General features: G+C 39.0%; 1 protein-coding gene across 1 annotated transcript in view; it reads left to right on the top strand.

The window, feature by feature from the left end:
* Positions 1-70729: 70729 nt before the first annotated feature.
* The window catches only part of tenm4 (teneurin transmembrane protein 4), a 1643409-nt gene continuing 1642049 nt past the window's right edge, over positions 70730-72089 (top strand). Inside the window, exon 1 of the mRNA XM_059964502.1 lies at positions 70730-70864. The gene's annotated coding sequence lies outside the window, so the exon portion shown is untranslated. The remainder of the gene's footprint in view (positions 70865-72089) is intronic.

Here is a 72089-nt window from a genome sequence, read left to right as displayed (position 1 = left end):
CTGTGCAGTAGCCCCTCCATACCAGACAGTGTCACAGTCTGTCAGGATGCTCTCCACAGTACATCTATGGAAGTTTTTGAGTGTATTTGTTGACATACCAAATCTCTTCAAATTCCTAATGAAGTATAGTCACTGTCTTGCCTTTTTTGTAATTGCATCAATATGTTGGGACCAGGTTAGATCCTCAGAGATCATAACACCCAGGAACTTGAAACTGCTCACTCCCTCCACTTCTGATCCCTCTGTGAGGATTGGTATGTGTTCCTTTGTCTTACCCTTCCTGAGGTCCACAATCAGCTCTTTCGACTTACTGATGTTGAGTGCCAAGTTGATACTGAGACACCACTCCACTAATATATGTACACAATGCTGGAAGAACTCAGCAGGTCAGGCAGCATCTGTGAGAAAAGAGTAGCCAACATTTCGGGCCAAGACCCTTCATCAAGATGGAAATGTTGGCTACTCTTTTCACACGGATGCTGCCTGACCTGCTGAGTTCTTCCAGCATTGTGTACATGTTCATTGATCCACAGCATCTGCAGTTGTATTTTTGTGTTTTGACTCCACTAATATGCCCTCTCGTCACCATCTGAGATTCTGCCAACAATTCTTGTATCATCAACAAATTTATAGATGGTATTTGAGCTATGCCTAGCCACACAATCATGGGTATATACAGAGAGCAGAGCTGTGGGCTAAGCACACACCCCTGAGGTGCACCAGTGTTGATAGTCAGTGAGGAAGAGATGTTATCACCAAACTGCACAGATTGTGGTCACCCGGTTAGGAAGTCGAGGATCCAATTGTAGAGGGAGGTACAGAAGTCCAGGTTCTGTAACTTCTCAATCAGGATTGTGGGAATGATGGTATTAAATGCCAAGCTATAGTCGATGAACAGCATCCTGACATAGGTGTTTGTGTTATCCAAGTGGTCTAAAGCCCTGTGAAGAGACATTGAGATTGCATCTGCTGTTGACCAATTGTAGCGATAGGCAAATTGCATTGGGTCCAGGTCCTTGCTGAGGCAGGAGTTCAGTCTAATCATGACCAAATTCTCAAAGCATTTCATCACTGTAGGTGTGATAGTCATTAAGGCAGCTCACATTATTCTTCTTAGACACTGGTATAATTGGTGCCTTTCATCAGGACTGGAAAAATAATAATGAGAAGTTAGAGCAAGAAGGTGGGGGGGGGAGGAAGAAGTACAAGATAGTAGGTGATAAGTGAGGCTAGGAGTGGAGGAGCACCAGAGGGAGGTGATGGGCAGGTAAGGAGATGATGTGAGAGAGGCAAATGAGAATGGGAATGGTGAAGGGGGAGGGGCAATTACCGGAAGTTTGAGAAAGCGATATTCATGCCTTCAGGTTGGAGGCTACCCAGTCTGAGTTTAGCCTCCTTGCAGCAGTAGAAGAAACCATTGTTTGACATGTTGGAATGGGAATGGGAAGTGAAACTAAACTGAGTAGCCGCTGGGAGATCCCACTTTTTCTGGTGGTTGGAGCACAGGCACTCAGTGAAATGGTTTCCCAATCTATGTCGGGTCTCACCGAAATACCGCAGACCACACCACAAACACTTGTCACAGTAGACGACCCCAAATGACATCAACTCCATTGTCCAAATCATTGACATATAACCTAAAAAGAATGGTCACAACACAGAGCCCTGTGGAACATCACTAGTCACTAGCAGCCAGCCAGCAAAAAAGCTCCTTTTATTCCTACTTCTTGCCTCCTGCATATCAGGCTTTTCCCTTTCATCAGTATCTTTCCCTTTAACTTTGTTTCTTTTTGATTTGCCTTCAGCTCATAGTTTTTACAGTAGTTGTTATACTGCAAATTTAATCAGTCTCTGTTGTCTTAAACCTTCCACATGTGACTTGCAATCTGATGAAGGGTTCTTGAACTAATATGTCATCTCTGTTTATCTCCCGTTGATGCCTGGCAGGAAGTGAATGACAGGATGGGTCATTTGTGAAATGGTGTGCTCCCTCCACTTTTTAAGATGTGTCTCTGAATGCTCCTGACATATGGACCCAGGAACTCACTGCCAACACAATTGTTCCTTCTCTATACTGAATGGCGATGGGTCCGGCACTTGCAGGGATCAGTGTTGTAATGTTTAAAGGAGGCTCAAAGAATATTTTTGAATGCCGTATTTTCCCTGACAGAGCTTGGAACATAATATCTATTGATGGAGTCTGGTGGTTGAGTCATGGTCTGTTCAGTGGAACCTCAGATCTATGACATAATATTAACAATAGATCAGTTATCTGGCCAGTGGACATGGAAATTTTAAGAATGCCCCCTTAAGCAGCTTCCTTTTACACTGAGAGTTGTTGATATCTGGCAATGCTGCTACATTGGAATCTGATACAATTTTTCTGTTTAAGGGCAGATAGTCAGACACGTAAATGTTTATGACATAAAAGGATATAATCATAATGCAGGCAAATGGGATTATCGTAAAAGGGCAAATGGTCAGCATGATTGGACGAAGCACCTGTTTCCCATTCTTAGAGCCATGATATAGCCTCGCTTGACACTGATCAGCTGTACAAAAGTTTGGGTTGCAAATGGAGACAAATTCCTATGGACAGACACATTTGAAGCCAGTGTTCCTCATTCCCTTTCAGTTGATAGGATTGAGAAAGGCCATGTTGGTGCAGCACCCTTCATTTCTCTCGGAACCGGGAAGTAGAGTTAACAGTAGTCACCATATTGGCATATTTACGATTTAATTCAAGACCAATGAAATTGTGATCTGTTACAAGGGAAATGAAAGGCAACACATGCTCTTAAAACTGTTTGATCTCACTCAAGACTCTTATGAGTTGCTTTTATTTTAGTTCTCCATGGAAATGATTGAAATCTTCAGCAACTAGTTTTTAAGTAGCAATCAAGCAATAATATTGTATTTTTCCGATGTTACTGTGTAGGTTTTTAATATGCGTTCAATCCACAGTTGTTTTACAGGGAAGAACACACAGCAATCATTGAACAGCATTTAACTGTAATTGCCTAAATTGTCACATTTTTTTGTCTGGATGAAGCAGCTTGAAGTAATAGCTGCAGTAAGTCATTTTCATTTAGCAATGGCTAAATGTGGCAATACTAATAGCTGTAATAAAATAGTAAGTGAATGTAGTGATGCATTAATGTCCTGTTGAATTTTAGGGTGTTAATACACACATCTAATCCAAATTGAATGATCTACTTGGCTAGAAGCAATTATTAATGTTGTAAAAATGTTCTACAGCTGATACGAATGCATAAGCACCCATATCAGGCATACTCATAATGTTGGAACTCATTTTTCATCGTGTAGTATTTAATTATTTGTTTGGATAATATCAGTACATCAATGCAATGCATTCAGAAACCACCTCAAAAATCACCAGGGAGAGCAGATGCTGAAAGAAAGGAAAAGAAAGACAAACTTGCTGGTTAATATCACCTCATTATCTGGCTGGGTAGTCTGCAACCCAAAGGAATGAATACTGAATTGTCCAAGTTCAGATGAGCTTTACCTTCTGTATTCTCCTCTCTCACTCCTTCCCATCCACCTTTTGTACTTTGTTCCTTTCCCTATACCACCCCTCCAGCCTCCAATCATCCTCTTGCATGTCGCCTCTCATCTGGTTCCATATGGTATGTCCTTCATAGCTCTCTTAATGGTACCTTTCTTACCTAATAGATTCTTCCATGCGTAGCCTTTCCATTCCTGCTTATCATCCTCCAGCACCTTCACCCTCCTATCACCTTACTCTATCTGCCATGTTTTCATTGTCTGTTTCTAACTACCACTCACCTGTCTCTGTCTCCCAATTAGCTCCCTCTTTCCCTCTCCCCCACCAAGCTCCATCTGCCCATTGCCCTTCCCCCCTCAGTGATCAACCTGTCACTCACAGGCTCATGTCTCATCACTCACCCTCTTTGCTTTCCACTAGCTGTCTTCCCTCACCACTCCTAATGCAGGGTCTTATCCCAAAAAAATCAACAATTCATTTTCCTCCGCAGTTTCTGCTTGCTCTACTGACTTTCTCTGGCAGTTTGATTTTTGTTCAAAGGTTGTAATGTTTTCTTAAAAAGAAATTGATTTCATTATGTATGCTCCAGAAATTGCATTGCATGTAGTTACACATATAATTAAACTATTATTGCAGTAAACTATTCTGTGACAAAATCAGGCATAAACACAAACAACTAGGTTACAAAATTTCAAAGAAAATTTAAAAAATTGCAACAATTCAAAACACAAAACATAGGTTTCAGGAAAAAAAACTTCCTGTGATATGTTGCCAAGATAAAGGAAAAAAATAGCCCATACAAAGCAGAAGGCTCATATTCATACCTGACTGTTTTATATTGCTGGATATTTTGCAGTTCCAATCTACAGAATCACAGCTTTACAACATTTCATATATTTGTCTGTTTAAAATTTCATGTTTAAAATTTCATTTCATTGTTTTCTCTATCCATATATTTTGTCTAACTTAAAGTTCAAAGTAAGTTTATTATTGAAGTTTATTATGTTACCACATACAACCTGATACTTATTTTCTTGGTGGGCCTACTCAATAAATCCACTACAGAATAATAGCCAGAATAGAATTACTGAAAGATGGCACTAACTGGCCAATCAACCAGAGTACAGAAGACAATAAATTGCAAATGCAAAAAGAAATAATAATAATAAATAAATAAGCAATAAATATCGAGAATATGAGATGAAGAGTCTATAGCATAAGAACTGTCACGAATGATTTTGTTTCCCTTCTATTTTAACATCACTTTGCAAACTTGATTAACTTATTTATGATTGCAAACACATTTTTTGTTTTCCCTTCTGGAGACATACGCTGATGGAATTGATTTTCAAGAGATGAAACTCAAAAGTCACATAATCACACTTTTTTTCCTATGGGTTACATACTTCATTGTAGCATATTGTGAAATAAAATATTTGATTAAGACATCTTTTCAATTTCTCTTTAACAGTAATAGAAACACAAGACCTACACATTTCAAATGACAATGCAGAGATGCCAATGGAAGGTATAATTACTTAAGCAATTGAAGACAATTGTACAGATAGGCCACTTGCTGTTCTTATTGAGAATTGCCTGCTCTATGCAGTTCTGGCAGCTGTGGGTCCTCTACTTCCATAATTGTGCACAGCAGCACAGAAATGGGATTATGCTGGAAGCCAGATATACACGTGGTTGACCCCTCATTTTCCACGCATTAGAGCTGAGGTGTTCGATATACTTTAGATATGATTTCTCAGTTTCATAAATTAGCATATGCTATGTCATTGCAATCAACTGCATAGTTCAGATTAACTTTTGATTTCCTTGATTTCAAAGTACTTTGTTATAAATTGAAGTTAAGAAAAGAAACTGCAGTTATTCAAATTCTGAGGCAGAAACAGAAAATCCAGCAGGTTATTCAGCATCTAAGGAGAGGTAAATAAGGACAAAATTTCAGATCAAGGACAGTCATGAGAACTGATTCAATAAAGGGTTATTGAATTGAAATTCTTATCCCAATCCCCTCTCCATAGATGCTAACTGACATACATAGTATTTCCAAAGATTTTATTTTTCTTAATTTTAACAAATTAATTATCTTTTTTCAATCCATCGTTAAAGCTATTTTAAATACATTGAAAAGGTATTCAGACATCTTAAGTTGCCATCTTAATATTGGATGCCACCTTTTTGAGGCATTGTAGTGGTGTGCTACATGAGGCGCTAAAATTATGACACGGAGTCGGTAACTGCAGTCGAAGGAAAAACTTTATTTGAAATACCCAGCCTTGCTTTTAAGCCTCTTTCAACCTGCCCCCCATGGCGCAGGGGCTCCAAAGCTCTGTGCTCGCAAACCCCCGTAGGCTATCTCCCTTAGCCGGAATGCTGGCTAATTGTGAGCCGGTTCAGATGTGCCAGGAAATGGGTCGCCCTGCACCTTGGCCGTCTGGCAGTGCATACACATTTTGGCCCGTTCACTGACCTACTTGCGGAGTTCGTGCCAAACGAACCTGCTGGAAACCATCCAGACAGTTGTCCAGATGGAGGGTTGCGCCAAGTTATGAATGGAGTCGAAAACGTGTCGCCGCCAAGGTGCCGGGACAACGGGACAGGGCTGGCCGGTGGCGATGTCACAGAGTAGGGTCCTCTCACCTGGGCCTACGGGGAGGTCCTGGAGCCACAAACCGGAGACTGCGGTTCTGTAACTCGGAATCTCCTCATCTGCCTGCTGTGCCTCTGCCAGAGCCTCAAAGTCTACTCCTTGGGAAAGGGCATGAACGGTAGGGCGAGAGAGCGCATCCGCCACTACATTGTCCTTACCTGAGACATGCCGGACATCCGTCGTGTATTCAGAGATGTAGGACAGGTGGCGTTGCTGGCAGGACGACCAGGGGTCGGACGCTTTCGTAAACGCAAAGGTAAACGGCTTGTGGTCCGTGAATGCGGTGAAGGGCCTACCTTCTAGGAAGTACCTGAAATGCCGGATTGCCAGGTAGAACGCCAACAGTTCCCGGTTGAAAGCACTGTACTTGAGCTCAGGTGGCCGCAGGTGTTTGCTGAAAAATGCAAGGGGTTGCCAGCGACCTGCGATGAGTTGCTCCAGTACCCCACCGACTGCCGTGTTTGATGCGTCCACTGTGAGGGCGGTAGGGGCGTCAATTCTGGGATGTACTAGCATCGCGACATTTGCCAAAGCTTCCTTCGTTTGAACGAAAGCGGCGGCGGACTCCTCGTCCCAGGTAATGTCCTTGCCCAGACCGTACAGCAGGGCGAACAGGGGGCGCATGATCCGGGCAGCTGAAGGGAGGAAACGGTGGTAGAAATTGACCATACCTATGAATTCCTGAAGGCCTTTGATTGTGGTGGGTCGGGGGAAGTGGCGGACCGCATCTACCTTAGCAGGCAGAGGGGTTGCCCCGTCTTTAGTAATCCTGTGGCCCAGGAAGTCAATGGTATCGAGTCCGAACTGGCATTTGGCGGGGTTGATTGTTAGACCATACTCACTCAGTCGGGCGCAGAGTTGACGGAGGTGGGACAGATGCTCCTGACGACTGCTGCTTGCTATGAGGATGTCGTCCAAGTAGATGAACGTGAAGTCCAGGTCCCGTCCCACCGCGTCCATTAACCACTGGAACGTCCGTGCGGCATTCTTCAGGCCGATCGGCATGCGGAGGAACTCGAAAAGGCCAAATGGGGTAATGAGAGCCGTTTTGGGGATGTCGTCAGGATGCACCGGGATTTGATGGTACCCTTGGACGAGGTCTACCTTGGAGAAGATCCGTGCGCCGTGCAGGTTTGCTGCAAAGTCCTGAATGTGCGGCACAGGGTAGCGGTCCGGTGTGGTAGCCTCATTCAGCCTGCGGTAGTCGCCGCACGGTCTCCAGCCTCCTGTCGCTTTGGGCACCATGTGCAGGGGGGAGGCCCATGGGCTGTCGGACCGCCGGATGATCCCCAATTTCTCCATCCTCCTGAACTCCTCCTTCGCCAGTCAGAGCTTGTCTGGGGAAGCCGCCGAGCGCGGGCGTGGAGGGGTGGTCCCTGGGTCGGGATGTGGTGCTGTACGCCGTGTCGGGGCATGGCCGCTGTGAACTGTGGTGCCAGAACCGATGGGAAATCCGCCAGGACCCTGGTGAAGTCGTTGTTGGACAGCGTGAAGGAGCTGAGGTGAGGGGCTGGCAACTGGGCTGCACCCAGGGAGAACGTCTGAAAGGTCTCGGCGTGTACCAGTCTCTTCCTGGGCAGGTCGACCAGTAGGCTGTGAGCCCGCAAAAAATCCGCACCCAGAAGCGGTTGGGCTACGGCGGCCAGTGTGAAGTCCCACGTGAACTGGCTGGAGCCAAACTGTAGCTGCACCTGACGGGTGCCATAGGTCCTTACTGTGCTGCCGTCCACAGCCCTCAGGGGGGGACCAGGTGCCCTGCTGTGGGTGTCGTAACTCGTCAGAGGTAAGACGCTGATCTCGGCACCAGTGTCGACCAAAAACCGGCATCCCAACCTTCTGTCCCACACATACAGGAGGCTATCCCGATGGCCAGCCGCCGTAGCCATCAGCGGCGGCTGGCCCTGGCATTTCCCGGGAACTTGCAGGGCGGGCGACAATGGCGGGCTTCTGCGCCCCACCGCTGGTGGTAGAAGCACCAGTGTTTGTTGGGCCCCCCACCCCTGCCCCTGGGGTTGGCGGGCTCTGCGGCCGGGCCTGGACTGGTTTGCTGCTGGGAATGTGGCCTGGTGATCTGTGCGACGGACGCCCCGCTCACCTTTTTGGCGTTCCACAGCAAGTCCGCCCGGGCTGCCACCTTCCGGGGGTCACTGAAATCCGCGTCGGACAGCAGCAGGCGTACGTCCTCGGGCAGCTGCTCCAGGAATGCCTGCTCAAACATGAGGCAGGGTGTGTGTCCGTCGGCCAGAGACAACATCTCATTCATTAAAGCCGAAGGAGGTCTGTCTCCCAAGCCATCCAGGTGCGGTAAACGGGCAGCCCGCTCGCGCCGTGAGAGTCCGAAAGTCCTGAGGAGCAGGGATTTGAATTCCGTGTACTTGCCGTCTGCCGGGGGCGACTGTACGAACTCCGCGACCTGGGCCGCTGTGTCCTGGTCGAGGGAGCTCACCACGTAGTAGTAGCGGGTGTCTTCTGAGGTGATCCGGCGAACGTGGAATTGGGCTTCGGCTTGCTGGAACCACAGGGTCGGTCGCTGTGTCCAGAAACCCGGCAGTTTCAACGAAACCGCATGAACAGAGGCGGCGTCGGTCATTTCTGGTCCAAAAATCGTTTGGACCATCGGGGTCACCAATTGTAGCGGTGTGCTACATGCAGCGCTAAAATTACGACACGGAGTCGGTAACTGCAGTCAAAGGAAAAACTTTATTCGAAATACCCAGCCTTGCTTTTAAGCCTCCCTCAACCTGCCCCCCGTGGCGCAGAGGCTCCAAAGCTCTGTGCTCACAAACTCCCGTAGGCTATCTCCCTTAGCCGGAACGCTGGCTATTTGTGAGCTGGTTCAGATGTGCCAGGAAATGGGTCGCCACAGCATCACCTTTTGAAGATGTCTTCAACTCTGGGGAGGCTGGGGCCCATAAGTTGACAAATTTCTGCAGCTTTCTCCAATTAGACATGAGAGTTATAATGCAGCTAAGAAAGAGCTTAAGAAGGGACTTAGCAAAGCTCAAATGGGTTTGAGGAAGCTTTGGTGAGCAGAATTAAGGAAAACTTTAAGATGGTCTTCATGTATGTGAAGAACAGGAGGATAACTAGTGGGTAGCACTGATAAGGAATAAAAGAGGAAACACATGCCAGAACTCACAGGAGGTAGGGGAGGTCACTAGTGAATGTGTTGCTTCAGTATTTACCAGTGAGAGGGAACTTGATAAATGTGAGGACTGCATGTTGAAGTTTAGAAAGACCATGTGCTGGAACTTTTGGACACATTAGGATAGATCAGTCCCCAGGGCCAGACAGGATATGCCACAGGTTATTTATAATAATAATGATAAATAAATAAATAAGCAATAAATATCAAGAATATGAGATGAAGAGTTGTTGAAATTGAATCATTGGTCGTGGGAACATTTCAATGATGGGGCGTGAAGTTGAGTGAAGTTATTCCCTTTGATTCAGGAGCCTGATGGTTGAAGGGTAGTAACTATTCCTTAAGCTTGTTGTGTCTGTTGTGAAGCTCTTGTACCTTCTTCTTGATGGTAGCAGTGAAAAAAGAGCAAGTCCTAGGCGGTGCGGATCCCTGATGATGGACGCTGCTTTCCTGCAACAGTGAATCATGTAGATGAGCTCAGTGGTTGGGAGGGCTTTACCTGGAATGGGATGGGCCAAATTCACTCTATTCAAGGGCCTTGTACTTCCAAACCAGGCTGTGATGAAGCCAGTCAATATACTCTCCACTACACGTCTTGAGAAGTTGGTCAGTTATAGATACCATGCTGAATCTCCACAAACTCCTAAGGAAGTACAGGTGCTGCTATGCATTCTTCGTAACCACACTTAGGTGCTGCGCCCTAACCAGGTCCTCTGAAATAATAACACCTAGGAATTTAAAGTTCCTAACCCTCTCTATCTCTGATCCTCTGATGAGCACTGGCTCATGGATCTCTAGTTTTCTTCTCCTGAAGTCTATAATCAGCTCTTTGTCTTGCTGAATAGAGTAAGAGGTTGTTGTTATGACAACACTCGGTCAGATTCTCAACTTTCCTCCTACAGTATATGCTGATTCATCATCACCTTTGATTCTGCCTGTCACAGTGGTGTCATCAGCAAATTTGACTATGGCATTGGAGCTGTGCTCTGTCATACACTCATAAGTGTAAAGCAAGTAGAGTATGGAACTAAGCACACAGCCTTGTGGTGCACCTTTGCTAATGGAGATCACGGAGGAGATGTTGTTGCTAATCCAAACTGACTGGGGTTTGCGAGTGAGGAAATCCAGAATACAATTGCACGAGGAGGTTCTGAAACCAAAGTTTTAGAGCTTATTGATTAGTTTTGAGGGGATCATATCAAATGCTGAGCTGCAGTGGATCCTGGCAAATATAGACCAGTGAGTGGGCAACCTATTGGAAAGCATTCTTTGAGACAGGATTTAAGAGTATTTGGAGAACAATAATCTAATTAATGATCATCAGCATAGCTTTATGAGGGGTTAGTCATGCCTCGCAAGCCTGATTGAAGTTTTTGAGGGAGTGGCAACAGAAATATATGGAAGTAGAGCAGAGGATGCGGTGTATATGGATTTTCAAAAGCATTCAACTAAATTCCACATGGTAGGCTCGTTCAAAAAGTCAGGAGGCATATAATTCAGGGAAACCTGACGGCATGGGAGCCTTACTTCTGGTGATTTTTATAAATGACTTAGATGAGGAAGTGTAACAAATGAGGTGAACCCAAGTGCAGGACACAGGCACGGTTGCATTAGGATGTAGACATGGGTGTGAGCGTTGAACGGCAAACAGGAGCGAGTGCAGGAAGGCAGGAGACAGGCAGAACTGATCTGCACACGGAGCGTAGAAAGGGAAGCAGCAGACAAAACTTTTCTGAGCATGGAGAGATGGAGGTACACAGGTAAACCTCAGTGCGGACATAAAACTTTAAAGACTTACCCTGACATGGAGAGACTGACTTTCACTCGGAACTGGAGTAGAACTTAGAAAACTTATCTTGACACAAAGTGACTGAGGCTATATCCACACTACACTGGATAAATCTGTAACCAAAGCTTTTCTCTTCGTTGAATGTATAATTTTGAAAACGCTGGATTGGCTGGAGCAGTGTGAACGGGGTAACCAGAGAAATCTAAAAACACTGTCATGACGTGCTAGAACAGATGGTGACGGCAGTGTGCCATTTCATTGTTTTCTTGAACACAACCTATTTCAGAATAGACAGCAATGAGACTGAAACCAGAAGAGTTAGAAATGTACTCACCAAATACTTTGACCCATAACCTACTGAATAAATAAGTGTACTCACTTTGTCCTGTTTTCTGTCCTTGCTCGTATGAAGGTGGTTTACCTATTTATGTAAGTACTTCTCTGACAATAGATGTGTAACAACCTAATGTAATATTGTATGGAAATGCAAGATAACACTGATGCAGACATATTTTATACATTTAACAAGGGGCTTTATTAATGCAACGGGGTTTGTCAGTTTTTCAATGTTCATCATCAACCTGGTCATTACTGACCATGAACTCCCTGTCAGTTGCCTCCATACGCTCCAGTATTTGTTTTTTTTAGTTTTAAGTCCTCCTGCATGAGAGCCAACTGCTGTTGGTTGTTTAAGTTTCTCTAGTCTGTAACTGAACAAATGCGCACCAAGTCTTTTCACGGTGAGATTCGACACCAAACATATCGCTTGTTTTCAGTAGATGTGTCCTGCCCATGTGCAGTAGGAGGAGATTTGCCGAAATATCTGTTTTAATGCAGACAGAGATATTTTTAAAAAGGCCTAGTGTGGAAGCCTATAGTTTTTTCAAAATTATCGGGTCTAGTGTGGACTAGCCTGAGTTTCACAGGTAATACTAATCCACCCTTCCTGTCACAATGGTCCTGGCCATTAATTCCCCATTTTCTCCTAATTCCCTTTGTTTGTGCTACATTAATTCCCCATTTTCTCCTAATTCCCTTGGTTGCAACTGTTAATTCCCCATTTTCTCCTAATTTCCTTTGATGGTGACACACCTGGTTTTCATCAACACCTGTAGCATAAGAACCCGGGCTTTGCAACCACTAGTTGCCAGATCATTGGTTTTACCTGTGTGGTAATTAACATTTCCCGGCTGCTTAGGACTGTGTGTTCTAAGGCTATGTCCACACATCCTACTAAGAGTGGATAACCAGAGCTGCACACAATATTCCAAGTGCAGCTTAACTCCAAGTGTAGATTTATAAAACTGTAACAGGATGTCCCAAATCTGATACTTAATGCCTTGGCTGATGAAAACAAACATGCAAACATAATCCTCATTATGCTGTCTATCTGTAGACTTTATTCTGCCTACTTACCAAGAAAAAGCTGTCTTCATTATTCTATCTACATATGAAGGGCATGCATTTTTACTCCAAAATGTCGCTGTTCATTCCAACTCCTGCGGTTCACTGTGTATATATCTTGAACTGGTTGAATTTCCCAAAATGCATGACTTTGCATTCATTTTCTATCCACTATTCCCTTGCTCCCTTTCCCAGATGATCTAGATCCTGTCATTCCCGTAGGCAAACATCTTTATTGTTCACTTTGTCATAATTCTGGTGTCATCTGCAAATATCGTAATCATGCCACCTAAATTCTCTTCCAAGTCATTAGTATACATAACGTATATGATGATAAACAAAAATGGACACAACACCAACCTCTGGGGTACGGCACTGGCTATAGTTCTCCACTCTTACAAGCAACTCTCTACTACCACCTTCTGCCTTCAACTACCAAATTAATTTTGTGGCCTGTTTGCTATTTCATCCTGTTTTTTTAATATTATGGCCAAATCTAGCCTACAGAACCTTGTCAAAGGACTTGTTGAAATACACATCTACAACTTCCATTGCTCTGTCATCATGAATCCTCCTGGTCACCTCCTCAAAACACTAAATGTTTTTCATACCATCAAGTTATTATGCAAGAGTTTTGCACACCCAAACATTAATGATTTTAAGTTTAAGACTTAATTCATAGTTAAATGCAAACTTTAATAACTGGCTGTGCATGTCTATTCACATTATACAGAAGGCACCTGAGCAGAAAAAATACTCCATTGCTATTATGTTTCACAGCAATGTATTCAAATAAGTACCCAAGATATCAAGCACAAACACAGTTAAAATGCAATGGAAGTAAACTTTAATGTTGCTGTAATTTGTTAGTTTGCACAGGATTAATCATCTCTGAGATAAAATGGAGGCACAGTGGTGGTGGGGGGGCAAGTGTTGTTCAAAACTGCTGAAGTTCAGCTCTTGCTGCGATCAGCAGCTAGAAGGGAGCAATGGGTTAGGACATATGTATGCTATTTGTCCATAACAAGAACATTTATGATCTTGTATCAGTGCACAAGATTAATGATGCTGATTAAGGACAGTTACCTCATATTGAGAGAAAATAATTTTTGCAATAAATGCAAAGGATGGCCAATTTGCTTCTACCAGAGTTATGCCCCCATTAAAATAGCTCATTATCTTCCTTTAAATATGATTTTGATGAAGCCATGGAAAGTATACTTGATCTAGTTTTTGCCTTTTGTATGGAAGCTAAGTTGGAACAGAACCAGTTTTAAGGATCCTCAGTCAACATACACAAACAGAGAAGTGAGGTGTTTCACTCAAGAAAGAATGAATTTTAGAAGTGATTATAAAGCATTGGATGTACATAACTTGTCAAACTGAACAGATCAAGGAGAACTGTGAAGGACATATAACAGTGAACTAGGTGAGATATTCAAACTAAGACATTTTGCAGAAGATTATATGAAAAAAAATTGCATATGCAGTGTCTGTAGATATAGTGAAAGCATTCAATTGGATATGTTCCTAATTGTAGTTAAAAACCTCTTCCAGAAGGTGGCTGGGTAATTGGTTTGTGTCACATAATCACACTGCTCTAGGAACATGTTCAATTGTATCTAGAAGAAGTAATAACTTTTCCTAAAAACCAACCTAAACCTCCCATCCCCTTTGTTGCATTTCACAGAAAATTATTCAGTTCTGCGGATTAATAGAGGGGATAGTAAATCTCTGTATGGTGCCTTATAACAATATCGATGAACCAGCTTGTTTTTCTGTGTTCCTTCTTGTGTGTTCATTTAATGTAACATAAGATGGCTTTAAAATTATCATTTTTCTTTCATGTACCATCTACTTGTGTGATCATTTATCATAATTGACAAAGCAGAGAACATGTAGAAAAACAATGAGAAATTTTGACATGTGTCTAGGTATTCTCTAAGGTAGTAATATTAGCAGATAGTATGATGAAAAATGTTCAGAAAATTTATTTTCAAGAAGTATATTTTTATAGCCAGAGTCTCTATAAAACACCAAGTCTGCACTTACACAGTCAGTCATGTTTAGGTGGAAGATGTTTTTCATTGTGCATGTAAATTGTACGCACTCAGGGTACTTATCTCAAAGCATATCCATAAATTTTCTCAGATTATCAGTGAGGGAGACATCAAACTTCTTGGCCATATCATCCAAAGTAACCAAAGAAGGTAACCTTCTCTTCTAGTTGCCTTGGCTTCAGGATGACTTTTAGTCTTAGGATAGCAAAAGCATCTGATGGTAGTTTTAAAATCCCATTAAAAGTGAGTCGAATTTTTGCTATGGGAAAAGTGGACAAACTCAGTGTTTTAAAGATATGAATCAGAAAGTAGCTATACTGACACAGGGTGCATAATTAAATGTGGAAATCAGGAAGCTACCATTCAAGATTATCTGCTCTGCTCAAACCCTTGTTCTACACGACTCAACATTAAAATACATTAAACAAGGTACAGTAACTTTGATGTTCTTCTTTGATAATTACTCCAAAAGACACAAGAGAACTTCAAAATCAGTGGAAGCAAAATCTGTTTTATTTCCCATCAAATCTCTGACACCGAAAAAATAAATAGGAAGCGTGTTTCCTACAGGTTTTAATTACTGTCAAATAATTGAAAAATAGTTCATTTTTCTCTCATCCAATTGTGTTTATGTTTTGTTCTTTTTTATTTCATTTTTAAGTGCTGCTTTGCCAGTGAATGAGTAATTGTAGTGGTACTTTTCTGGTTCTGATCCCAATGGCTCATTAAGGGTTAAGGAAATACACCAATAATTCTTGAGTTCACTTGAGTTCCGGATCCTCGATAGAAGACACTGTACTAGAATGATTTTCTTATAATAGAATGTTGAATACCCTAGATGGCTGACTTTCATTGATTCTGTTATGGTTATTCTTCTATAGATTTATTGATTATGTCCTCAGGAAAAATTAATCTCAGGTTGACATGTATGTACTTTGATAATAAATGTATGGTGACATATATGTACTACGATAATAAATTTAATTTGAACTTTGAACTTTTCCAGTAGAGTTTGCATCTTTCTCACTAATAACAAAATGTCACTCATTATTTCCATAGTTACCATGTAATTTTCATGGGCATTTTGGAAAAGGTTAGAACAGAATAGGTATTGTATGACTATCATGTTACACAGAACAGAAATTCGGAGAGTCCCGGTTAAGTGCATTATGTTTAAGGAATTATAGACACAAGAATCTGAAGCAATGGACAAGCTGGTGGAGGGATTCAACAGGTGAGATACCATTTATGGTGGGAAATGGAGATTCAACAATCTTGTTGAGATTCTTTATCTGGAGTTAGCCAGCATAAAAGGAGAGAGGGAAGGGATTGAGCAAAAGCTGGCAAGTGATAATTGGATCCATTTGAGGAGGGATAATAGGACAATGGAGGACTGTGGAGATAGTGACTGAAGCTGGGAGGTAATAGCTGACATTTGTTGAAGATGGTGGAATATGAGAGGAGAAGAAGGTGGACCATGGAATCAGGTTAGGGTAGTGGGGAGAGCAGGTGGGAACTGTAAGGGAAGAGGGCATCCAGTGAGAGGAGTGTGAGAGCAATAGGCAGATGGAGGATGGAAATGAAACAGGGTGAGTGAAGAAAGAAATGGATAGAGGAACAGAAGGAGAGCATCTCATCAGAAACTGGAGAAATCAATGCTCATGCCATTGAGTTGTAGACTACTCAGGCATAATGTGAGCTATTGTTCATCTCCTATGCATACAGCCTCGCCCTGGTGGTGGAGCAGGTTGAGGTCAGAAATGTCGGTATCAGTTTAAGCAATTGGCTATGTAGGTGATGTTTTGATATTAAATGCCTGAGATGCTTTTGTTTGATGTACCTAAACTCCTATTCTTCTGCTTCTGATTTTTAAAGCTGTCCAATGGAACTACCAGGATCTTAGTAGTGTGAGAGAAATCTGTATGTGACTGCTGACAGTCCAGAATCATAATGAGATGCTCATGCGTTGCACATACCCTCAGTTTGGAAACTGTTTTCCCCAAACTAGTTCAATGCTATTCAGGTGACATTCTGCACAATGCTACCAGATTAAGTGAAATACAGCAGCAATAACCCTGGTCAAACTTGCGCTCATTACTTGACATTGGTGTTAAACATTCTAGACCAATATAGAAAGAACATCATTATAATTTTTTTTGTGAATATTTCAATACACCCTGAGTTTCCTCACTGTATGCAGTTTTTTTTTACAATCCAGCTCTCTGAATGTAACGCTCCATTTAAAATCAATTTTACCCAACATCAGAGCAATATAACTTCGTGCCTTGCTTTGAAAAAATTCAATGAATTGGACTTCTCTGTCACACCCCCTATTCAAGTTACCTGTATTATTCTTGCTAGCTTATCCAATAGTTTTCCAAAATTGTGTTAATATAGTAAGATATTGAATTCATTTCTGTGTATATTGTGAAAATCAAAGCTGCACAGAACAGACAGATTAAAATAGACTTCAGTGTTGCTCCTTTGCTTTCAGTTCTGTTTGTATGAACTCTGAGACTTGTTAGTGATGCAGAAATACGAAGCTGTTATTGAGCTAAAGGTGACTGATCTCTACATTCGTTGAAACTATAATTGTATAGAAGTTGTGACGTAAGACTGATTGTAAAGTGTAAGAATGACCTAGTTGCTGAAATCACTCTTGAACCGGAGATTATAGACATCTGAGAAGAAAAGTTAATGAATTTAATCAGTGTTTGTTCACATCATGCCCTAAAAACAGCTTCAAGTAAGGACTCTATTCCACTCTCCATCTTTTGTTTACTTCCTCCTCAGCAGAAGCTATTGTTGTCGATAGTGTCTTACTTATCTCAGTTAATCACATCCATCTTCTAACCATCTATTCTTTCCTCACCTCCTCCTTTCTCCCTACCTTTTAGATTTCATAACTTCTATCATTTCTCATGAAGATTGTGATTTGAAACATTAACCATTTCTCTTTTCACAGAACCTGCATTGTCCATAGTTTTTTTTTTGTTTTTCTTTGTCAGTCTATTGCCCATCCTTGATGATCATTGGGAAGATGATGGCAAGCTGTTTCTTTTTGAACCACAGTAGACTTTGTAATGAAGGTATGCCTACAATGTTGTTAGGAAGGTAGTACTAGGATGTGCACACAATTATGCAGAAGGAAGATTCTACCTACTCCTTGATCAATTTAACTTTTCCCTCAGCCATAGCCCTCCAATTTAATCTATTAAATGTGTCTAGGAATTTCTTATATGTATCTAATGTGTCTGGGTCTACCACCTCCCCTGGCAGCATTTTCCATTCACCTACACTCTCTGGGTGGAAAAACAAACAAAAAACTACTTTGACATTCCCCCCCCCCCCATACTCTTCTCCAATCACTTTAAAATTATGTTCCCTCATATTAGCTATTAAGTATTTCTGAACTGGGAAGAAGTTTCTGCCTGTCCTCTCTATCGATGCCTCTGATCATCTTGTGCATTTCTGTCAAATCACTTGTCATCTTCCCTTGCTCCAAAGAGAAAAGCCATAGCTCGCTCAGCCTACCCTTGCATCCTGTTAAAGCTTCCATATTCTATAATGAGGCAACCAGAACTGAACACAGTGCAAAAAGTGTGGTCTAACCAGAGATTTATAAGCTATAATACTACCTTGCTCATTCCTGAAGTCAATCACCAACTAATAGAGGCCAACACAACATCTGTCTTCTTAGCCAACCTATCAACTTTGGTGGCAACTTAGAGGGATCCATGGACATGGACCCCTCGATCCCTTTGTACTTCCATTCTGATAAGTATTCTGTCATTAACCCTGTACTCTGCCTTCAAGTTCCTCCTTCCAAAGTGTATCACTTCACACTCTTCCACATTGAACTCCATCTGCCACTTCTCAGCCCAACTCTGTATTCTATCAATATCCACAATGCTACCAATCTGCGTGTCATTCTGTAATGTCTATTATTTGTAACTGATAAAGTTTGCCATTTTGTAAGATCTTTTTGGAGAAGGCTTGAAAAGTTGCTGTTGTGCAATTTGTAAATCTAGCGATGTAGACATTCATTCCCACCTACCACTTATGGAGTGGATGTGATGTATATGCAGTTTGTAAAACTTACCCATCATGTCCACTGTGCAAGTGGTAGAGGGAATGAATGTTTATGTTGTTAGACCTGGTGCCAGTTAAGAAGGCTGATTAACCTGGCTGGGATTGGGCAACTTGAGCACTATTAGAATGGACTAAAAAAGGCTGGCTATTCCTTTAAATTCTGATGGTTCATTCATCATTATTCATTTTTCCCAGGGTGAAAATATCAAATACTAGAGACCATAGCCTTAAGGTGAGAGCGGAAAAGTTTAAAGGAGATTTATGAGGCAATTTACATCACGTGGTATAATTTTCTCTGCTTGGGAAAGTGGTAAATGCAGATATAATTGCTATATTTAGAAAGGTATATGAACAGGCAGGGAATGGCTGGGTATTGACTGTGTGTAGGAAGATGGAATTAATTAAATTTGGTGTTATTGTCATAGACCTTGTGGACCAAAGACACTATTCATGTGCTCTGCTGCTTATGTTCTATGTTTTCATACAACACACCAGCCCCAAACATCCACAGCGAGTCAGCTTTAGTAGGCCACTCACCCTAATTCCAATGAATATTAACATATTTTACTAAAGTATAGCTCACCTTCACAGGGATTTGATGAGTTTAAGCTAGTATGAGAATAGACCTAAGGAATTGTGAGGAACAGGGCGCTGCTGAGATAAGGGGAGTTTGGAATGAGGCCTAGCATGTTTTGAATCAGAATCAGATTTAATATCACTAGCATATGTTGTGAAATTATCTTTCTGGCAATAGTACAATGCAATACATAATAATAGAAAAAAAACTGTGAATACAGTAAGAATATATAAATGTATATATGTTAAATACTTCAGTGTTGGCGCGTGGCCAAGTGGACAAGGCATCGGACTAGTAACCTGAAGGTCACTGGTTCGCGCCTCAGCTGGGGCAGCCTGTTTGTGTCCTTGAGCAAGGCACTTAACAACACATTGCGACGACACCGGTGCCAAGCTGCATGGGTCCTAGTGCCCTTCCCTTGGGCAACTGCTGGTCTCCCATACAACCCTGCCCTGGTCTGCACCCTGGAAAAACCTTCCAAGGCACTTCATGGTCTCATGAGACTAACGGATGCCTAAGAACTACTTCAATAAGTCGTGCAAAAATAGAAATAAAAAAGCTGCAGACATCCCACCCTGCAAAAAATTTTTAGGGAGGTAGCACCACCCCGCCCCCCCCCCACAACCCCATATACCACCCCACACCCCCCAGTCGATCTCCAAGAGGGTATGTAATACTTTGTTTAGTGATTTTGTCTAATCTGTAAATCAAGCAGGGTATATGCCGAAAATGTGACATTAAAATCTATACTTATATTATATTATTATGTTTATTCTATTAAGCAAGTCTACAGGGAGTTTGGCCTCATCACATAGGATATCAAAAGAGTAGCTCCTCAGCAGCTAGCCAGTTAGTTTAAATAACATTAGCTATATTCTGAAGTGTCTGGTTATAAAATCAACTGCAGTAAATCTGAGGCTATGCCAATGTCAAAATTGGGTTATTCAAATTCAGTATCTCAGTTTAATTTCAGATGGGTGCCAGTTGGAATAAAGTATCTAGGGGTCAAAATCAGTCAGAATTTGGATGAAATAATTACTTTAAATTATGATCCATTATTGAGTAGGATAAGAAATAATCTGGATAAGTGGGGGGCACTGAGACTGTCACTCTGGGGTAAAGTCAATGTAGTTAAGATGGTCATAGCACCTCAGTTTAAATATCTTTCTATGACGCTTCCTTTAAATATTTCAGATTTGATCTACAAGCAATACAACAAAATTATTAGTGATTTTCTATGGGATAAAAAGAAACCCAGAATTATAATGAGTAAGATGTCTATGTCCAGGGACATGGGTGGGCTCAGTTTATCAGACGTCAGGGCATATAAATTATTCTCTGAAATAACCAAGTTAGCTAAACATTGGGACAGGGCTGATGTTGATTTAGATTGGGTAGTTATAGAACAGAGCTTGGCTGCACCACATTCTCTCACAACATGTGGAAAACAAGACTAATCTAAATCCTAGTCAACACGAGTGAATCTGCAGATGCTGGAAATAAATAAGAACACAAAATGCTGGCAGAACTCAGCAGGCCAGACAGCATCTATGGGAGGAGGTAGTGACGACGTTTCAGGCTGAAACCCTTCATCAGGAGAAAGGAAGGGTTTCGGCCCGAAACGTCGTCACTACCTCCTCCCATAGATGCTGTCTGGCCTGCTGAGTTCTGCCAGCACTTTGTGTTCTAATCTAAATCCTATACTATTTCACTCAAGGAGAGTGTGGAATACAATTCATAAAGCTTTGGAATGTCACATTTAAATCAGTTACACTCCTCGCTCTGGAATAATCCTGGGATATGCATTAGGAAAAGAATGGTGTACTGGAAAGAATGGAAGATTTGAAGTGTTAATACAGTAGGTGATCTCTATGAGAATGGGATTTTTATGTTGTATGTGGATTTGCAAAGGAAATATAACTTTGTAGATAAAGGGAATTTCTGGAAGTATTTAGAAATAAGACATGGTGTTAGTAGCATATTCAAGAATGGAGGACCACAAAGTAACCCTTTAGTTAAATACACTACCACAGGAAGTTCATAAAGCATCAGTGTTTTATAAAATGTTCAAGCACTCTGTGGGTGGACCATATAACAATCTCAAAGCAGTATGGCAGAAGGATTTTGGAAGCGATATTGAAGATAATGAGTGGTTAAGTATTTTATCAAATGTGGGTAGACTTATTAGCGAAGCAAGAGGGAATTTTTTTCAGTATAAGATAGCACACAGATATTATTGGATACCAACTAGACTCTACAAAATGGGGATTGTTGATAATCATTTATACTGGAAATGTGAAAAATGAGGTGGGCACATATTTTCACATGATTTGGGAATGTTCCATGGTTCGACCATTTTGGTTTAAAGTTCTTGATTTGTTGGGGAATTGGTTGGGTCCTACACTGCCCTTGTGCCCACGGCTTTGTCTCCTGGGTGATAGGACAATGATACCTAATGTAAACAATGACAAGTTTACTATTTTAAAGGTGGGTCTCATCACAACTGCAAGAATTATATTGCAAAACTGGGAAAAACCCAGATATCCCACTGTGAGGGAATGGACTGAGGAAATGGTTAAGATCATCATATGAACACATGTTGGGAAGAATTAACAGTGAGGGTTAAGTGCAAGATGCATGGAATCCATTTTTGGTTGTATGTTAATTAAAACAAATTTTTCTGTTTCTTAGTTTCATATGTTTTCCTGTCATGGGATGGCTGTGTAAATATGCTGTACTATATCTGCTCTATCATATGCGGTGCTGCTTCGTAAAATAAGAATAAATAAAAAGAAAAATCTGAATTACCAAAAAAAAAGTTAGCTATGCAAATAAACAAATGACTCCTGTTAAACTCATCTCAACATGTCTTTTACATTTTAACCCACCATGGCAATAGAAAAGTCACTGTTGCAAACAGTGCAGTGAGCAACAATGTCATTATTTTTGAGGTCAACTGTAAAGCCCCCCCCCCACAGAGAAAACTGATAGGTCTACTTAGCACGAAGGGAGACCAATCAGGATTCTCCCTCTCCCCTCTCTCCCTCAAAAAAATCAATTTCTGGGATATTGTAGATAATTTCCGGGTGTCAGGGTGACGCTATCAATATGCGGGAGACTCCCAGAACTCCCAGGAGAGATGGGATGTCTGAAGCAGTGAAGTAATGTCCTTGGGCTCAGTGTCCATTCAGAAATCAGATGGCAGAGGGGAAGAAGCTTTTCCTCAATTATTGAGTGTGTGCTCTCAAGCTTCTGTACCTCCTTCCTGATGGTAGCAATGAGAACAAGGGATGACCTGGTTGATTAGGATCCTTAATGATGGACCCCGCCTTTTTGAGGCGTCACTCCTTGAAAAAGTCTTGGAGACTAGTGTCCAAAATGGAGCTGTTTACAACTCTCTGCAGTTTACATTGATCCTATGTATTAGCTCCCCTCAATAACCCCCCACCCCCATACCAGAAGGTGGTGCAGCCTGTTAGAATGCTTTCCATGGTACACCTGGAGAAATTTGCAAATGTTTTTGGTGAAATACCAAGTCTTCTCAAACCGCTAATGAAATATAGCTGCTGTCTTGTCTTCTTCGTAGCTGCATTGATACGTTGGGTCCAGGTAGAGCCTCAGAGATATTGACACCCAGGAACATGAAATTGCTCATTCTTTCAGCTTCTGATACCCCAATATGAAATGGTGTGTATCCCTTTGTCTTACCCTTTCTGAAGTCCACAATCAATTCTTTGACCATATGAGTGTACTGGTAAGATTAAATGGAGTGTGAGAAATAGGACTGCAGAACAGTTAAAGGTCACGTGGAAAATAAGGCCCTGATGTGTTTCAGGAAGTGTGCAAGTGAGTGCCAGATACTGCATCGATGGGATTTCAAAACAACAGGATGGCAGGATGCCAGAGTTTTACTTTACTGGAATACACAGCTGGTAGTTCGCTCAAAGTGAGGCAGTTGTGCCTTTGCACAGGATAGTTATCGAGTAGGTCTGCATTTAGCATTCATGTTTTAGATAAATCCCATTAAATGCTGCATTTACAAAGTTGCACAATCCGATAGAATTTGTAACTTAAATACATGTAATAATTGGCCATGACTAAAAGAGATGATATCAACCCATTTTCTTCACTCCTCTGAAAGAGCTCTTTGAAGTCATACATACCAAGTAATAACAGTAGCTGAATTGATTCATATCATACAAATCACAGTTCCACTCAATTAACACCTACTAGTCTGGCTATTTTAGTCAATTTCTACTTTTATTTAGAATCCTTGTGTAATTTCAAATTGGACTTCACAATGTTCCACTCATACCATTTCTTTGAATTGTTTGGCTGGCATTTTTCAACTTGGTTATTATAGAAGTTGAATCCAGGCACATAAACAGAACTGTATTTGCCAATATAAAATTATCCTTCTCCCTTTAATAATGATGGTTTGAAACAATCCATGTGTGCAGTAACTAAGACAATTGTAAATGGTATATGCTGTTGATCTGTGGATTAAACTCATTTTGTCAGAAGATTGGTTAATCCAGATAAATTGTTATTCAGTAATAATTGTGAAATCCAACTAAAACTAGCTCATTTAAGATTTCCACTTTTGTTCTTTCTTACTCTAATCTTTATCCAGTTAACTTTGGACTTGTCAGATAGTTATAGTACAGGGATAACATTGGGAGGAAATGAACTTCATTGTTCCTTTTAAGTACTTCTTTAAATAATTACTAGAATATGAAAATATACCTAAGGATTCTTAAAAAATACCTATCAAATGTACAGTTTCATTTTACTTTCTAGTTATTATTTTTAATTTACCTTATGTCTAAATTTATCTGAATATTGATTTTGGTAGGATAATATTAATGTGTAAGTATTTTCACACATACCATAAAATTAAATTCATTTAATATATTGTAAATTCAATTTTTTTTACAACAAAATTCTCTCCCACATTCAATCACATATTATCAAACTAAAAAAAAAACACTTAAAACCTGAAACTTGCACTGATATGGGCTCACGGAATGACAGAGCAATTCATGATGAAACAAAGAATATTGTATTTTTGAGCAGTCAAGGATGACTTGCTAGCTATCCAGTCTTGGGATCTTTACTCTTCCATTGATAGGGTAGAAGATGGGATCTGATCCTTAAGGTTCTTCCAAAGTAAGGAATGATGAGCAGTCTTAATTCTAAGATTTCAGTTTATTTTAGAGTACAAACATACAAAAACTAAGCAAACTAAATAAAGAGTTGAGAAAAAATACTATGAAGTGTATAGATGCAAAGACAAAGAGATAAAGAAGAAGCCAAGAATCCAAGATGGTGCCTCTGAAAAATCTGTCACTTTTGCAAATAAGATAAAGAGGAATTCCTTAGATAGAGCATAAACTAGTTAGTAGGTAACATAAGTAAAGCAATTGCATCACATGGGTAATGTGCTAATAATAACCAATTAAAAATGAGAAAGGAGATAAACCATTAGTTTAGCTGATATACTACTTTCTGCCAGTAAGTGGGGATGAGCCACCACATACTGTGAAAAATAGGACATCCTTCAACAGCCCAATACTTCTGCCTCTTACATACAGGTTTTGTGTTCCACCAGAGCATAGACCATAAGACCATTAGATATTGGAGTAGAAGTTCTCCATTTGGCCCATCGAATCTGCTCTGCCATTGAATCATGGACTGATCTAATTCTTCCAGTCATCCCCACTCCCCTGCCTTCTCCCCATACCCTTTGATGCCCTGGCTAATCTAGAACCCATCTATCTCTGCCTTAAATACACCCAATGACTTGGCCTCCACAGATTTGCCACCCTCTGACTAAGGTAATTTCTCTGCATCTCAGTTCTAAAAGGATGTCCCTCAATCTTGAAGTTATTCCCTCTTGTCCTAGAATCCCCAGTCATGGGAAATAACTTTGCCATATCTAATCTGTTCAGGTTTTTTAACATTCAGAATGTTCCTATGAGATCCCCCGCCTCATTCTCCTGAACTCCAGGGAGTACAGCTCAAGCACTGTCAGGTGTTCCTCATACAGTAACCCTTTCATTCCTGGAATCATTCTCGTGAATCTTCTCTGAACCCTCTCCAATGTCAGTATATCCTTTCTAAAATAAGAAGCCCAAAACTGCACACAATACTCCGTGTGGTCTCACGAGTGCCTTATAGAGCCTCAAAATCACATCCCTGCTGTATACCTCGAGAAATGAATGCCAACATTGCATTCGCCTTCTGCAGAACCAACTCAACCTGGAGTTAACCTTTACGGCATCCTGCTCAAGGGCTGCTAAGTCCCTTTGCATCTCTGCATTTTGAATTCTCTCCCCATCTAAATAATAGACTGCCCGTTTATTTCTTCCGGCAAAGTACATGACCATACACTTTCCAACATTGTATTTCATTTGCCACTTCTTTGCCCATTCCCCTAAACTATCTACGTCTCTCTGCAGGCTCTCTGTTTCCATAATGATGCACCATCAATAACTCTTGGAGACGAGAGGCAAACGATAGGCTTTTATTAGCAGCAGACGTGACCACAACATCTTGGAGACTGAGAGGGGAGCAGTGCCTCCAATTGCCTTTATACAGGGGTCTGTGGGTGGAGCCACAGGAGCAGTCAGCAGAGGGGCGTGTCCAGACAGGTATACAGATAGTTTACCACACATAATACTACCCACTCCTCCACCTATCATGAGCTAAAGATTTCTAATAACATTATATGTGAAGAATCGCATTGAGAGAGCACACAACCAGTGGGATCACATTGAAATTTATCATAACTAATTTTGTTTAGTGATTATAGCCACTACAAAAATGAGTAGATCAGCACATCAGACATGGGTGAAAATCACTTCATAAAGGAGAGAAAAAAAAAATATTTGAGCATCCCACTGGATTTTTTTTTGAGACCTCCATTGGTCAGAGTTGATCGTGGATATTGTGTCCTAGCTGTTTAGATATGCAAGCCTGGGCAGTATGATATGCAGAGTAAGCTGTTTCCCATGTAGCAAGCTGCTCCCCTCCATGTATCTGATGAACCCAAAATGAATGGCATAGACCAATACAGTTTGTACCAGCAATGTTGCAGGAGTTGCCAGACAGCATTGATTTCAATGTATGACTTGCTTAGGGACTCCAGTTTCAGATTTTTCCCTTGGGGTTTACTCCTAAAGCCATGAGTGGGCCTAGCCGCAAGGCAGCAGAGGTTTGAGATCTGAGTTTTCCTTCTCCTAGATGAGCTGCCAACCACAGCTAATGACCCCATCTGCCCAAGTGACTGGCGTTAAGGCACCAGTAACCCACCTTTTCCCTTTCTCCTGTCAGTAGATACGGTTCTGCTGGGCTTAGGAGCTAAGCCCCGCATGAAGACCAGGAGCTGTACTTGGTTTTCAGAGGCTTTTTGAGGTACACACCATTGGGAACATTTAATAGGTAGTGAGAGCTTGTCCCCATTCCCACCCCCACTATGACAACCTTAAGGAACCTGTGGACATGCAACACAGCTATTACATTTCTAGACAAGAGCCAATGTCAGCACGCTCTTGTTATTTTACTGACTGCAGTATAATGCTAAAATGTAATGTTCATAGTTAGTTAATGTGCAGGAATGTCCAATCTACTAGAACTTAACAAAGGATTTTGCTACAAGGTTTATCTAATCACTGATGAACTGCTCGTGCTTAATATTGACAAAAAAGGTAAGCATGAACTGAACATCTTAAGATTTGCAGGTATGAACTGGTTATCAGAAGCATTGCACAAGAGAATGTGGGAGGTCTAAAACAACTCCTGACCCTTCTCTGGCCTGAATTTGTTGATGGAAAGGATTTTTTAAAATTATGTTGCTTTGGTTTTAATTTCAATTTTGTTTTGAATTAATTACTTTGAATGTGATGCTTATTTAAACGTTATTAAAAACAATGCCAGTTTTTATAGAAATTCATCAATCTCCCACCTTACGTTGTCAAAGATTTTTAGAAGATGGCACCAGAGTCAGCCTTTGATCCTCCCAACTGGACTCAGGGTTGCCATACAGACAGCAAGTAAAATAAGCCTCCAACGTTCACAACAGTCACTCTCCTACCGCCTTTTATTGACTTCCCTCTATCATGTCCTGTTTAGAGAAAATAAGAAGTTGGAAAAGTCACAGTTTTTAAGTCACAATGATTCTGATGCATGTTCACATACAGTAACCAATAGTGCGTAAAAGATATACCTGTTGGGTGAGGTAGAAGAACGTATTGAGATTTTGAAAGAAAGAAAGTATTTGGATTTATAATCCTGCCTCAAGTCCTAATATAATTTTCAGCACATCAAGTGCTTTCTGGAAGTACAGTCAATATTATAATGCCAGTAGGTTGGAAGTTAATGAAGGTGCCTGTAGGTTCCATTACTCATAATCCAACAACATCAGTGTAATTTATTTCTAATAATGTTGGTTCAGCTAATAACTTCTAGGAAGATTCCCTGCACTTCTTTAAAAGATTGAGTTTTGGGATATTTATAGTCAACCCCAGAAAGCAGTCAGGATCTTTGTTCTGGAGATCATCTGAAATTTTGTTCAGGATTACTTTTTAGATTCCTTTTACATGCAATATCACTTGCTTAGTGCTTCCAAATAACTAATAACATGTTTTTCAGAGTGCTGTTGGTAAATAATCTCTCAGCTTTATCCTGCATGCACACAAAATGGCTCTATATTATTATGTGTGAACTATTGTATACAGACACTCATCTTTGAGTTGATGGTTCATTTGATCCTTATTCAACCATGTAAAAAGACTGAGCCTCATGAAATGATCATTATCAAAAGAAAGTTATATTACTACAGTTATTGGCCTTACTTATCTTTATATTCTTGTTTTTGGTAAACTAGGGAGTAATTCATGAACTAAAGTCAGCTTGATTGTGTAAATAGTTGATTTTGCAATTTTTGTAGGATCAACAAAAGCCTATTCAAAATGAACTGGTGCAGTTTATTACACTCTCATACTTTCTAAAACTGTGATATAATTGGCACCTTGTGTGAGCCTGGAACTATCTTCCTGTCCTTCTGGAGTGTTAACGAGGAGGAGTTGCATTGAATTTTCAAGATGCATTATGACTGCAGATCAGTAGTTTACATGGCAAATGCTGCACACGTTGCCATCTGCTCCATTGTTTTTTAATCTCTAGTCTTTTCTGTTCCTACTTGCATTCTTCATAGTACTTGCGTTTCTTCAAGTATATCAGATTCCTCGGGACATGAGTTGGATGCATCATGTAAGTATATTATTGTGGATCACAGTTGGTCTTTTACTGGGCAAAATTCTAAAACTGATGATACTCATCATTTAGTGATTGACTCTAAAAAATAAAAGTTTAAAAATTCCTAATTAATACTGGAAGTTAAGTTATTAATGATCATCTCCATAATATTTTAGCTGTTATAGTGTGGTCTTTTGGTTTGGGATTACAAAAGAATATCCGAATGATCTGTATCACTTTTGCTGATACAGATGGAATACTGAGCTATTATAATTAAGTATTTTCAATGTCATAACAAAAACACATCCAGAAGAAATCCTGTGAAGTCTGGAATGCCACTGCTAGTATGCTGTTGACTCTCCCATTCCAATAGTTCTATAATAAGGTGCTGGCTGAAAAGGGGTTGTCAAAATATTATTGCAGTGAATCGTATTTGCCCTTACTCAATTGAATGTCATAGCAACTTCAGGAAAGAGCACAAACACATAAATTCAAGTTGTTGAAGACCTACCCATCCTCTCTTAGCTTCATAAATGCCTAACTGGCTGATGCCTGATATTCCTTAATTGCTTAATAGATAAGAAGAAGTTTACCACAGAAAGTTAAGCCACACAGTTTCAAGTTTGGGTACCACTTTAACAATGTGAAAAGTGTTAATAACTGTCTTCAACTTCACTGCCATTGGAAGTTAACTATTATTGTCTGTGCCTTGCCTTGTTCCAGTTTTATTTCAATTATAAATTTACATTTCATTGATATTTTAGAATGCTTATTACACTTTCTTTCTGCTTGCACTTTGTCTCTTGAGGTGCTGTAATTTTTCATCTCTCAATTTCTAATGCAGCAGTGGATTTGACATAGAAACATAAAAAAATAGGTGCAGGAGTAGGCCATTCGGCCCTTCGAGCCTGCACTGCCATTCAGTATGATCATGGCTGATCATCTAACTCAGAACCCTGTACCTGCTTTCTCTCCATACTCCCTGATCCCTTTAGCCACAAGGGCCATACCTAACATGAAGTTCACCAATATTATTTGACATTGCTTGTTCAGAGCTTGTCCGTTTCAGTTCATTAAACTTTAATCTGATAATTGACTTGGTTGTTTGCCTGATTGCCCAATTGCCCAAAACACAGATGCTCTATTTCCAGTACTTCTAACACTTTGGCATGTGAAAGCTATAGCAAATCCAGTTAATGCTCGGTTAATCGACCAATTACAATCACCCTCCTACATCCAATTTTGGATCAGTGTTGTTCTGTTCCTTCAAAATGTTGATTATCATATTTGTTTATGAATTCCATCATAAACCAGTAACCTCAGTACTATTCAATAGTATTGTTAAAAATCAAATAAATTTAACAGCTTGTATGTAGTGGGATTAGGGACATATAGGGGGAGAGAGGTGAAGGCATTCTGTCCTCCCATCTCTACCACCATGTGATTATGATCAATCTGTATTTTAGCTCTACCTGCCTGATATACCCCATATCGTTTTGTATTTGTATGCTGCAAAAGTTTATTTCATCAAAGTTATTAATAGAGTTTGCACATCACCACAGCATAGGATAGTTTCCACAATTTTATCACTGCAAGGACGTAACAAAATTTACTAACTTCTCCAATGACCTAATTGAAGACATTTTGTCCCAGAAAATCTCATCAGTAAGAATGAATTCCTTCTCTTCACTATACCCCTTATTGGTCTCTACAAATTCATTTCTTTTTCTGGTACATTCCAAGCAATAGAAGACCAGTTTTTGTAACATCTAGAGATATTGGGTGCAATGATTTACCATTCCATGGAATGCCTACTACACTCATTTCAAGGCTATTACATATCACTCCTAACGTACAAGCGTTTGTACATTGCCAAGCCTTATACATAGCACTTCAAGTATTAGCTGGACAGCACATAAATGGAGCAAACTTATCATCTTTAATAGTCTCACCCTCTTGGTAGAGAGGCTATTGTTCCATTTCTCTTTTAAATTTATTTTCAGCCTGACTATTGTATTTTTGTGACATATAAAAATAAATTCCTGTGACCCTTTGCCCAACATTTTCCCCAACATTCTAACATTTAAACAAGACTCTAATCCATTGTATGAAGAATGGAAATATATGGAAATTCCTTTCCATAGATTCTACCTGACCTGCTGAGTTCCTCCAGATTTTGTGTGTCTTCTTATCATCTGACTGTCACATATCCCAGTGCTCCTTCTCCTTGAAAGGATTGCTGAAATGGATGTGGAGAAGATGCTTCCTATGGACGGAGGTTATAGCCTCAAAATAGAGGGACATACTTTTAGGATGGAGATGAAGGGAAACTGGGGGGGGAGGGGTGGGTGCAGGAGACGGGCTGAGAGGAAAAGTGGATCAGCCATGATGAAATGGCAGAAAGGCTCAGTGGACAAAATGGCCTAATTCTGTTCCTATATCTTATGGTCTTATGGTTTAAATCCATTTCCTTTTGTTCTCAAATGGATGAATAAAACTGTAACTCATTCATAACAGTTTTCCAAATTATCAGTACCTCCCATAATTATATACTCCAGTCTATAGTGTGTATGGTCCTATCTGTTCTTTTATTACTGATAAACCTCGGTATGTGGATATTAAGTTCTTTAACTATCCTTGTGAAATACTATTAGTTCTTTCTTTGTGCCCATTATTTGTGCTTTATGTCTGTTTGACACACAGCCAAAATCATTAGCTTGGTCAATAATTAATTAATTAATGAATTAATTTAGAGACACAGTTCAGAACAGGCCCTTCTGGCCCAACAGGCCTCACCTCCTAGCAATCCACCTACTCATAGGAAAAATTACAGTAACTACTTAACTTACTAGACACTAGAAAACTAGAATACTACAGCACAGTACAGCCCTTTGGGCCTCGATGTTGAGCAGACCTATATATTCCTTAAAAAAGTACTAAACCCACTCTACCCCATAACCCTCTATTTTTCTTTCATCCATGTGCCTGTCCAAGAGGCTCTTAAATACCCCTAATGTTTTAGCCTCCACCACCATCCCTGGCAAGTCATTCCAGGCACCTACAACCCTCTGTGTAAAAAAATTACCCCTGATGTCTCCTCTAAACTTCCCTCCCTTAACTTTGTACATATGCCCTCTGGTATTTGTTATTTGTGCCCTGGGAAACAGGTACTGACTATCCACCCTATCTATGCCTCTCATAATCTTGTAGACCTCTATCAAATCCCCTCTCATCCTTCTACGTCTCAAAGAGAGAAGTCCCAGCTCTGCTAAACTTGCCTCAAAAAGCTTGTTTCCCAATCCAGGCAACATCCTGGTAAATCTCCTCTGCACCCTCTCCATAGCTTCCACATCCTTCCTATAATGAGGTGACCAGAACTGAACACAATACTCTAAGTGCGGTCTCACCAGAGATTTGTAGAGTTGCAACATGACCTCTCTTGAACTCAATCCCCCTATTAATGAAGCCTAGCATCCCATAGGCCTTCTTAACTATCCTACCAACCTGTGCAGCAACCTTGAGGGATGTATGGATTTGAACCTCAAGGTCCCTCTGTTCATCCACACTCTTAAGTAACCAACCATTAACCCTGTACTCAGCCTTCTGGTTTGTCCTTTCAAAATGCATCACCTATCCAGACTGAAATTCATCTGCCACTTTTCTGCCCAACTCTGCATCCTGTCTATATCCTCTTGTAACCTTCACCAACCTACAACTCCATCCACAACTTTTCCAATCTTCATGTCTTCCGCAGACTTACTCATCCATCCTTCTGCCTCTTCATCCAGGTCATTTATAAAAATCACAAATAGCAGGTGTCCCAGGACAGATCCCTGTGGCACTCCACTAGTCACTGACCTCCAGGCAGAATACTTTCCTTCCACAACTACCCTCTGCTTTCTTCCTGTAAGCTAATTTTTTATCCAAACAGCCAAGGTTCTGCTGATCCCATGCCTCAGACTTTCTGGATGAGTCTCTCATGGGGGATCTTTTCATGCCTATTCGGTATCTCTTTAGAATGTGGGTAACCAAAGGACCCAGAGGAATGTCACATGCTCATGGAAGGATGTACAGACTTCTTATAGATGGCTTTGGAATGGAACTCCAATCTTTGATGCTCCAAACTGTAATAATGTTACACTAACTGTTAGACTAGCGTGGCACCTGTCTTCAGTTCAATGAGCTTTGTACTTAACCAATCACTTAGGTGGAATCTTATTGAGCACCTTCTAAAAAACTATTTCTTTGTTTTTTTGTTAATTTATTTAACTGTTCAAAGAAGAATCATTGAGGATTAGCAGATATGATTTCCCCTTGACAACATCACGTTGGCTAAGATACCGAGTTCTTAATTATTCATTCCAATACCTGCAGACTAGCATTTCCATATGAGCACTCGTTAAATTATGGTTAATTATTTAAAATGCTGAATTAATAGAGCTCGAGTACAGTTAACTTTGATGTATTTTCTTTATAATCTTTAGATGTAAACCATCAAGTCATAGGGACATGTCAGTCTTGAGCACATTTGACTGAGTTGCCACTTGGAATTGTAGGCAGGACCTAGGCTAGGCTGGAAAGATCAATCTTGCTGCCTACCCGTACTCTCAGGTCCAATGGCAAGGATTATTGGTTTATTATTGTCACATGTACTGAGGTACAGTGAAAATCTTCTCTTCTATACCATTCGTACTGATTAAATCATTACAACAGATCTTTGCAGTAGCACAAGGTAAATCAATAACACAGTGAAAAATAAGTTGATGCAGTTTTATGGAAAGCGTACGGCAGGAAGTCAAAATGTTGCAAAGATTATAACAAGGTCAAAGTTGAGTTTACTGTCATATGTCCAGGTACACGTACGCACAGGCGTAATGAAAAGCTTACTTACAGCAGCATCACAGGAACATCGTATCATTTAAGCAGCATTTACAATACAAACATAAGTACATCATAAATTAAACACAATTTTTAAAATTAGAATAAAAAACAGTTCATATTAGTGTAAAGTGATTGAAGTGTCATGGTCTTGCTAAACTGTGTTGATTAGGGTTTTGCAGGTTAGTTGTTTTTGAGCATGGTGGTGTGGGACTTCAGGCTTTTCCACCTCAGGTCCAATGATAACTGTTAGGATGTCATGGTCTGGATGGTGGGGATCTTCAATGATAGAGGTTGCCTTCCTGAGGCAGCTCTTCTTGTGATCCTTCCAACTGTGGCGAGAGATGTGAGGTATTAGGCAGAGTCTTCTATTCTCTGCAGCTTCTTTCATTCCTGAGTACTTGAATTGTTGTACCAGACCATGATGCAGCCAGTGAGGATACTTTCAAAAGCAAATCTGAGGATATTTGTTAGAGTATTCAATGATAAGCTAAACCTCCTTAACCTCCCAAGAAAGTAAAGATGCTGGTGTACTTTCCTTATGATTTCATCCATGTGGAGGGCCTAGGGCAGGTCATCAAAATATGTTAACACCTAGGAATTTAAAGCAACTGACACTCTTCTCTACTGATTTCCCTGCGCAGACTGCCGTATGTTTGCCCTTCATGTCCTTCCTGAAGTAAACAGCTATTTTGTTTTGCCAATTCTCTGTGAGGAGTTGTTTTTGTGGCGCTCCCCATCCAGGTGACCTATCTCACTCCAGCATGTTGACTCATGACCACCTGCGATTTAAGTAGTAACAGTAGAATTGCTGGCTAATTTGAAGATGACATTGGAACTGTGCTTAGTCCCACACTCATGCATATTTGGAAAGTAGAGCAAGGGGTAAGCATACAGCTATGAAGTATATCTGTGATGGTCAGAAAGATGTTGTTATCGATCTTCACTTATTAAGGTCTCCAAAAGTAGAAGTTGAATATCTAGTTGCAGAGAAAGGTAGAGAAGCCAGATCTCAAAACTTCTTGTTGAGTTTGGTTTGAATGACTGTGTTAAACACTAAGCCATAGTTGATGAACAACAGCCTGATGTATGAGCGCCTGTGACTATATAGTCCAGAGCAGAGTGAAGAGCCAGGGAAATAGCATCTTATATTGACCAGGTCATCTCTTGGGCAATAATTGATTCATGACCAACCTCTCAAAGCACTTCTTACATCAGTCAGCTTCAAGACGGCATCTGTATTTGGTGTATAGAAAAAAAACATGGTAACCTGCTTTAGTAACTATGTCATGAAGCTCTTCCTGGGCACTGATTCAATAGGTGGCTGTTTCAAATAGTGGGCACCTCAGACTTCAGAAACAAAAGGTTGAACATATTGTAGTCAGTTGGTAGTACTTAGGCAAGTACACTGTCTGGAACAGATGTCTTGCATGGATGTACTGTCTTGAAGGATGCTTGGATGATGCTTGACGGTCACTTGGGCATGTGCAGCTCACGTAGGTGTTTAACAGTTCACCATGTTGTGGTCTTTATATTAATATGTACCTTGGGTTAACAATAAAGAATGATATTCTGGAAGAATTAGAACTTTTATTTACAGCAACAAAACCAAACCACCTTTTTACATGCCATGCTTCGCCATCATTCCATCATTTCTGTGCATGCTCAGAACTCTTTCCAATCACGTTTTTACATGTCATTGCATGTGATATCACCACATCTTCCTTTCCTTAAAAAGAAAAACAATTAACAACATTAACCAGAACAAATGCATAATTTAACATGTTTCTATCAGTCTCTCTGGGGTTTTACCAACACCAGTAGACCTTCTAAGTGGGTCACACAGTTCTTGTGTTTCATTGTTATTTCCATGTTTTGTCTGGTCTGCATCAATTAACTGAAACTCAGAAGTTGCTTCTTTCTTAAGGTCTTTTGATTTCTTCTTAACACTGCTTCTTCTGTTTGGACCACTTACGATCTGGGTTGTACTTCTTCAAGTACTGTAGCTTTCTTAATTCCTTCCACTTCCATTTGTAATGAAATATGAATCTTCTTTTCTTCATCTAACTCATTCATCAACTGTGTAATTTCTGTTTTATGCTGAGACTTCATCATTTCAATAAAAATTCTCAATTCCTTCATGTGCTTTCACTTCTTCAAATGGATCCTGATTCTTGTCACTCTTTGGCTTCAGATCAGTATTGTACTGTACCGGCAAGTCTGGCCTCTAACCTGCAGAGGTGAGATTGTGATGGAACACGTGGCCCATTGATGCATGTGTGTTACTTCCAGAGGGAAAAATTGCAACTTCTGGTTTTGGTGGCAGTGCTTTGTCAGATACTGGTAACAAAGGGATGGGTCTGGGAGCTTTCTTTATGTCTTCTAGCCGTTCCATTCTGTCACTGTATTCTGACTTTGTGTCACTTTCAAGGTCTAAGACTCCTTTCACCAAATTCAGTCTCTCACAGGCAGATAAACCCAGTATTGACTGTATATTCCTTGGCACCACCACAAATGAAAGCGTGTACACAATATTTTTGTGTGATACTTTTGACACATATTCCTTTAAATGGAATGTCTGCAGCTGAATACCTGATCGCTTTTATATTTGTCTTATGTAACATTGGTCTTGGCTTCAATGCAGATTCCGCAAGAACATTTACTTGTGCTCCAGTATCCAGTTTAAACAGAATGTTGTTTTGGTTCACTTGCAATGGCTTAGTCCAGTCATTCTTACTTTGTTTATTTTCACAAAGCACATTGATATAAAACTCCTCACATTCATTTTCAAGTACTGCATTTACATGTTTTATTTTCTTTCTACTTCTGCAACAGCATGAAAAATGATTACTCTTACTGCAGTCATTGCACATTTTCCCATACGCTGGACACTGTTTTGGTGGGCGCTGCACCCACAGTGATCACATAGCTTTTTTCTCTCAGATGACATCTTGTCAGTTTTGTTATTGTTTTATTATTTATTCTAATATGCTTGTGCTTTTTCACAGCGTCTACGTTGCATTTCGAAATGAAAAGATCTTTAGCCAGTGACATCATGGTGTCCAAAGATATGCAGAGTGCCAAAGCTTTTTCCAAGTCTAAATCTTGTTCTCTTAGCAGTTTTTCTCTCAGACCCTTATCCCGAATGCCACAAACAATTCTGTTTTTAATGAGAGAGTCCTTAAGTTCTGCAAACTCACGTGTTTTACTCCAGTGTCTCAACTCCATCACATATTGATCAATTGTCTCATCAGCTCTTTGCACATGTGTAAAAAATTAATGCCTTTCATACGTCAAATTATGCTTCGGTCTACAAAATGCTTCAAATTTGTCCATTATCAATTCCAATTTTAAATTATCTCTATCTTCAAAAATAAACTGATTATGTAACACAATTGCGTTATCATCATTACGTGGAGCAGAAGCACAGCTTTTGTTTTCTCTAGTTTTCTATCAGCTCCGATTGTCGATAAATATACTTCAAAACACTGCTTGAATTTCCTCCATTTCTCAGCTACGTTCCTAGTCAGCTAAAATGTCGATGATGGTGCAAACCTTGCATTTGTAGAACTGTTAGAAAACACCGAAACAGTTTGAACTCTTCTTTCTTCAAGTATCTTCAACTCTACCATTTTAGGAAACGTAATTTTCTTCCAGACTGACTTCTGACACCATGTTACCATGTTGTGGTCTTTATGTACCATGGGTTAATAATAAGGAATCCGATTCTGGAAGAATTGGAAGTTTTATTTACGGCAACAAAACTAAACCACATTTTTACATGCCATGCTTCTTGCTCATTCTATCATTTCTGCGCATGCTCAGAACTCTTCCCAATCATGTTCTTACATGTCATTACACGTGGTATCACTACACTCTATGTCAAATATTAAAAAACGGCATTCAGTTTATCCGGTCTTAGCAATTTACACAAACAATCTCACCTTGTAGACACTTGTATTGTGCAAGCCCTGCCAGAACTGTCAAGCATTGATTTGTGATTCCAATTTAATGTGAAATTGCACCTTTGCACTTACAACTTACAACATACAGCACTCACCCCCACTCCCCTCTCCACCACCACCTGCCTGTCTAGTAGAATTTGCTTTCAGGCTTTTGTATTTTCTGCCCAACATGAGGGGGAGAAGAGAGAAAATTTGGGTGGGTGGAGTTTCTGATTGTGCTGGCTATTTCACAAGGAAGCGAGAAGTGCAGATAGAGTCTATCCAAGGAAGCTGCTTTCCATGATGTACTGAGCTGTGACCCATTTCTCTTCAGTTTCTTGTGATCATAGGCAGAGCAGCTGCCACACAAAGCTATGATACACCTGGATGGGATGGTGCAAAGATTAAGATTGGTGTGGGTCTGTCAACGGGAACATGCTAAAGTTCTCTAGCCTCCAGAGGACATTTAGAGGTACTGGTGAGTCTTCTTGACTGTGGTGTCAATACGGTTGAAGCAGGACAGGTTATGGGTGATTTTTACTGAGGAATTTGAGGCCTTCAATCCTATCATCATCAGCACCACTCTTATAAATATTGTCCCCCTTCCTGAATTCAAAGAGTGACCTTGTCTCAGACAGAATAGAGCAATATTTCCATCACAAAGAGCTCTTGACTGGGATATAGGAAACACTATGGTTGGACCTCTGTCTACTGACAAACCTGTCACTAAAGTTCATTTTTTAAATGTTTTTGATATTCAAGTATCAGAGGAAGAGGAGAGGAACTCTGCAAGTCAGGCAGCGTCTAGGAAGGGGAATAAACAGATGATGTTTTGGACCAATTGAAGGTTTCAGCATGAAATGTGGACTGTTTATTCCCCTTCCCAGACATTGCTTAACTTGTTGAGTTCCTCAAGCATTTTGTGTGTGATGTTCTATTTATTGTCTGGTAGTCCATTTGTTATCAGCAATTTAAATAATGACTGAATCTCCAGGACTTCTACCTTGTCGCAGATTGATTGCTCCCTGGGTTTTGCAGTTGTCTGCAGAGTTATGCTGTGCTGAGCTCCTGATCTTGTTAGATTTTTCATCCATGGGTCTAAACTAAGAACTCAGTTATTATGACCTTTGGTACCTGTCTTCCTACCACAATGCCTCCTGTTATGTACCAGTATGGTTGATCACAGAGTGTGACCCTTGAGTATGATATTAGTTGAAGAAATACATTAGCTTAGATTTTGTAGTCACCTTGATAACAATGCTTCAGTTCTACATCACCTGTCAAACTGCAACTTGCAAAACTTGTTAGGTAACTATGCAGTTCCTGAATCAATCAGATTGAGAATTCCTAACATGATTGAAAGAGAGAGAGAACTATCTTTAAATGTTTTGTCAAAGTTCCAATCTTTATTGAAAACTAAGTGGTAAGAATAATGGCATTGGAGAGATGGTCAATTATCTTCAGTGCTGAAAATGTTGTTTGGTAGCACTTAAAATGTATCATGACATTACAATATTTTTGTAATGAAGTCCGAACATTTTTTGGTTAATTTAATATACTTCACATATAATTAAAACAACCTTTCTTTTCCATGTGTCTGATTGCTGGATCTTTCATTTGTTTATCAATATGTCAAAGCCTTTGGAGCAGAATGCCACCTCAAACAGTTAACCTGGCTTTTTATGTTTTACTGTGAATTTACATAGAACATAGAACACCACAGCACTGTATAAGCCCTTTGGCCCACAAAGTTATGCCAACTTTTTAACCTACTCTGAGATTCATCTAACCATTCCCTCATTCATAGCCTTCCATTTTTCTATCATCCATGTACCTATCAAAATGTTTCTCAAATACCCCTAATGTACCTGCCTCCACCACTACCTCCATCAGGGCATTCCAAACACTCACTCCTCTTGTTGTAATGAAATTACCTCTGACATTGATCCCATATTCCTTCCAATCACCTTAAACTTGCCCACACTAAAAGTCATTATCTACTTTATAGTTCATACCTGAATATTGTTAACTCACAATTACTTCTTTTCTTTTCTTTTTCAATCTTTTTATTAAATTTCATATATAAAAACATAACATAGTATTGTATTAAATAGGTTATAAGTACATTAGACTTAGAATTAAATTAGTAACAAGATAACAATATCTTATTAAGCTATCAGCAAAAAAATCGTACAATAATCAATCTAACCTATATTGATTATACATGAAAAAGATTAAAAATAATCATCAAAAGAAAAAAATATATATAAAATATAGGAAAAAATGTATATTAAAACAATAAAAAAATAAACCTAAACTAACATAGGCAATAATAATAGTTTATATGTATATGATAGTGTCAGAAACTCCGGAACTCCATACCAGAACAAGAATAAAAAGAGTAAAGGTCTGGAAGAAGCCAAATTAATTCATATGAAAGTGTCGAATGAACGGTCCCCAAGTTTCTTCAAATTTAATTGATGAATTGAAAATAGTACTTCTAATTTTTTCTAAACTCAGACAAGAAATAGTTTGAGAAAACCACTGAAATGTGGTAGGAGGATTTACTTCTTTCCAATTTTGTAAAATAGACCTTCTGGCCATTAATGTTACAAAGGCAATCATTCGTCTAATTGAAGGGGAAAGTCGACTATCATCCTCATTTGGTATACCAAAAATTGCAGTGATAAAATGTTGTAAATCAATATTCCAAATTGAGGAAATGGTAGCAAATATGTCCTTCCAATAGTTATGTAAGGTAGGACATGACCAAAACATGTGGGTCAATGAAGCCACATCTGAATGACATCTGTCACATTGAGGATTAACATGAGAATAAAACTGAGCAAGCTTATCTTTAGACATACGAGCTCTATGTATGACCTTAAATTGTATTAAAGCATGTTTAGCATATATAGAAGAAGAATTAACCATTTGTAAAATTTTTTCCCATTTTTCCGTTGATATATTGTACAATTACTTCTGCAAATTTTCAGCTATGGTTTCATTTAACAAAATTGATTGATTTTTCATGAATCAATATACAATTGGAAATATAAAGTACAAGGTTAATACATTATTTAGTGTCCTTTTACTGTCAATGTACTTTCTCAATTATAAAAGTACCTTAACATTTTATCTGACAATCAGAGAACATTAAAGACATTATAGTACAATTGCAAAGTATTTATTACATCACATTTGTGCTAAATGGTAGCAAATTCCATCGCAGAACTATTTATACTGAACTCTTTTCTGAGCTGTTCTTTTCAGACAATATTTTCTTGAGTGCTTACTTCTATCTCCAGTATAATCAAGTTTCCTTTGTTTGTAAATTATGTAATTTATTCAATATCTCAATCTTTGAAAGGTTTTTAAAAATTCTCTGCCACGTTACATATTTAAAATTACGTTTATGTGCAAGTCCATTTTTTGGTTCTAATGGGCAGCAGGGTAATGTTGTTTGCCTGCTTAATAATGTAGCTATTTCATAAACTTTCAAGTTGTAAAGTAATAGTTGAATTTAAGTACAGTAAAAGTAATGATGCACATGAAAATGACTTTTTAGATATATTTATGCTTCATCTCAATACATTCATAAATATATTGCACCTGACATTGTTATCACATTAATTAAGATGTTGCACCTGCTATAGATTTGTCGAAAAGTCATCTGCTAGGAGAGGGCTCTTGTCCCTAACATGATTTGTGTAAATGTCTGAGTTTCATCCTCTCCTTAAGTTGTATCCTGGGATCTAAAGCTACCTCCCATACTAGGCTAAGCACTCTATTATATTCAACTACTGTATTTCATAAGATGTCTATCACCTAGCAACTGTATAGTTTATATTTCCAGAGAACTATACAGCAGTGGAAATAAAAATTATTTGCTGGACATTTTATTTTCAAAAGAGAGGACTGTTGTCAAAGCTCCAGATTATTCATCCAACACTATTTGTTTTGTTGATGGATTGGTTGTCAGCCAAGCAATTCGTTGCAAAATAGAGATTGACAGTGGAAAGCATTTCCCTTTCTTGCTGAAAGTAGAATTATTGTCACAAGAGAGCCATTGAGACAAGCAGCTGCCACAATTGCTGTGCTTCCATAAGTATGACCTGCTTAGAAAACTAGACATTGACATTGATGGAAAATACCACCTCTGCAAAGAGGGAAAATAAAGCCTCTCAGAGCCTGGTAAAGTATTACATGAAGAAGTGAATTTGTTGAATGGTAATAGATATGATGATATTTATTAAAAGTGTTAAAGCTCTTGCATTACGGCCTTTCCTGGCACATGGGCTCATAATTGGAATAGAAAGGATTTTACAAGTTATTCAAGTTCTTTATTTATTAAAGATATTCCAATTTTATAAAACAGGGGATTGTTAAAACAAAGTGATTAAATCTCAACAGAAAATGGTGAACATGTATATAATTTTTTCAATAGCTTAACAAGATAACAGGAACAAGAAAAAGCAGCAGATATGGAATTTAATAACTCTTAAACATATATTGCTAGTTTATAGTATTATGGCTAGGTGCATATTCCAATTCTACTCTAAGAGATGTCTAGAAATTCCAAAGACCATAAAACTGCAAGACCATGAGATATAGGAACAGAATTAGGCCATTTGGCCCATTGAGTCTGTTCCACCATTTCATCATGGCTGATCCAGTGGCAATCCAGAATCTATCAACTTCTTCCTTAAATATTGATATAGACTTGACCTCCACAACTGCTTGTGGCAATGAATTCCATAGATTCACCACTCTCTGGCTAAAGAAATTCCTCCTCATCTTCATTCTTAAAGGACACCCCTCCATTCTGAGGCTGTGTCCTCTTGTCCTCGACTCTCCCACCACAGGAAACATCTTTTCCATATCCACTCTATCTAGACCCTTCACCATTCAATAGGTTTCAATTAGGCCACCCCTCAGTCTTCTGAATTCTAGTGAATACAGGTCCAGAGCCATCAAACGCTCTTCATATGGCAAGTCATACAATCCTGGAATCTTTTTTGTGAACCTCCTTTGAATCCTCTCCAATATCAGCACATCCTTTCTAAATACTCCAAGTGAGGCCTCACCAGTGCTTTATAAAGCCTCAGCATTACATCATTGCTTTCATATTCTCGTCCTCTTGAATTGAACACTAACATCACATTTACCTGCCTCACCACTGACTGAACTGTATTTCATTACAAAATGGTTTGAGACATTTGGTTTTGTTTCACTTGCAGGCCTGGAAATTTTACGGAGTTTCTTTTGGCTGAGGCAACGGGGAATAATACTCTAACCTGCGTAACACAATATATGGAAGTTATTGGTGTAAGGCCAACAATGGCAAGGGCTTCAAAAGTGACATTCCCAAATTGTGTCTTTGGATTCAAGTAAGAATTTGTGGGTTTTGGGCAACATGAATGGTCACCATATTATCAAAGAGAGGCATATATGGCATAGATCATGATAATTTGGAACCTCATAAATGAAATTTGGAACTTACCTCCTTGAAAGGTTATCTTGGGACAATTCAGGAAGAATTCATAAAACCGTAAGTCCATGACATAGGAGAAGAATGGGGCAATACGCACCTTTGAGTTTGCTCCACTATTCCATCATGGCTGATTTATTATTCCTCTCAACTCCATTCTCTTGCCTTCTCCCTGTGGCTTTTGACTCCCTGACTAATCGAGAAATTGTCAGCCACCACTCTAAATATACTCAATGATTTGGGTTCCACAGCTTTCTGTAGAAATGACTTTTCCCTGGCTGAAGAAGTTCCTCATCTCTGCTCTAAATGAACATCATTATATTCTGAGGCTGTGCCTCCTGCTTCTAGACTCACCCATTATAGAAAATATCCTCTCCACATCCACTTCATTTAGGCCTTTCAATATTCAAAAGGTTTCAATGAGATCCCCTTTTATTCTTCTAAACACGAGAACCATCAAATGCTACTCATATGTTAACCCTTTCAAAGGTACATCTAATGTCAGAGAATTGTATAGGATACACATCCTGAAATGCTTTTTCTTCGCCACCATCCACAAAAACAGAGGAATGTCCCAAAGAATAAATGACAGTTAAATTTTAGAACCCCAAAGCCACTCCAGCTCCCCCCTCCCATGCGTAAGAAGCAGCAAAGCAATAATCCCACCTCCCCCACCAGTGAAGAAAGTATCGGCACCTGCCACCGAGCACTCAAGCATGCAGCAAAGCACTAATAAAGACACAGACTTGCAGTACCCAAAAGACTACTCGTTCGCCCAGTAATTCGGCATACCACAGGCTCTCTCTCTCCCTAATAAGGGAAAAAGAGGTGTCCTTGTTTCACAGCGAGAGGGGAGCCATAACAAACAACTCGCTGATTTACGACGTTAACAGTCTATTGCGTCACTCTTTCCAAGCTCTGTGCTGAAAGAACTCTGAACTCTGGGCACACGGCCAACAGCCAGCTTGCTGCTTTTGATCTTCCATCTCCCACAACACACCGATTTTCTGTGGAGGCACCGACCACGAGTCCACCCACCTCCAGAAATGCCATAACCCTGAAGGTGTGCTAATCTTCTTGGCTGCGTCCTTGGTATATTGAATAGCAGAAAGTCGTGAGACCATGAGAGCAGCTCCCATTTCCACAAAGAACCAAAGTCAGTGTGTAACTCCAGGTCAGGGTCTTCAAAAGAACCCTGAAAGGAAAAAACAGAGATATTGAAGATAGAATTGCAGCTCTTTCCAAAAATGCAAGCAAAGGAGTCGCCGTTAGGCACCATCTTCTCCTAAACTCCACCCAGTAATTCATTCTGTAATCATTCTCTTGAACCATGTCTGGTCCCTCTCCAATGCCAGCAAATCTTTTCTAAGATAAGGAGCCCAAAACTGCTCAGAGTACTCTGTATGGTCTGCCCAATGCCTTATATAGCCTTAGCATGGTCTTATATTCTAGTTATCTTGAAATAAATGCTAATATTGCATTTGCCTTCCATACCACCCACTCAACCTGCAAGTTAACCTTTAGGAAATTCTGCACAAGCACTCCCAAGTCCCTTTAAATGTCCAAATTTAGAATTTTCTCCCCATTTAGAAAATAGTCTTTGCCTTCATTCCTTCTATGAAAGTGAATGACCATACACATCTCTGCAGAATATATTCCATCTGCCACTTCTTTGCCCATCCTACCAAACAAAGTCCTTTTGCAGACTCACTGCTTCCTCAGTACTACCTGCCTCTCCAGCCACCTCCGTATCATCTGCAATTAAATCTTCCCTGTCTTGTTCTCATCCTGTAATAAAGTTGGTAACCAAAAGGTATAAATCTGAAATCTTCTCTCTTTTGCTTGGACATGAATTGTCTTTCTATTTATGATGATGGAGAAGCATCCAATAAAGCAAGTGGATCTTGAAAAATAAAATACTCTAGGGAAAGAGTCAAGAAATTCATCCAGGTTTGTGTCAGGAAACCAACACAGGAACTAATGACCCATTTAGCCACCTTGTTGTTTGGAATGCTGTTGCTCACACTGCACCTTCAAATTTATCTACCTTTTGAATTTGATAAACCATGCCACTGACAGTATTATTCCATAAATTCACAGTGAGTGCATAAATTCAGCTATATGCATTTGCACTCTCAGAATTCTTGTATAATTTTTATATGTGTTAGTTGAAAAACATTTAGAGATTTGCACTGCTGTGAGGACAAGGACACAATTTGAACCTAATAATTTTACTATGTAAAAATGAATGTCACAATCAAACTAACAGAGAGTTTGCTTCTCTCATGAAATTAACTTCAGTATGCCACATTAAAAGGATCAATCACTCATGTATATGAGCACTGTACTATTTTCTTATGGTAAGCAAGAACTATGCTGAATCTCTTGAATTTGATTCAATTTAGGCATAACATCTATTAATGCAGTCCGAAGAACAAATAAGAGAAATTTTATAGTAGGACTAAGACTGATGTAGACCAACAGCTTGGCTATTGTGGTCAATGCATCAGCAAAATATAGTGCACAGGATGTTTACCAGGATATTACCAGTGTATTACTGAGGTTGAGGGACCGGTTATGAGAAGAGGCTGGAAAGTTAGGACTTTCTTCTTCCTGTGGAACACACACACACACACGCACACACACACACACACACACACACACACACACACACACACACACACACACACACACACACACACACACACACACACACACACACACACACACACACACACACACACTTTTTCACTTTTCTTAATAGATGCTTCCAGGCCTGCTGAGTTCGTTTAGCATTTTGTGTGTGTTGCAGATTTTCTCTTGTTTGTAAATGTGCATGCCCAGACATAACTCATATGAGAATGATGAGCCCTTTATTGCTAAGTTTCAAACATGGAAAGCTTGAAATGAAATCGTACCTGTTCAGATGTGTTAGAATAATGGTGTGTGACAGGTGAGTAAATATTGAGTAGCACAACCAAAATTCAGTTGCCTGTGAATTCCTGCATTGTTTTTCCACTAGGAAATACTGTCTGAGCCCACAAGGAAACTCAGGAACCTTGCCTAGAGTAGGTAGGGAACTGTAATAAAGAGAAATTGTAGAGGTGAAGGGGGATGCAGCAAGGAGGTCAGTGAGTGTCGAAGCAGGAGAAAGGTAGAAGGGTCATTCTGGGAAATCACTAGAGGTGCTGATTCAGGAGGCTGGTAAAGAGATCCAGCCAGGATGATGATGGGGGGGGGGGGGTGGGGGTCAGTCCAGAAATTTGTAGCTGAGCTAGAATGTCAGTGGAGTGGTTGGGCTGGAAGGTCATTAGATAGTTCAGGTCTGACAATCAGTAATGTAATTGGATGAGAGGTCAGAAGGGAAGCCAGGCCAGGAGGTTACTTGAGGGGGTTAAACTTAAAGCTGGTTGGAGGATCAGGGCAGGTGGTAGATAGTGGTTTAAAGCCATCAGTAGAATTCATGAGGGCTGAATACAGAAGAGCAGGAGTTGGAGGTTGGAATGATGGTAGTTGGTGAGTGCATAGTGCAAGGCTTGTGAGCTAGCTTTGCCTCAGATGTAGGGTAAATATATTACTTAAATGGGTCCTACCCCCATGCTGGTTTCCCTTCAGGTATTGCTTAACAGGTTGCACATGCATTGTAGACAAAAATTCTAGAACTAGCTCTCAAGCATTGATCTCCACTAAACATATCTGGATTCCTGTACCTTAGCTCACTGGATGTTGAAGTATCCGGAGAGAACATCAGTGACATTGTACAATGTTTTATTTACCATTTGTCAGCGCAGTATATTCAAACAATCCACTTTATTTTTGCATGTATTTTAGTTAACACATTCTTTTCATGGATTACTGAGCAATTCTTAGATACATTGTTAGTTACTTTGTCTCTTAGCATCCAGCTGCTCAAGTGTCTAAGAAGTTCTTAGATGTTAAATAAGGTGACTTCTCATTTTTTTCTCTAAATTGAAAGAAGCGAGGCCCTGGCTTACCTAAACTCTCATCCAAGGAGAGCTGTCCCTGATTTCTGGGACTGAAAACAATCTATTAAAACTTTGTTGTACTCCATGTATAGATCAATTTAATGTTACATTGTAACCTCTAGTGTATAATTTGTAGGAATCCTTCTGTATACTTGATTTGGAGAGAAGACCAAAATTGTAAACTATAAGCTGTATCTAAGTATCATCTTACTAGGGTCCTGAATGATGGAAGAAAAGCTACTTCGCTTTCATATTCCAGTCTTGAATATTATCTAATTATTCATTGTCTGTTCTCTATTCAGGAACCAATTTTCAGCTGATGGTCTCATATCTGTTCAGCTTCAAATTTAAATTATAAACTTTCATATGACACTTAATGGAATACAGTAGAAAAATGCAAATACTTTTTATCTATTGAGCTGTCTGAAGCTTTAATGTCAAGGGAAGGACAGGGCTGTGGTGTACTCTTGGGCAGATAAGATCAGGGGAAAGAGAAAGAGTATTATTGGGGCTGTGCAGAAGATGGAGGAGATTCAGGGATACAGTGAAGGAATCAAGCAGTTTAGGGAGTTGTGCAGGAATCATAGATTAGATTAAATTATATTGTTTTAGATGAGATAGCAATAAAGGAAATGATTTGGGATATATTGTAGATTGGATTGGTGGAGGTAGAGAGAACGTTTTGGGTAAAGACAACATGAGAGAATATGGTGATATATTGAGCCAGATTGACAGCAGGAAGGGAGGGGGAGTAGCTGCTCAGAGAAAGGGATTCATGCTGATCACCTCAGCCTGTGCATTCCTATGGGCTTCAGTGTTCAAGGACACCTTGAGCCTCTCATTGCTAGTGGAAGATTTTCAGCTCTTCAAAAAGGTATTGATGATGCTGGTACCCAAGAAGAGCAGGGTGAGAAGCCCCCAACGGCTCCCATACCACATGCATTTACTGTGATGGAGTGCTTTGAGAGGTTGGTCATGGCTAGAATTAACTCAATTTTGAGCAAAGACCTGAACCCACTGCAATTTGCCTAGCACAACATAGGACTACAGCAGATGCAATCTCACTAGCTATGTATTCAGTCTTGGATCAAATGGACAACAACAGTACTTATATCTGCCTGCTGTTTATTAACTATAGGTCAGCATTCAACATCATCATTCCCTCTTTACTAAACAATAAGATTCAAAACATCTATACTTCCCTCTGCAACTGGATTCTTAACTTCCTCATCAGGAGACCACAGACATTATGGATAGGAAATAATATCTCCTCTTTGCTGACTATCAACACTGGGGCACCTCAAGGATGGGAGCTTAATCCACTGACCTACTCTCTCTGACTCGTTCTCAGCTCATGTGCCATCTATAAACTGCAGGTTATGAATTCTGCCAGCAGTTGTTGCCAGAATCTCAGATGGAGGTGAGGAGGCATAAAAGACTAAATTACACCAGCTGGTTAAGTGGTATTAACACAATAACCTTGCACTCAATGCTAGTAAGACCAAGGAATTAATTGTGGAATTTAGGAAGGGAAAGTCAAGGAATTACACACCAGTCCACATTGAGGGGTCAACAGTGAAATGTGTGAGCATTTTCAAAATTCTTGTGTGTCAACGTCTCACAGGATCTAACCTGGGCCCAACATATGGGTGCAATTATGAAGAAGAAACATCAGCAGCTATGTTCCATTAGGAATCTGAGGAGATTTGGTATGTCGCCAATGACTTTACCTAATTTTTTTACAGATGTATTGTGCAGAGCATTTTGAGAGGCTGCTTGTATCAGCAAAGGGTGTCAAACGGGATTGAAAGAACATTTATTGTCAATGTATGTATGCAGCATACAACTCTGAGATTCATCTTCTCCACAGACAGCCACAAAACAAAGAAAATCATGGAACCCATTCAAAGAAAAACATCAGCCCCTCCGCACTTGCAAAAAAAAATTCACAAATAGCAACAGGAACATTAACCCCTGATGTGCAAAGAAAAAAAATCATGTAAACGGCAACAAGAAAGAACAAGCAAAAACACAAAATCATCCATATTCAGTTCAGCTTGCTGTTCATTATATGCAGGACACTCCAATTCTAAATCAAAGTCACCCAAAATAGCAATTGAGAAAAAGAGCAACAAGGAATTACAGTCCAATCTACAAATTACAGAGCCAAAGCTTTGTTATCATCCTCTGACAGCCTTGAGGGAAAGAAACCATTTGAGTGGAGTGACTTCCACCAGGAGCCGCGAGTGAGAGGGAGAGAGAAACTTTCACACACAGACACCTTCCTCTGGCAGCAGTGAGCAAGAGACTGGTAGACAGTGCTGAGTACTTCAAACTTCTTTGATGCTTCAATTGGAGAGTTCAGCGAGAAATGGCATTGATCATGGGCTCGCGGCCTGTCTCTAAACTTCCTGGCCTCGGGTCAGCTCACCTCCTGGAATCTTCAGGAAGGCAGCAAAGTGCCAGATTGCTCAATGAGCCCAAAAACACACCATTAGACAGTTGATTACAGGTTCCATCAGTACCAGAGCCTCATTTAAAAGAAAATAAAGACATAAAAGAAGGGGAAGAAACAGTCTGCTGGGCCATCTGAAGAATGTCATGTATGATAACGTTGTTCACTGACATCATTTTCTTCGGAAGAAGAAGTGTGGAATGGAGGTACCAAAGCACAGCATCAGAAAAAGCTGCAGAGTGTCGACTCCGCCAATTCCCTCACAGCCACCATCAAGGAGAACATCCAAAGACACGCCTCAAGAAGACATTATCCATCATGAAGAACCATCGCCATTCAGAAAATGCTTTCTTCTCATTTCTCTTAGGTACTTTTCTGGGGTTATGTGAACAAAGCAGATATTAGTTCAATCTTCAGTTTTTTATAAAAATACAAACTTGCAAGCAGTAAATAGAAGTTAAAAGCACATCTTTGCAAAAAGTTCAATTCTGTCTATGGAGCACAGGCTGGGCTACAGACTAAGAGATCTCTCACTGTAGACATGCAATTCGAAGGAAGCATTCTCATGGCAACATATTGAAGTAAACAAAGTTATTTTAACTACTGAAATTGTATTGAATCACCTGCTGTTACCATTGGTCTTAAGTGTGTAAAAATGTGATGTACTTTTGAGTTTGTGAGACTCTACCAAGAGTGTTTCTAAGAAGATGTCTATTTGCCGTGACGAATAAAGACTTTCATTACCACAACTTCTCTAATTTCTCCAGTGACATGGTCACAGCTACACCAGTTTGAAGAATTGGGGTTAGATAAAGAGCTCGAAGATTTGCACATAATGTTTTAGGAACAGCTTCTTTCCCATGCCATCTGATTTCTATAGATAGTGTTGTTTGTTTACAAAGCTGTCCTTCTAATTTCATACTGCTTATTGCTTGCCATTTGCATTAAGAACTGAAGACTGACCCCATTTATGACAAGAAGCTGAACAAAGAATATTGGTTGGAAGTTTAACCTACTCAAAAACAACTCTCTGATCTCTGGAAAAAGTCAGTTGCTGTGTTAGAAAGCTGAGTTTGGCCAAAAAAGGACTCCCCAGACTTTGGACATTGAACGTCCATCACTGAATCCATGAACTTTGTCTATACTTTTTGCTGCCTCAGTTAAATAGCCAACGTAATCAACAACCACACCCATACTAGATAATCTCTCTTCTGCCCTCTCCCATTGAGCAGAAGATGCAAAAATACTGAAAGTATGTATCCACTGTTATAAGTCAATTGAATGGTTCCCTTGTACATTAAGAAGGGTCTTGGCCTTGTTATGATCTTGTATCTATTAGTTACCTGCACTGCACCTTCTCTGTAGCTGTTACACTTTACTTTGCATTCTGTTTTTTTTATAATGTTCTACCTTAACGCACTGTATAATGATTTGATCTGTAGGAGCAGTATGCAAGACAAGCTTTTCACTGTATCTCAGTATGTGAAAATAATATACCAATTCCAATTCTATTTTCAATATGTATTGCACACAAGGAGGGCTGGTAGCAATTCTTGGAAATGTGTGATCTGCATACTAAGTCCCCAATCACTGAAATTCAACTGACTAGTGCCAAAAACTGTAACCTGAGATGAATTTTGTTTCAAAAGTCATTTAAAATATATGAGCATTGATGACAAGGCCTGCCTTGAAAGCTCTAAATGCCCTTGAGAACTGGGCAGTATGTCACCCACTCGAACTACTGCAGACCAGGAAATTCCAGGAGTTAGATGCAGTGGTAGAAGTTCTGGATACTTTTATTTTACTTAAATCATGAAGCTGTGGTTTTTATTCAAAGTTCAAAGTAAATTTAGTATCAAAGTACAAGTATGATAACATATACTATCTTGAGATACATTTTCTTCTAAGTATTACTTGGAAAAAACAAATACAATAGAATTTTATGAAAAACTATTCACAGACAAGCAAAGAATGACCAATATGCAAAAGAAGACAAACTGCAAATAAAAATAATACGGAGAACATGAGTCATTTAGAGTCCTTGAAAGTGAGCCTGGATCATGGAATCAGTTCAGAGTAGTGGAGAATGAAGTTATCCAGGAGGCTGATGATTGTAGAGTGATAACTTTTCCTGAACCTGGTGGTATGGGACTTAAGGCTTCTACATCTCCTACCTGATGATAGTAGCAAGAAGAGGGCATGGCCCTGCCTTCTTGTGGTAGCATTTCATGTGAATGTACACTGTGGTTGGGAGGGCTTAGCTTCTTTCTGATAGACTGTACCATCTCCACCACTTTCTGTAGCTTTTTATCAATTATTTGATTTCAGGCCTACTTTGCTTAGTTATTTTTTCTTCAATTTCTTTCTTAATTTTAGTCCATCATTAACCCTGCTTCCTTCCCATCCCTGTCTACTGCACTACAGTTCAAGAGACTGGTTATGGCCTGACTGAAGTGGAGTTCATCTCTAAGCAGCAATTCCCTCTTTCTCCAGTAGGTGTTCCAGTGCCCCATGAATCAAAACTTTGTTTTCTGTGCCACACAAAGTCAAGTATTAAAATGCTTTGATCTGTTTCAGAACTTCAAGGCTAATTACTATATAATCCAGTAAACAGTCTGAACTTTATTCACTATGAGATTCTCCTTTTTCATTTTATTCTTTAAACTACTTCAGCATAGCCTTTTTCTTAATTCTACCTTTAATTAGTTTCTAGCTGGAAGGGAACATTGCTCTGACTTGTGAAAACTTTAACAATGTTAAACCAGCCGCAGGAAAAAAAACAGAAATCTAGGTGTGAGGCGTCATTAATGCTTTATGAAGCCTACTATTCTTGTCAGTTTACTGTCTCCCACAATATTATGGACAGTGCATGTAAATATGGTGCTCGCTGGCACTGTAATCTTAAAATACTGTAATCTCGGTATTCCAGCAGGTGAGCAAGTCAGTGCAGAATGAGCAATGGTTCAGATAAAATTTCTGGAGCTGATATTTGTTTCTTTTGTAATTTGGTTTTAAAGGTATTTTTTACCACTTCAAGAAGTTACCATTTTTTAAAATGTATAGCTGAACATCTTAATTTTAAATAAATTGTGGACATTTAAAGATGAGAATTGATATTCTTATGTATCTTAATTGATATTCTGACATCTGTTATACAAATATCCATGTAACTCCTGCAGAGGTTTATTAGATAATTTTGGTCTTAGGCGAAGGAGATAGGATAAAATAAATGATAAAACAACCTAGGATCACGAGACAAAGTCTGTGATCATCACACTACCCCCCTCATGCCCCCCTTGTGTCATGGTTGGTAGATACAGGATCGTTTGGGCAAAGATGCTATGGACAATCTCTATTCTATTTGAAACCATATTCGGGTTTTCATAACTGTATGATTAAGATGAGATAGAGAGAGATTTGTGTTTATATCTGCATTTGCACAGTTTGCTGTCCATTTACCCTGTTCACAGTTACTCTTCCATAGATTTGTTAAGTGTCCTCACAGAAAAAGGATCTCAGTGTTGTATGTGCTGACATGTATGCACTCTGGTAATAAATTTTACTTTGAATTTTGAAACCACAGTTAACCATTAATACAAGAAGTTTTCTCAGCCCTGTGTGCCCCTACAGCAATTGGTATAACCCTGAATCTAATATCTCATTAATTAAAGTTGGAATCTGATCAGGTGGAATCCTGCTTTAATTTATTTTTGTCTTGATCAAAGCACAGTGATTGGATTGGATGTGATTGGATCTTCCAATGATCTATTTAGTGCTAAGGTTGGTCTGATCGAAAGATGTTTGACTGGTGTCATTAGCTTCTTCCCAGTAAGATAGATGTGGAATAGATGGTTGCCAATACATTGATTGTGATCTTATAGATGCAGAACAGGAGTAACAGGAGCAGATGAGATGCTACAAGCTTCTGATGCAGACATTTACCTGTCGTCACTTTCATGCAAAAGCATAGATTTAAGGGGAGTTTCCAACACACATCGATGTCATTGATTCAAGAGGATAAATTATGCACTTGCAACACTCCATAAGGACACTTGAAAAAATCTGAGGCAACAGTACAGAAATACCCTGAGACTCTTTTACTGGACTTCCACGTATAGTTCACTCTCAAGAAATGCTGAATACCTGATTAGCATGGAGATTGCAATAACGTCATTACATTTTAATTTAAGTATTATATTAAAACACATGGGAACCATCTAAATTAATTTAATTCTCTTATGAAAGTTCATCTGCTTGTTATGCTAAATAGCTAGATGATGTTAATTTTGAATTATTAAAAATTAAAATTAACTTTGCATATTTTAATCTGCCCAGATTTCTTTCTGGCCCTCAAGCCCCAATCCCATTGCACTACCTGATAAAAGCAGAGTACAGAACATAAACAGGAAAACAAGACTCATTGCACTGATAATACCACTCTATTTTTGTCTAAGGGAAAATTGGCTTATATTTATTGCAGAAGTCTCAATTGTATTACTTGAGAGCCCACATCCTCACCATCCAGAAACACTGTTGTAATGTTTTCATTCATACCAAGGTTGTGATTTGTATTTAATAAAGTATGATTTTGGGCCTGTATTTGGATATCTTTGTTATTTAGCACACAAAATTATTACTTATGAATTTGTAAAACTTTACATATTGCCATTTCTGCAGAGAAGCTCAATGTCTTTATTCTTTAACTATAAAGTAATATTGTCGATATTTGGTATATATTCTAGATTGAGATGATTGAGACACTGTATATATGATACAATTAGGAATATACTTTTACATACCGTATGTGGGTGTTGAGATTGGTGCTAATTGTGATTATATCTTGAAGACTAAACTGACCTGTAATGCATAGAATTGCATACACTTTGCCCAATTTCAGTTTCCAGTTAGCTGCTTCCCTTAAAATTATATTCAATGTACTTGAATATCATCATCTTGCTGCCATTTTCTGCACTTAATTAGTGTCTGCTATGAAGAAAGAGAGTTGATGCTGTTTGAACATGTACCAGTATTTATTTGCTATCTAAGTATCAAGATGCGTAAGTAAAGAATATTAATGAAACAACAGTGGATTGCTCAAGTGTGGAGCTTGCAGTTGTTCTACTACAATGAATTGAAATGGTCCTCTGTGCAATCTTAAGTATTATAATAATAATCATCATAATAGGTCATTATTTATAAATATTTATATATTTTTTCTGTACTCATAATTAGTCTTTTAGAGACATCTGCTAGTGCTGTTGTCTCAGTGAACTAGTTAGCAGGATACATTCAAAGCTAAAACTGTAACATTTTTGACAGACAATGAACAAATTAAATTTACATGCAAGATAAACGTTAACATTGATCTTCTGACAACCAAAACACCAATGATGTAGCTAATTCCTGTGATATGCCACATTATTGAATGGAGAAACTTAAGACTTTAGACAATTCCACTATCAGGCAGTTCTGTCGACTGTTCACTGCCTCTTTCAGTCTTAGAGGTATAATTTTACAGATCAGTCAAATCTGCTATGGCATTTGGACAATACAACTGGACGACTACATGATTGTCTGTTCTCTATTGTTGTAAGTATTATATCCATCCGTTATATTGTGATGAATTTTCCAATACAGGATGAGAGGCTATTTATTACTGCTAAGATATTAGACTGGATAACATAGGACTGCAACATCATCCTCAGCTCCTTACCCTATATTAGAACTACAGGCAACACAATAGCACAGACAAACCATGCATGTCCCTCTTGAACTTGACTAAAATGTTATTGATGCACTATAGCGAGCATTCTGTTTGCATCCACAATGGCTTGGTATGGCAACTGCTCTACATGAGACGGCAAGAAACTGAAGAGAGCTGTGAACACAGAAATCTCTATTGACTTTTTACTTCTCCCTGCCCTGGTAAAGAGGTCATCATAATCAATGATGCCACTCATCCCAGACTTTCTCTCTTCTTCCATTGGGCAGAAGGTAAAAAAAAAGGCCTGAACGTATGTCACACCAGCAGCAAGGGCAGCTTTTACCCTGCTGTTATCAGACTCTTGAATGGACCTACTCTGTGTACAACAAGATGGAATCTTGACCTCACAATCTATCTCATTATGATCTTGCACTTTGTTTATCTGCACTGCACTTTCTTGGTAGATTTTACACTTTATTTTGCATTGTTATTGTTATACCTTATTCTAGCTCAATGCACCGTGTAATGGTTTGATATGTATAGACAGTAAAGACATAGTATCTTGGTACATGAGATAAAACCTGATAATAAACCCCCATTTGGTTCTCAATGCACTGCTGGCATTACTGTGGTACAGAATCGGTTCCTCTGCCTTTGATTTCTGCCATAGATAATTCATTCATCTGCAACTCATTGGTATGTATTTTTAGCTTCTAGGAATTTTGTTTGTGTATTGGAAATCCATTATGTTTCAGAAATCATTTGTAAGTCGGAAATGTTTTATAAGATAGAAATCCTTTCTGTTTTAAATGTATTTTAAGAATGTTGTTTGGATTTACACGTGTGTCACTGAAAATATATGAACAGTGTTTTAAACTATTTTGTTAGCTGAAAGTATCTTCTCCTTGGTAGGGAGAGGGGACACACAACTCCAGTGTAGGAATTGTCTGCTAAACTTGTCATAGAGAATAATCAGGGAAGTGAACTAGTCTTTGAAGATTCAGAACTTAAAGTACTTAATGTGATTACTTGTGGCTATTTGATTTCAGAATTTTCTCGTCAGCAAAGCCAATGCCATCAAAATAAAGAGTAAAATTATTAACTTACATAAAACTTAACTGATGGAAATTAATCAAAATATTAATATAATTAATATAAACTTTAGAGAAAACCCTTGCCTTTTTCATGATGGATGTGACCAAATTTAGATGAATAACGTCTTGCTAAGTGTATCCCCCCATCAACTCTGTATATTGCTGACATCACTGGAGCCAGTGGTGGTTCGGAAGCGGAGACTTGTTGCAATGTGCTGGTGGAAAAAATCAAATGTGCTGACACACACACTGATGCTGTCTGACGGGAAATCTGGCACAATTCAGTTCAACACTTCCCGCCTGCTGCAATCATGAATCAAAAACCTTGACCTGGAACAAAATGTTTATTTTTTTAGAACTGTATTGCACCTATCAATGAAAGAAATAGAATTACATGAAATGTAATTTAGATGAACTTTATTAAGAACCAAATATAACTACCATAAAAGAAAGAAACTCAATTGACATGATAGTCTTGGTGTGTGTATTGAAAGTGATTAATGCATCAATGCAGAGGATTTTTCATCACATCCGCCCTGCTCAGATATACCATTCTGGTATAATTCAGGCACATCAAAAAGAGAATGAGTTTTGGTGAGAACAAAACTGATTTGGGGGCATACAGAACTGTACAAAAATCTTAGGCACATATATATAGCTAGGTTGCCTAAGACTTTTGCACAGTACAGTATTTGTCAACACGAAGCAGAGAGCAAGTTTGTAAATCTGGTGGGAGCAAAGGATGTTGGAAATGGTGAGAGTGGAGCACTGTGGGAGGGGTATGGGACAGAGCAAAAGAGTGCCAGGGACTTTTGCACAGTACTGCATATTTTTAATGTTAATTTAAATTTTGACATTTTCATTCTGCCAGTAATTCTAAAAAAATGCATATATGATTTGGAATGAAAGAATCAGTGTTCATTTGTAATGAACACTGAGTGATCACAAATATTAAACATGGAGAGAGAGAGAGAGAGAGAGAGAGAGAGAGAGAGAGAGAGAGAGAGAGAGAGAGAGAGAACACTGATTGAAGATGTCGATCACAATTTGTATTTTCTGACCTCATTACATTCCAGGAGCTCCTTTTAGCTCAGCTTGATGTATTTTTATTAATGGAATAATGTATTAGAATTGAAGTAGAGGGAAAAGATTTATTTTCAATAAGAGCAATTGTTGTGGGGCTGTGGCTATTGACATCATCAAAAGTATTTATAAGAAGACTGGTTTTGAAAGTTCATCATGTTGGAATATGTGTGTATAAACATACTGTATGGTGAGAGAAAAAGTGGTTTATGAGATGCATCTCCTCCAGTTCTAGAAAAGAAATCTATATGTGCACACGACTCATGAGTAAGGTCACAAAAATCAACATGACAAAACTGTTAACAGTTTAATGTTATTACTTTTCATTAAAAAAGGAGAAAATATCCCAATGAGAAAGAAACAAGGTACGGATCATCCATGGTTAGCTAAAATAAGTTTAAAATCCATTTGGAGTTTGTACATTCTTCCTATAACAACATGATTTTCCTTGTATGCTCTGGGCTCCTCCCATATCCCAAAATATGAAGCAACACACCCAAAATGCCGGAGGAACCCAGCATCTCAGGCAGCATTATTTAAATAAATAAACAGTCAGCGCTTTGGGATGGGACCCTTCATCAGGACCGGAAAGGAGGGGCAAAGATGCTAGAAGAGAAAGGTGGGGGCAGGAGAAGGAGGAAAAACTCAAAGCTGATAGGTGAGCCAGGTGGGTGGGAAAGGTAGAGGGGAAAAGGAATCTGATAGGAGAGAAGAAGGGACCATGGGAGAAAGGGATGGAGGGACCATGGGAGAAAGGGAAGGAGGGACCATGGGAGAAAGGGATGAAGGGACTATGGGAGAAAGGGATGGAGGGACCATGGGAGAAAGGGATGGAGGGACTATGGGAGAAAGGGAAGAAGGAGGAGGACCAGGGGAAGTGATAGGCAGGTGAGTAGAAGGATGAGGCCTGAATGGGAATGGTAGAAGAGGGAAGGGGGAAGGGATAAGAAAAACAAAAGAGAAAAAAATACTGAAAAGAGAAATCAATGTTCGTGCCAGCCAGTTGGAGTGTACCTAAATGGAGTATGAGGTGTTACTCCTCAAAATCACAAAATATGTGCTGGTAGATTAATTGTTAAGTGACAATATCTGTCTGGTCTGCAAGCTTCTTTGAATGTGGTTATAATGATACAAATAACTTAGCCCATAGTTGTCTGATTTGTTGCAGGCCATTTAAAGTAACCTCATTTTCTTATATTTGGCAAACAACATCTCATGGTCACTTTACATTGTAAACTATATTTCTTAGTAAGCAGGTACCTGTTGTGGACCAGCAGACTGTGCTCTGTGCTCTGCAGCCTAAACATTGGTTTTCTTTACAATTAAATTTCCTTACATTTATTTCAATGCCTTTAAACATCAGTGCAAGCTAACTTGTGAATAAGTTTTCCTTTCTTAATTATCTTTTTTTAAAATTTGTTCTCATTTTAATTAATACCTGCTATCCATATAATTTTGTAACCCCAGAATGATCTCCTCTGTTAAAGATGGCACTTAGCTGGACTTTCCATTCAGATCATGCCACAGACCTTATTGATTCTTAAACTTTGTAGGGATGGCTTTGGGGACAGAGATGGGAAATAGATGTCGGGTCAGTATTTATGGATTGTGATGTGGTGTAGTGAGAGGTCAGATCAAGGTTTAGGGTCAGTAATGTGGAGGAGTTAGAGGTCGGGCTACCACTCTGTGTTCCATATTTAAAGTCTACGCAAGCTGCACTGGTGACAAAGGACATCTGCAGTCCAGGCCGCTGCTCCACATTCAAAAGCCAGCTACATGGACCTGAGACAAAGAGCATCCATAGTGCAGGTCTCCACTCTGTGGTTGAAGGCCAATGACATGATTAAGTGACAAAGGACATCTATGGATGTTGGGCTGTCCCAGGAGTGGATGTCCATGTAAGCAGGAGCACAAGGTCTGGTCAGCAGGCCTTCTAGGAGTTCAAGCCTGATGTTATAGGTCCTGTCACCAGCTACTACAAGCATTGATACCGAAGATCAGAGAAGGAAGGTCCGTCAGAAGTCCAGGAGTCAAAGTCAAATGTTTGAAGCCTAGAGTTTGGAGGCATTTCCTGAAGTTGGAGAACTGTATTTTTGTGAGAGAGTGGGATGGAGGAAAGGGGTTTGTTTTGTTGTTGATGCTTTGCTGCTTGTTGTGTTCTGTTTTGTTGTGCTTTGTGTTGTTCTCCTGAGCATTTTGGTGATACTATGTTGAGACACTTGCACATCCCTACATTGTGTTGGTTGCTAACACAAATGATGCATTTCACTGTAACATTCGATGTGATGTGATAAATAAATCTGTGTATGAATCTGAAATACTATGTACTATATTAAGGGAGGTTCAGAGACTTAAGACTGGATTAATTGGTTTTTGAGGGCAGTTTGCATATGCTGTTTGTATGCATTGCAGTTTAGAAAAGTACTAAATATGATTAAGATGTTTAAGATCATGACTGGTCTTGACAGCATGGAAGTGTCAAGGTTGTTTCCTTTTATGATAGGTCTGGAACTTGGGAAGTTGTTTCAAAATTGTGTCTTGCATTCAAGGAAGATAGGATGAATAATGCACTCTTAGAGGCTGATGAATCTTTGGAAATCTTTGGTTAAAAGTGTAGCAATGCAAAGTCTTTGAATAATTTTAAGGATATACATATTTTTGGTGAGAAAACCAGTGGAAGTTCTCATGAGTGGACAGAAAAACCGAACTGAATTTGCAATGAATCAGCTATGCTCTTATTAAATAGCGAAAAAGGCGTTAGTGGCTGACCAGCTTACTCTTACAACTAATTCTTTCATCTGTACGTAACACCAGCCTCCAAAACTCTTCCCTACCTTTCCCCCACCCTCATACAAATACCCGAAGACATTTTAAATTTATTTAGGTTATTAAGTAAAGTCAGCTGATGTAACTGACACTATCTTTGCAGTCATTCCATCCCATTGAATTAAATGGGTTCACGATTCCAGTGATAAGTCTAATTGGACACAGCCTGAGTGAGCAGACTCCTCACTGTCAAAGCATGGAAACTGAAAGAAGTTCAGGCTCCAGCACTGAATACTAAGTAATAATCAGCTAATGTAACCTGAATTATGGTCCTGAAGTGAGATGGAGCTGAGATAATTCTGCTCCAATGAGCACATTGACTTCGTTGAATTGGCAGCAAGTCCATTCACTGATAATTTTATATACTTTAATTAAGTCTTCTTTAAGTTCTAAGACAAAAAAATCATAGCCTGCCTGATATTACTCCAATATGATATCTAACTAACAAAGTAGAAAATTACCCTAATAAGTTCATAAATGACAGATCCAATACAAACCAGCCAACTAATACCCTAGCAGTGTTCCATGGTCATTATAAGTGTGATGGAAGAAATCGTTGGCAGTCCTAGACATTCAATCTTTAATTATCTAGTTTTTCATTTAAAATAGAAAATGCTGGCGATGTTTAGCAGACCAGGCAACATACATGTTCAGAGATTTCATGCTGTGATTTTGCTAGGACTTCTCAGCTCTAGATTTCTTGCTGCCTTGATCCAAATGAAATGTGAGGTGAGACTAACTGCCTTGCATATCAAGCTGGCAATTAACCAAATGTAATATCAATGAGACAAAAATCTATCAATGAAACAAATGTGCTTGTTGAGGATGAATTATCTCTGTTCCATCTCAACACTTAAGTCACACTTTAGGACTATATTCCGGAACATTAGCTGATTATTGCTTGGTTTCAGGGTTGTCTGGAATTCCTCAGATCCTGAGGCAATACACTGTACATATGAATAAGATCAGGATAACTAGTAGAGTGGTACACTACAACTAGAACAGATACAATCTATGTGCCAGGCAATGACCATTTATCAAAAAAGAGACCTTCCATCATCTCATATTAATGCTTTAATTTCTTTTGCCAAAATTCTCAGCATAAACACCCTGGGGGTCAACAGAAGCTTAAATGAGCCAACACCATGCAGAGGCTGAATTGCAAACTATCAGTAAAATTCACTGCAGAAATTCAACACAATATCTTTGCCAGCATCTCTCAATATGTGGTGTCAACTGATCAGGAGGGCAAGGGTGTAGGGAAAATCACTAACCAAAAATTCACCAAATAATTTCATATTTTTACCTAAAGGCATTGAGATCATTAAGTACACATCTGGGGCTGAGTTGTCTTTAACAATTGCCACAGTCTTTGTAATGAAGTCACTCATGACTAGTCCTTCAACAGTGATCTCTTTTGTAGCTTCTTTTATAATTATCAAAAAATAACTTTAAAAGCTTTCAGAAAGGTAATTATGGCAAACGTTAGACAGCTCGGTACACATTTCATTAATGACCTAAAACCAGAAACAGTGGAACATCAAATTCCTCTTTAAAACGATTTGCACTACCTATCTTCAAAGCAGAGAAATAACATGTTATATTATAGCATAGACTCAGATTATTTGGTCTATCAATTCAGCACTCGTGAATTTCCCCCACTGAAGGATCCTCTTTTTATCAATCTCTTCTGGTGATTTGTTATGCTTTTTTTTAAATATTCATTTTCTCCATGCAATTTCCTGTTAATGGAATTTCTGAATTCATCCACACGTGTAATGCTGAAGGAAATTAATGAAAATTAATGCAGCTTGAATATGGAATCTTGTCGAAAATATTACCTTATTTGAAATAATTGAAGTATAAAAGAAAAATTCTGAGTTACTTAACATTTAAGTAAATGCCTACACTCTCATGTTAGATAAGTAGATAGAAAAACTTACATTATTGTTAAACTTGTTTTGAAGTTATTCAGTTAATTAAGATTTTCTTTGTCCAATATGAAGTATACATTCATGAGTCTGTATTATTAATCCAGGACTTTGGATAATATCATACCCACAATACCACCACTCCAAGACAGAGGACAGGTCCACTGGGAAAAAAAAGTGTTACAGATATTCTTTGAGTGTTATGAAATCCTCCCTACTTGCCTGACCAAGTGCACCTCCAACAACATTCAATAAGCTTGACCACATCTAGGAAAAGGCTTGCTTGACTGCTACTCTATACACCACCACACACATCTCTCCACACTGTATCCTTGGATCTAAATCATGGACCTCCCAATCTAACAGCAGTTTGGAGTATACAAAATGCTGTTGGATTGTCAGAAGGACTGCTGCTATTGAAGGAAATAACTCAACATCACCTTTTCATGAATAATTAGGGAATAAAGATAGCTACAGACCTTACCAATGATATCCCAATGCCAATATAGTATTTCACACTGTCCCATATGTTGTCATCCTTTCCTGATTAATCAGCAATCCAATATGCATCAGGTAAATCAAATTATTGTACTCAATATTCATCTCATTTGTGCTTAGCCCCATCCGCCTGCACACTGACCATAGCCCTCCATACGACTCTCATTCATGTACCCTATCCAAACTTACTTTAAAGTTGAAATCAAAACCACATGAACCGCTTCCACTGGCAGCTTGTTCTACACTCACACCACCCTCTGAATGGTATGAGTTCCCCTTAAATATTTCAACTTTCACTCTAAACAAACAGTATGATCTCTAGATCTAGTCTCATCCAACTTAAATTCCTTGATTAAACCTTGCATAAATTTTAAAATTTGTGTGGTATTATTGTTCTTGTAATAGTTCTTGTTCCTGTTAATAGGTTCTCCATGCCAAATGCAGTCAGTTCTATGAGGGGAAAGTGAGAAAAGGCAAAGATTGAATGCAAGCAATTGAAAATATATTATGCTTTAATGCCTTTTAAATTTCAGTGTTGTCATGCTTGGCTTCTAATTCAACTTTGACACCAAAATCTATCAATGTATTGACCTTACATTATTTAGATTGGTGTTCTATCAAGAACTGACAAAAGCTGAAGGAAGTGAATACAATATAACTAACTTGAAAAGAGTGATGGATTATTTGGGGTTTCTCATTTTAATTGATTTCATACTGATGAGGTATCTTTCGACACCGAATCTAACACAAGAATGGGACTGCAACAAGTACCCATGAAATGAGAGAATATCTATCTCTAATTCAGCCTGACTGGGTGACAAATGGCTTCCTGTTGTACTTCTCTCCAGGTATTTGATTGAGTTGTCTCCAATGCAAACTGCTATAGTGTAGGGGCAGCATGGTAGTGGAGTGGTTACCACAACACCTTATAGTACCAGTGGCCCAGGTTCAATTCCCATCACTGCCTGTAAGGAATGCATACGTTCTCTCCATGACTGTGTACGTTTCCTCTGGATTCTCTAGTTTACTCCCACAGTCTGAAGGTGTACAGTTGACAGGTGAATCGGTCATTGTAAATTGTTCCATGCTTAGGCTAGGGCTAAATCGGGGGAAGTGTGGGCGGCGCAGCTCAAAGGCCTGGTGTGGCCTACTTCGCACTGTACCTCAATAAATAAATAATTGAACAATAGATGGCTTATTTATCTGCTGTGACTAATTAAGTTTACATAAAGTCAGAGCAACAAAGTTCACAATAATAATATATCCTCATATTTATGCAGGATAATATATGCAGGACTGAAGGGCTAATAAGACATTAGAAAAATTCTCTTTCAACTTCTTGCTTGAGTTAATAGAAAGCTGTTTGGTATTTGCATACTTGGGGTTCACCAGTTGCAATTCATGAGAAAATGCACCCTTCGGATCTGTAGGGAAAAAAAAGGACAGTTCAGATTTCAGCATCAGGCCTGCTAGTGACTGGACAATAAGTTAAAAATGCAACTTTGCCAATATTAATGAGAATAGAGAATTTTACTTTTTTGCTATATTCAATCTCAAGGTAATATATATTAGCATATTCATATTTGATAGTAGACTTCCTTCAAAATTTCAACTTTGAGTGTTTCCTCTATGCTTTTTCCCTGACCAAACCAATTGGTTACATTATCTTGAAGCTGACCTCATGATTCACCACACTTAACACACATCAACCTCTTTCTTTCTAACAATTCACTCTTTTTAACTCCATTGAGGAGCAATGCTGTATTGCTGCTTGCAACACAGTTGACCTGGTTGAGATGACATCTGGGGACTCAGAGCTGTAATTCTCTGCCCGATCATTCAATGGTAATAGGCCTGGGAGTATATTGCTCAATTAAATCTGAAATTAATTTTTCATTATGATTACTTATTCCAGTAATTAGCCATAATTATTCTTACTGTGACCTTATTCTACCTTTTAATGTTTTGGCCCCAATAACGTTTTGGTCTTTTGATAATGAATGAAGGATTTAGGCCAATTAAGTAAGTTGAGAAATATTACTTGGACCTTAGCGTGGATAAATGTAAGATCACATATACTTCAATGAGGAAATTAAGCACTGATTAAAATAGGTCAGAGGAGAGAGGAGATTATTTTTAACACAATTTCCATTAAGTCTTATCAAGTCTCCTCTTAAGTAATGGCACTAATATTTCATAGAGGATTGGTCATTTGGGCCAACAGAAAAAAATAACAAAATAATCTCATATTGTGGATTTGTGCTGTCCACTTACAGTGAGTTGATAAACACCACAGGAATTTAATTCATCAGTGTTTTGGTATTGGCTGATCCCAAAATAATCAATTTAGCAGGAAAAATAGGCCTTACAGAGGTGTCTGTGTATTGGAATAAGTACTAGTTTGGTTGAGTCTTCTTTTAGATCAATAGAGTAAAATCCCAAATTGACTATCTATATCAGTTGAATATTAAAAAAGTATCTTTTTATTCTAAAAACTGTATCTGCTTTCTCTTAACTTAAAATAATGAATCGATGTTTAGCTGATCTAAAGGCTGAGCTAGATTTTTAAAAATTAAGGAGTGAAGGCCAAGGACAGTGGATAAATTGGTTTTCAGCTCACGATTTTGTGTGAGCCAAGATTCCCCACCTGAACGCAACCCATCTGCCTGGGTTTGACTCGCCTCCCTCTCTTTTTGTTACTACCAGAGGGCAGGAGATAAAGGAGTCTTGGGTCCCACGTCACCAGGTTCAGGAGCAGTTGCTGCCCTGTAGCTATTGGGCTCCTAAACCAGTCCACTCGCCTTAGCGCCGAAGAGACTCCACAACAGTGGCCAGCCGCCATCCGGCTTCTGGACCGGCTGTACTTGCCTCAGCAATGTATGGATTCTATGGTTGTGGACGCACTTTCAGGGACTCTATGATTCATGATCTGTGTTTTATTTGTTTATTTACTTTACTATTTGCATAATTTATTCTTCTTTCGCAAATTGGATGTTTGTTGGTCTTTGTTGTGGGTTCGTCAAGGATTCCATTGTTTCTTTGTTTTGTGGCTGCCTAGAAGAAGATAAACCTCAAGGTTATATATGGTATACATACTTTGATGATAAATTTACTTTGAACTTTGGGCTTTCATTATACAATGATTTATTTTTTAATCATTTGCAAACAGCTTGAATGCCAAAAAGTTGCAGTCTTTTCCTGCACTGAGTGCATTGACTCTGATTGTTGAAAGAAAGAGTTGCCAGGTGGTATTAAATTCTGCTCCTTTACTCATTCTATTAGTGTAAAATCTACATTACCAGCATAGTCAGACTGTCACTGCAATCTGTTTCTAATATGTAATGGGTTACATAGAAGGATGAAGGTTAGCAGTTCATTTTTAAAGCATGTGGACCTTCTTTAACCAGAAGATGTTGCTGTTGTTGCACAAATTAACCCTCAAAAGATTACTGCTACATTCTAAGGCATCTTATATTGTTTATCAAATCAAATCAAGTTTAATTGTCATTCAAACTATACATGGATACAACCGATCGAGACAGCATTCCTCTGGGGCCAAGGTGCAAAAACATACATGTGCATTCAAAGTAGCAAGAAAGTAAAAAAAGAATGTAGTCACGTAAGAAAACACACTTTTAGTCCAAGACCCTGAATGGCAAGTTCCTCAAATTGATTGTTCCCAGCAGTGCAGACTGTAATTCCACTGGAGGGCAGCACCAACAGGAGAGGCCACTGCCCAACCGATCCCAGACGCCACGCTATGATGCAAGCCCATGGTTTGAGGCCTAGTCTTTCCTACAACCAAGGCAGCGCTAATGCTTTGCCGTCTGTCTTTCCACCAAACAAGGGTAGCAGGCCTGCAGCAATTAATGTCCAGCAGGGTCTTCCAATCACAAAAGAAACTTCAAAGACATACACTCATGGTTCCACTACAGGCCGTCTTTCGTACCAACTTGAAGACACCAACTCTGGTGTCTCTGACTAGCAAGCAGGTCTGCACCCAGATCAGCTCTTCCAAACCCAGTCAAGTGAATCCCTAGGCCCAAATGCCTGATTTGAATCCCTTGGCTCAATTCACCTTCTCTGAACTCTGTATTATTTTCATTTTATTACTTCTGTTAATCTCCAAAATACTGATCCATGGAATTAAACTGAATAAGTTAATTAAATATTTCCCAGTTACTTTAGTTAAAACATATAATTTACCATTTACTATCAGCTTTTCTCAAGTAATCATGCACTCAACTGCCACTTTGCCATTTATGTGATGTAGTTTGTTGTTTGTTGTTTGGAAATTGAAAGAGAATTTAGGAGGAGAAATCTGGTCGATGGGGGGAGGGGAGAATGGGGAAGAGTGTGAAAATTTAGAAAATGGCCAGTGTTGTTAGGTCAACAAGCCCAATACTGGAGATTTCCAGGGTAAGCTGTGGTGTCAATTGTCCAAGATATAAGAAAGAAAGTGTCTGAAAATTTTGTTTAATATCAAGAGTGTGAAAAGTTGGAGACAAAAATTAGAAAGATTGTTGAATGCTTTCTGACAGCATTGGAGAGCAGTCCTTAATGGAGGAGAATCATTCCAAACCATTATGTTTCACTCAATTTTCCAACATTTCTAATAAAGCCCACCCTTTTAAAAATCCAGAAGCTCTATTTCCCTCCCTTAAGCTAAACTGGGATCATTTCAATGTCAAAATGGTAAGAACTTTTAGATCATAGACAAAATAATTATTCTTGAGAATTATGAAGTCCTTTTCAATCTGCACTTTTCAGTTCAGACTGGAAATATTCAATTTTAGTTTCAATTTATTTGCATACAAACATGAAAAACATTTTGGATAAACTTTAGCTCCACAATTCAATAAATGTATTTGTATAAATCTTATCTGATGTCTACTGAGTGAAGTACAATACAGAATGGATGTGCTATTTTATAATTGTTCATCATAATACTGTATTGTGACCACAGTGATACTAACTGGTAGTTGCATTTTTTAATTTTGTTATTTTCAAATTACTTTTTATTATAAATAATAAAAAGCTGTGTTTCTAAAGTAATTCAAATTAAATGCAAAAAAAAAAAAGAAAACAGGAGCAGGAGTAAGCCATTAGTCCCCTCAGGTTTGCCTTGCCATTCAATAAGGTCAATCAATCCTTGCTATAATTCCTCATCAGTGTCAGTTCCCCATAGCCCTCAATATCTTGTACTTATCTGTCTCCATCTTGAATATTTCTAATGCTTTAGATTCCACGTACTGCTGTTGCAGTAAATCCCAAAGATTCACCACACACTGAGAGACAAAATAACAATGTTCTTGAAATTGCATTGCCTTTTTTAAGACTCACTAATGGATATAACTCAGCATCTACACTGTGAAGCCTCCTTAGAATCATGTATGTTTGAATATGGCCACCTGCATTATTCTGAAAGAATGCAGACAGAAAATGCCTAACCTCTCTTGGGAGGACAAATCTTCATCCCAAGAATTAGTGTGATGAATCTTCTTTGTATTGTCTCCAAAAGGGGTCCTAGCAGAGGAATTTAATATGTCCTTATCAGGGATGAATGCCAGAGGACTGGAGGAGAGCTAATGCATTTCCAATGTTCAAGCAAAGCTCCAAGAGTCTGTCAGAAAATGATAGGCCAGTTAGTTTGATGTCACTAAGGGGTAAATTAGTTGAAGGTATGCTGAGGGATAGGATATACATGTATTCGGACAAACAGTACCTGATTATGTATAGTCACCATGGCTTTGTGCATGGAAGATCATATCTAACCAATCTTGTAGAGTTTTTTGAGGAAGTTTCTGGGAAAGTTGATAAAGGAAAGACAGTGGATGTGCCTTTGATAAAGTCCTACATGGGAAGCTGGTCCAGAAGGTTCAGATGCTTGCCATTCAGGATGATATAATAAATTGGAATAAATATTGGATATCAAGGGAAATCAGAGAGTGGTAGTAGATAATAGCCTCTCTGACTGGAGGCCTGTGACTAATGGTGTGCTGTAGGGATTAGTGACGGGTCCATTGTTGTTTGTCTTCTGTATCAGTAATCGAGATGGTAATATGATAAACTGGGTTAGCAAATTCATGGATGACATGAAGATTGAGAGGGCAGTGAATAGTGAGGAAGACTATCAAAGCTTGCAGCAGGATTTGGAGCAGATAGAAAAATGGGCTGACAAGTGTGAAGTGCTGCACTTTGTTAGAACAAACCAGGATAGGGCATACACAGAGAACAGTAGGGCACCGAGGAGTGTGGTAGAGTAAAGGGATTTGGAAAGACAGGTCCATAATTCATTGAAAGTAGCATCATAGGTATATAGGTTAATAAAAAGAACTTTTGGCATATTAGCCTTCATAAATCAGAGTATTACATCCAAGAATGGTGATGTTTTATTGAAGTTGTATAAGATGTTGGTGAGGCTAAATTTGGACCATTGTGTGCAGTACTAGCCACCTTCCGACAGGAAAAGTATCAATAAGATTGAAAGAGTACACAGAAAATTTACAAAGATGTTAAAGGGATTTTAGGACCTAAGCTATAAGGAAATGTTGAATGGGGTTTTTATTATGAGGTGTATAGACCTGGTAAATGCAAGCAGGCTTTATCCACTGTGGTTATAGGTTAAAGATGAAAGGTGAAATAATTAAGGAAAACCCTAAGGGCACTCCTTCACTCGGAGGGTGCTGAGAATGTGGAGCAAGGTGCTAGTAAATGTGGTAGATGTGGCTTTGATTATAAGTTTGAATCAGTATAGGGATAGAAGGGGTATGGAGGGCTATGGCTCAGAAGGAGGTCAGGGGGACTTGACAGAATAGTAGTCTGGCCAGGACTAGATGGATTGAAGAGCCTGATTCTACGCTGTCGTGCTCCGTGACTCTGATTTTCATCTGTAATCATTTGGATGGATTGATCTAGTGCTGTTTTACCAAATCATGTATTTGAAGTATAAAATGGCTAAATTATATTTCTTGCTTGAAATATTGAAAAATTGCTGTGTAAATTTAATTTTTCCATAAAATAATATTAATTCATTTTAATTATAGCAATCAAAACTGAAATTAAATGTATTTTGTATATGTTTTGGACACTATATTTCCCATATTTTTTTAAAAAATCTCTTTTTTACTAATAATCTCTGTAAGTGGCAGAACACATCCAAATGGTCCTCTTTAGGAATAGCCAAAACATCTTTTTGCATATTTTCATGGCAGCTTCCTAAGTGTGACTTAGTTTGCAGCTTTGCTGATTTGAGCTGAATGATTAATGATAACAGTGTGAGCCCTCAACCTCTTGATTCTCAGCACAATGTTTACAGTGTTCATAGAGTCAAGTAACATAGAAACAGGCTCTGTAGTACATTGTTTCCATGCCAAGTATCAAGCATCCACTTATTGCTACTAAACATTTAGACCAACTTTTGACACAACTGTGTTGCTACGTTATATTGACTGTCCTGTTGTACATACAATTTATTATAAATAATTATAAATTGCACATTGCACATTTAGATGGAGATGTAAAGATTTTTACTCCTCATGTATATGAAGGAAGTAAATGATAAAGTCAATTCAATACCTACCAGTTATATGCATCTTCCTTAGTTTTTTATTGCAACGAACTTAGCAGTACATTCTTAATAATAATCAGAAATGTCATTGAAACTGTCCAACTTGGTTATTGTTCATTCCAGTAAGCTTTCATTCTCTGTTGTCAGTAATATTAAAAACTTGTCAGTATAATTGAATGTTTCAATGATGTTCAAAAATATTGATAAATGCTGTAACTATGACTATAACTGAATTGATACATTTCAATTGAACATAAAGTATTTTAAATTAACAGTGGCTTTCCTATGTAAGGACAGAAAATGCATTAATAAAAAACTACATATGTTTAATTGTAATAAATCTGGTATAGGAACTGTTTCACTAGGGATATTTTATATTGATGTTTCTTCATGCATATCCAAGGATTTAATTTGGTAATTCTTATCCAATCAAAAGGAAATTGGAGAAACAGTAATACAAGGAATGTTTATAATTAAACCTTGTGTTTCGAAGCGTTAGTAGCTCTTGAATTTAGGCCTTAGTGGTGTGTATCCTTCTGAAGGTGACAGGAAATAAAAATAGATGTATCTTTTTTTTCCAAGATCAACCATTGTTTTATAGGATCACATTAACAAATAAAGCTTAAAAGATCTACCATAAGCAGATGTAAAATCTCAGTCTAGCTGGTAAATTCCAGGGTAAGTTGCTATTACTTATTACATGAACTTGTTGATGGATTCCAGCTAGTGAACCTGTCACATGTTGCACATGGAGTCCAAAGGTAGAAATTAAACTTGCTGCTACTTACCAACACTTAAGCTAGGCAACCTGCTCACAGACTTATGGCAGGTTAGACTTGGCATCAGATGTGCCATTGAGTTCAATGGACATTCCACAGTTGTCTGGTAAGAAATATTAGGTTAGATATTTGAATTATTGTGGCTGGAATTATACCTTTGATGGTTTAAGGCAGTTTCAAGTAATTAGAAACTTAATTTTGGAGAATATCACAACAATGCTTTATTTTGCTTTTACTTATGATTTTATTTTTAATCATCATTTTTAATAGTTTTTGAATGTTTCTGAATGTTAGTGAAGCTCAGACAGAATGCAAAACCTGACGATATTGTCAAATGGAAATCCAGAGGTGTAGTTTTGTTGTTTGCCAGAAGTGTTCCAGCAGTTTGAGGTCTAGGCGTTCTGGCTGTTCTATGAAACTTGATTACATTGTGTTGGTCTTTTATGCCACAAAGGGCATTACGAAGTTTGATCCAGGATGCTTTCAGTCAGCAATTACAATCTTACGGCCTTCCAGTTTCAAATTGGCAAAGTGCAGGGGGAAGGGGAAGTGAGTGGAGATAATGGGCTTCTTCTTCAAAGCACAGAAGATACAGAGCTAAGAATGCTGATTTAGGCAGATACCAAAGCATGAAAGCACAGATAGCAGGATAGCTATATTCACAGTTAACAGGTCATGAGTTCAAGTCTCATTCACTAAAACTCTTGAACTCTTGATCTCACAATCTATAATCTCATGGCCTTAAAGCTTATTTGTTTACCTGCACTGCATTTTCCCTGTAACTCCAACATTACATTATGCATTCTTTTGTCTTTTTACTACCTCACTGTAATTATGATCTGTCTGGAAACTCTTCACTGTACATTGGTATGTGACAATAATAAACTAATTCCATTTCCAGTGAATTGAAAGTTTAAGAATGCAATATATTAAAGTAACATTTATAATGAGATTTGAGAAGGAGATAAAGAATGGGAGCAGGAGGGAACATACAACAGTCTTCATCGAGGTATTAGCAGTGGATAGGGTGAGCAATTTCAAGTTCCTGGGTGTCAACATCTCTGAAGATCTATCCTTGTCCCAACATACTAATGCAATTACAAAGAAGGTACAACAGAATCTATATTTCATTAGGAGTTAAGGTCCGTAAACAGCAGGAATGAAACAGCACACCCTGATGCCTTCCCTAGCTTTGCAGGGGATTTCAACCAAGTCAGCTTGACAAAGTCTCTGAACAACTACTCCCAACATATCACCTGTGGAGCCAGAGGAGCCAGCACACTTTACTACGGTTATACCACCATCAAGAACACATACCGTGCCATCCCACT

Source organism: Hypanus sabinus, chromosome 3 (assembly GCF_030144855.1).
Source record: "Hypanus sabinus isolate sHypSab1 chromosome 3, sHypSab1.hap1, whole genome shotgun sequence".
In the NCBI taxonomy this organism is placed as follows: domain Eukaryota; kingdom Metazoa; phylum Chordata; class Chondrichthyes; order Myliobatiformes; family Dasyatidae; genus Hypanus; species Hypanus sabinus.
This window is presented reverse-complemented; position numbering and strand designations above follow the sequence as displayed.